We start from the raw sequence: 72,089 nt of genomic DNA, 5'->3' as shown, positions 1-72,089 counted from the left end.
GGTCCAAATATTTTTTTATTCAAAAATGATATACGGAAAAAAAATTTACTATTGATCTAAATATTTTTACATAGGAAATTTGTTATTGATCCAAATATATTTGTAAATGATACCTAAACAAAAATGAAGTTTGTATACGGAAAAAAAATCTATTATTGATCTAAATATTTTTATATACGAGAAATGGTATTTATGATCAAATATTTTTTATCAAAAAATGGTATACGGAAAAATAATCTATTATTGACCTAAATATTTTTTTATGCGAAAATTTAATAAGATCCAAATATTTTTGTAAATGATACCTAAATAAAAATAATATTTGTATTATTATTTACGAAAAATGTTATTTATGATCCAAATATTTTTTATTAAAAAATGGAATACGGAAAAAAAATCTACTATTGATGTAAATATTTTTATATACAAAATTTACTATTGATCCAAATTTTTTGTAAATGATACCTAAACAAAAATGAAGTGTGTATACGAAAAAAACTATTATTTACCTAAATATTTTTATATACGAGAAATGGTATTTAAGATCAAATATTTTTGATCCAAAAATGGTATAAGGGAAAAAATGTATTATTGATCTAAATATTTTAATATACGAAAATTTAATATTGATTCAAATATTTTTGTAAATGATACCTAAACAAAAATAATATTTGTATATGGAAAAAAATCTATTATTTACGAAAAATGGTATTTATGACCCAAATATTTTTTATTCAAAAATGATATACGGGAAAAAATTTATTATTGATTTAAATATTTTTATATACGAAATTTACTATTGATCCAAATATTTTTGTAAATAATATCTAAACAAAAATGAAATCTGTATACGGAAAAAAAAATCTATTATTGATTTAAATATTTTTATATAGGAGAAATGTTATTTATAATTAAATATTTTTAATCCAAAAATGGTATACGGGAAAAAATTTATTATTGATCTAAATAATTTTATATACGAAATAATCAATTATTTATCTAATTTTTTTAAAAATATTTTTATTTAAAATAAGTGATGTATCCAAATTTGCGTAACAGAACGGAACCCGTGCGTATGCACGGGTTTGTTACTAGTTCATATAATAAACTAAATTGCATGTTCTTCAAAATTAACTAAAATTTTCTTATAAAAAATAATGAAATTATGAGATAATAATTTATTGACAATAATTTAGTTAAAAATCTAAAAGTAAAGGTTTTAATTATTTTGAAGGTAGAGAATATAAGGCTTCCCGCTCTCCCCTCAATGATTGTTGAGATTGAAAACAATACTTTTTTAATAAACCCAACACGAGAAACTTATTCATATTTTAATAAGCCAAAGAAACTTACATGATTAGCATAATCATGCTATACTAATTAAGTTGGCCATTTGAGCACCATGAAAACGCCAAAAGGATAAAGAGCATGACAGAATCAAATTTGTCCCACCGAATTAAAATAGTAAAAAGTATATATTTTTAACTTGAATCCTATTCCGTAATTACGTGTAAGGATGATCAACACACATAACTGTATAATCAAACGCACAAAATCTTATTAATTCTGTGGTTTGTCGTTTCTTTTGTTAGATTATGTGGGGGGAGAGATAGTGAAATGTGCAGCAGAAAAATCGACAAAGATTCGTCATATATGTGTATTGATAAAGTGTTTATTAAGAGAGTAACCTTTAATCGGGGAGAACAGTAAAAAACAGTAGTCAAAGATAACATTTTGTCCTCGATATGATTGTGAATAAACAATATATATATATATATATATATATATATATATATATATATATGACATGATTATGGATGTTCTAAGAGATTTCATATTGATTTTTTATTTGTTAAATATGTCCTATAAATAGGACTACATCGACTCAGAATATGAATAATAGAATACACTCTTTTCTCCTCTTTCTCTCTTCTATTGTTTTATTCAATTTATAACACGTTATCAGCACGAAACTCTATTAAATTTGGAAAAAAATTGAAGCCCTAAATATCAAAGCTAATATTATTTATTCTTTTATTCTTTTCCATTACCCGTGTTGAATTTCAATATTATATCTTATCAAATTATCAAATAACCCATGAAGGATTACAAATCAATGAGTTTATTATATAGTTTCTGAAGAAATTAAGAAATATCCTTTAATAATAGTAATGAGTTTATATATAGTTCTTGAAGAACTTATCAAATATCTTTGAAGGATAATATTGAGTTTATTATATAGTTCTTTAAAAACTTATAAAGCATCGCCAAGGATAATATTAACAATCTCAGAAGGATTGCATTTATAATATTAACGAATCTCAGAAAGATTGCATCTATAATATTAACGAATCTCAAAAGAATTGCATCTATAATATTAATGAATCCTAGAATAATTGTATCAATTATTCAATATTACCCAATTTGAGAAAGATTGAAAGAATAATATTGAATACCCAAAATGATTTTATAAATATTTTTTGTTATATCGATTTAAAAATGTGAAATATGTTCATAAAATAATTATCATTCCAGAAGAATGACACGAATAATTTTAACGCATCATGGTTATATATATTTTTTTATAAATAATCATTTATAAAATAATAATTTTAACGCATCTTTGAAAGATGTTTATATTTATTTTAAATTATTAGTTATAAATATTTATATTATTTTAAATTTTTTTCTCTAACATTTGACTATGTTAGAAACTTCTTCAAATTGTTAGAATATAATTTGTTATATGTTTGAGATTATAAATCTATATATTTCACTAAAGGATTGAATATGTGTTTGGTGTTAAAATATTTTACTAGAAGAAAGATGTTTATGTATCAATTAGTCGATGATATATATTTTATTGCTGCTATTAAATTTTTAAATTAACAAACTTTTGTCAAATATTAAGGTGTTTTTATGCTTTAAAATAATTTTTATATTGCTTAATTAATATCTTTGGTGCAACAATTTTAATGATATATATTTTTTAATTTATATTATATAATAATAGCTTATAATAATTAAGGAATATGATCTTATTACTCTGACTCATTCCCTATTGACTATCACGCTTAATTAGTAATAATATGGTTTCTATATTTATATGAAATTTATCTAATTTTTATGATAAAATAAAATTGAATTGCATAGAGTTCTTTTAGCTAAATGTGTGTGACTTGAATAATATTATTATGAAATAAATTTTGATTTAATTTATAAAAATTAAATCAAATAAAAATATGTATGTATGGTTTCTAAAGATTTATTTATTAGAGAATTATATGTTTGATTCAAACAATTTAGAATAATTAAAATACATATATGTATTATTGTAAATCAGAAGTTTACAAACCACACTTAAGTGTATTATTCGCAAAATTGGTTGGGTCATCTCGAATGTATTATGATGTAAAAATTAATATTGAAAAACTTGAAGTTTCTTCAATCCAATAAGTTTTGTATGTTCCTAAAGGAAATTAAAATTTTATAAGTTGAGTTTTTATATAACTGTTAGAAAGTATAGGATAAGTATTTTTAGTATCGTCTCCTCAGGGATTGATGCGATATTATCGCCGTTCTACAGCTTAGTGTATTTTGAGTTAAGGCTCTGGATGTGTTTAGTATCATGAAAGATAAATAGCATTAAAAGAAATTAAAGACAATAAATTCGGGTTTAAAAACGATTTGGTAAAACTGTGTCAAGATTAGTGTTCATTAGTTTGCTTCATATGTACTCTAAAGATTATATATATGAACCTATTCATGATTAATACAATCACGTATCCTCTCGATACTGTTTATCTCTAAAGCAATATCGTGATTATTATCATATTCACCGTCAGATGATCTCTCATGCCGACAATCAACATGATAATCTTAAAAGCTTGATACTTGTGAATATCAACTCACAAATCTATCTCTAGAGTTTGTTTATTGATAGATGAATATCTTTTAGTTCTAGCTTTGAAACATATCTCTCAATAGTGATCCAAAACAACAAATGAAACATAAATAACAAGATATTCACCATGTATTAATCATTAACCAAGTTCATACATAATAGATCAAAGAAAGTACATATTTACAAACTAACTACCTCTAATCTTGACACAAGATGAAACTTAGCCCTCCATATCCATGGAAGCTTCAACAACAAGCAACAAACCAAGATTTAGTGACATCAAACTCAAGAAGATCAAAGAAAGATGTTTGGAAATCTTGATTTTCTCTTAAGAACAAATGGTTTTTCTCTTCTTCTCTTGCCCTAACTTTCTCTCCAAATGTGTGTTATGATAAGAAGCAAGCTAACCATGCCTAATCATCAATTTTATGTGGCTAAGAACAAAAGTTGAAAAAGTAGGTCCGCTGAGCGGAGGGGGTCCGCTGAGCGGAGCAGTAAAAATATCTGTTTTGTCTTCAAGGTCCGCTGAGCGGAGAGGGTCCGCTGAGCGGAGGTAAATTTTCTGCTCTTCACTGCCCACGTCCGCTTCAGCTCCGCTGAGCGGACTTGCTGATGGAAAAAACTGCTGCATCACTGCCTGGGTCCGCTTGGACTCCGCTGAGCGGACCTCCTTGCACAAAAATTCTTCTTTTTGCATGCCATCCTCATTGCAAGCTTGTTTTGATCATTCTTCTCATTCCATCTTGCCCAAAAGTTGTTAAAACCTAAAGAAAACATAACAAGAGTTAATAAACTAACTTAATTTAGAAAATAAACATAAATTTATTTATTTACATACTATTATATCAAAAAGTAATCAAATTTGGCACAAGAGTTTCAGAAATACCACAAAACATATATACAAACTATGCACAAATGGGATTCTAACAACTCTCCCCAACTTTGATCTTTGTTTGTCCTCGAACAAAGCTAGCTCAAAAACATACATCATCGAATTACATGAGGTTAGCAACATCAATTGAATGGTTCAAACTTGAGTTACATACCTACAAGATAAGTCTTCCTTGCTTGTACAAGATTCTAACATGACTATGAACCACTTTCTGAACACAAACTTTCAACACAATTGCATTAAAGAGATAATGTTCATGAATGAATCACCTATGTTTCACTTCACAAAAATAATTGAAGGACAATTGCCATGATAGCATAAAGGATAATTCACACTCCCTAGTAATGATGCACATCCAAAACAATTCATATATTCATCTATACTATGCACATGAGACAATAGAGACAAAGATCACTGAGGACTTCATTTGGTTGTAACTTGGCCTGGGTTCCAAACAAGTGATATTATATGTACACGGCCATTGAAACAAAAAGGGTGAATGATCATGGAAAGCATTATTTATATACAACACTACTAATATGTTACCCTTTTGTTTTTCACCATACAATGCATCCTTTCCTTTTCTTTAGACCATTAACACATTTTTTTTTCTTTTCTTTTATCATTGTCTTTCCTCTTTTTTTTTTCAAAGAATGCATTGCACCACCATATTCTTTCTTTTCTTTATCTTTAAGAAACATCTCTCCCCAACTTTAAACATTTCTATCTATAAAGACATCAATGCTTTCCATTTAAGGTTCAAGTACTATTGGGTTAAGTGTTTACCAAAGAAATTGTCAAGTGAATCACTTCTCTTTATCAAAATTCATTGTGTTTTTCTTTGAGTCACTTGACAAAACAAAAATTTTAGGCTCAAAATTGGTTACAAAAGATCACACACTCACGGGTAGCCTTGTTTAAGGTGGTTTTTCTCATACTACTCAAAAAAATTTGCCTCGATCCCTTCTAAGCTCTAATGTCTCATACAAAGCAAGATTAAACATGAATCATTTGAGTTAACATCAATCACTAGAACACTCTTATTTTTGTACACAATGGAAGTCCACTCACTTATCTAGTTTTGTCCTATTTTTGATTCAAACACAAACAAAATTTCTAAAATGCAATGTGATCAAAACTTTGTGTAAAGTCCTTAATTCATAGTCACCTTATAATCTACAAAGCAACAAAATACTTACCTTGGTATGAACATCATCAAGAATATCATCATCACCATCCAAATTTTTGATGTTGACACACCTTATCACTTTTTCTTCTTTAGAGCATCACTTCTATTCCAAGACAAACACAAAAAATTATATACACCTTAACACATAATATATGTACACTATTCTACTACTAAAACACAATATTATAACAACAAAGGCATAACTTGCCCACCCAAGCACACATTACTTAAACCAAATACTTAAACAACAAAGGCATAAGTTGCCTACAAAATATGTTCGGGTGGCACCCATGGCCACCAAAGTACAACAAACCTCATCCTCATATGGATGGCACAAAAGTAGTTACTAATACTAACAAAGGTACTAGAAATTATGCTACTAGTTCAACAACATAAAAGTAAATAACAGAGTATTATAAAACTAAACATAAACTACATAAACAACAATAATAAAAAAATTCACTGAAAATCCTCAATCCTCCTCATCATCCTGCTCCATGCCATCTCCTTCCTCTTCTTCCTCTTCACCATCCCCCTCTCTGAAAAATGGCCTCTCCGCAGGCCATGCACAATGAGCCTCATAATCCTCATTAGTAGGAAAAGAGGGAACATCCGCCGGGTTGACTTGGTGGCGATAGAGCTTGCACAGAGAATCATGAATCATTGCTTGCGATCTTCTGTTGGCATCAAAATATGCCCAATTGTACCTGCAAGCTAATTCTTCATTATACCTACCACCAGCAGGAGGAGCCATGTTCTGTGGCTGAGGATGCTGCTGGACACCTAGCTTGGGAGAGCAGTGCCTATGCACATAACCTGTGTCCACAACACTAGTGGACTTCATGCTTGCAACATTAGGGAACTCCACACCTGCATTCCTACACAGCCCCATAATCAAACTTGGAAAACCAAGCTGAGCAGACGGCTTTGTCCCTCTTTTGGTTCCACTTGAAGCCACAATCCTAATCTCCTCAGAAATGATTTGAGCCACATCCACTTCTCCACCTGTCATAATCCAAAACAAAAGACAAGACATGTCAATGGTTAGGTCAGATGTGTGGCTTCTCGGCATGACATTGTTCAGGAGGAACACTGTGTACAGCTGTGCCATTTGAGTCATGTTCTTCCTGTCCATCTTCTGAATATAACCGGAAGGGTTAAGAGTGAACCCTCGGTTCTCAAAGGATAGCAGATCAGCAATCTCCTGCATATTCCAAGTCTTTGCAGCCTTTTTTCTTGCATACTCGCACTTCTCACCTGCAGCACGAGGAGACGGTCTTCCCAAAAAATTGTTAATTGCATCCCTTGAAAAAGAAATGCCCCTACCTCTCACATAGGACGTGTAAGTGTACACCCTTCCCTCAACCGGAATCGCATTTGCATAGAACTCGCGCACAAGGTCCGCATTGATTTGAGTATCTGGAGAAATCAGAGCTTCCCAATGGCGTTCCGCGATATTTTCCAGAAACTGATGAAAGTTACCTCTGTGTGAGAGGTCAAACACCTTTTCTGGCCAAATCTTCCGACCAACCAATTTCTCAAACCTCTCCTGCTGCTCTGGTCCTAGAAACCTATGGGAATCAAAGGGTGGTGGCGGAGCAGCTCCTGAACTCGAGCCTGCCAATTGCCTAGCTCGCTTTCCCCGATCACTTCTTGACGACATCTACAAAAAACAACACAACATCGAACAAACATCGTCAAAATCAACATTTATAGCAATTTACATGTCCATTAGTAGTGTGAAACCAGGCCCTACACCATTACATAACATTCAGAAAACAGAACTAAAATTCTGCACTCAGCAGGGTCCGCTCAGCGGATGGGGTCCGCTCAGCGGACCTGCGCAGAAATTCAAAAACACCTGCAGAAACAGGTCTGCACCAGAACAGCCATGGGGTTTCAAACCCCTCTCAATCACAAGTAAACATACTACAACAAACTATGAGAGGAAGGATATTCACATACAATTGATAAAACCCTAAAACTTAAAATCTAATCTAACCTAAATCTAAAACATAAACAAAATCTACTACTAAAGTCAAACCTAAAACACAATCTAACCTTAGTTCTACTACTAAATCACACCGATTCCTAAAAGAAACATATCTATGCAACCCTAATATGCTTTAAACAGAAAATTGCAACATTAAACACCACATACCTTGTCTGGAACTGAAGAGAACAAGATACAGCAGTTGATAGAAAAGAAATTGAGACTTGAAGGTTTGAAAATGGTGGAGATAGAGAAGAGAGCAAGTGGAGGCAAGTGAGATTCACAATTGTGGTGAGTTAGGGTTCTGAACCCGCTCAGCCACAGACTTCTTTCTTAAGTGGGCCTTTGGACCGGTTTGGTCCATTGGGCCTCTTTTTTTTTCTGGTTTTTAGCAGGTCCGCTCAGCGGAGGGGGGTCCGCTGAGCGGATGACAGAAAACAGCATTTTTCTGGTTTTTTCTCAGTCTGTTCCACTCGATTCTTTCTCCACCGACTTTTCAAATTTCCCAAAACACAAAAAACAGAGAATACTTACAATGTTGGGGTGCCTCCCAACTAGCGCTTTGTTTAACGTCGGTGAGCTCGACGGTCCGAGGCGGCTTTACGGATCAAAAATCGGAACGGATTCCGAATTTCGATCGACTTCACCACCAAGATACGGCTTGAGTCTTTGGCCATTCACGGTCCAACTTTCATTTGTTGCCGAATTTTCAAGCACAACCGCTCCATAGTCTTTTACTTCTTTGATTCGGAACGGACCCGACCATTTGGATTTCAATTTGCCCGGAAACAACTTCAACCTTGAATTGAACAATAGAACCATTTGGCCTTCTTTGAAATCCTTCTCCACAATCTTTCTATCATGATATCCTTTCACTTTCTCCTTGTAGATTTTGTTGGATTCATAGGCTTGTAATCGCAATTCTTCCATCTCAAACAATTGCAATCTTCTCATTTCACCACTTGCCTTCGGATCAAAGTTAAGCAACTTCAAGGCCCAAAATGCCTTATGCTCCAACTCCACAGGTAAATGACAACTCTTCCCGTAGACCATTTGAAATGGAGTAAAACCAATCGGTGCCTTGTATGCCGTACGGTAAGCCCATAAAGCATCATCCAACTTCTGTGACCAATCCTTTCTTGAAGAAGAAACTGTTTTTTCCAAGATTCTTTTGATTTCTCGGTTGGAAACTTCGGCTTGACCATTAGCTTGTGGATGATAAGCTGTTGTTACTTTGTGCTTCACACCATATTGTTGTAAGACTTTTTCAAGCTGTGTGTTGCAAAAATGTGAGCCACCATCACTAATGAGAATCCTTGGTGTTCCAAACCTTGTAAAAATGTTTTTCTTCAAGAATTTGATTACGGTCTTTCCATCCGCTTTTGGACACGCTAACGCTTCCACCCATTTTGAAACATAATCAACCGCAACCAATATATACTCACAACCAAAAGATGAAGGAAATGGTCCTACAAAGTCTATTCCCCAACAATCAAACACTTCCACTTCTAACATATTTGTCAATGGCATTTCATTCCTTTTACTCACTCCACCACTTCTTTGACAATTATCACAACTTTGTGCATGCAAGTAAGCATCTTTGAACAACGTCGGCCAATAGAACCCGGATTGAAGAACTTTTGCCGCCGTTCTTTGCCCACCATAATGCCCACCATAAGGTGAATTATGACAATGCCACAAGATTCTCATTGCTTCTTCTCTCGTCACACATCTTCTTAGCACACCATCCACACCAATTTTGAACAAGTATGGATCATCCCACACATAGAATTTGGCATCATGGAGAAACTTCTTTATTGCACTTTTACTCCAATCTTCCGGCATCCAACCCGATGCCTTATGATTAGCCATGTCAGCAAACCACGGCCTTTCTTCCACCATGAATAACTTTTCATCCGGGAATGATTCCAAAACCTCTTCTTCTTTGTTTGTTACCTCTTCATTCACCAACCTTGATAAATGATCCGCCACCAAGTTTTCTGCTCCTTTCTTGTCTCTAATCTCTAAGTGGAATTCTTGTAGCAACAATATCCACCTAATGAGCCTTTGCTTTGAATCCGGCTTGGTAAGCAAATACTTTATCGCTGCATGGTCAGTGTAAACAACAACTTTCGAACCAATTAAATAGGACCTAAATTTTTCTAATGCATATACAATAGCTAGTAGTTCTTTTTCAGTTGTTGCATAATTAATTTGTGCTTCATTAAGAACCTTACTAGCATAATGTATAGCATGAAAAATTTTTCCTTTTCTTTGACCCAACACCGCTCCTACCGCATAATCACTAGCATCACACATTAGTTCAAAATCAAGTTTCCAATCGGGTGCTATGATTATGGGTGCGGTGGTCAATCTTTGTTTTAATTCATTAAAAGCTAAAAGGCATGCATTATCAAAAACAAAAGACTTATCTTTGTTGAGCAAGTTGCTCAAAGGCTTTGCAATCTTTGAGAAGTCTTTGATGAATCTCCTATAGAATCCCGCATGGCCTAAGAAGCTTCGAATTCCTTTGACATTTGTTGGCGGTGGTAACTTCTCAATAACCTCCACTTTTGCTCGGTCGACTTCAATTCCTTTGGAAGAAACTTTGTGACCAAGAACTATGCCTTCAGTAACCATGAAATTGCATTTTTCCCAATTGAGGACCAAGTTGGTTTCAACACATCTTTTCAACACGGCATCCAAATTCTTCAAACAAAGATCAAATGAGGCTCCAAAAACGGAGAAGTCATCCATGAAAACTTCCATTGTCTTTTCTATGAAGTCCGAGAAGATAGCTTGCATACATCTTTGGAAAGTGGCCGGTGCATTACACAATCCAAACGGCATTCGCCTATAAGCAAAAATTCCAAAGGGACAAGTGAACGCCGTTTTCTCTTGATCTTCCGGATTGACCGAAATTTGGTTGTACCCGGAGTAGCCATCCAAGAAACAATAGAACTCTTGACCCGATAACCTTTCCAACATTTGGTCCATGAAAGGTAAAGGGAAGTGATCTTTCCTAGTAGCTTGGTTAAGCTTTCGGTAATCAATACACATCCTCCAACCCGTCACGGTTCTTGTCGGAATCAACTCATTCTTTTCATTTGTGATCACGGTCATTCCTCCTTTCTTTGGTACCACTTGGACTGGACTCACCCATGCACTATCGGAAATAGGATAAATCATTCCGGCTTCCAATAGTTTCACCACTTCCTTTCTTACAACTTCTTTCATTGTAGGATTCAACCGGCGTTGAGGTTGAGCTACCGGTTTAAAATCCTCCTCCATCATAATTTTATGCATACAATAGGCCGGACTAATTCCTTTTAAATCGGAAAGAACCCATCCTATTGCCTCCTTGTTAGCTTTCAACACATGAATTAATTTCTCTTCCTCCTCTTTAGACAATGAACCACTAATTATCACCGGCTTCTTACCACCTTCTTCAAGAAAAACATATTTCAAATGGGGCGGTAACATCTTCAATTCTAATTTGGTTTCTTCCACCTTTGGCTCATCTTTCAACCCCTCCATCTTTGCTTCAAAAGGACTTATCTCTTCAAAAACATCAAGATCTCGCAAACACTCTTCAATCTCTTTTTCTTCTTCTTCATTGAGAACATCAAGAGCTTTGGTTAATGTTTTCTCAAGAGGATTGAACATATGAGCTCTACTTTCGACTTGCATGATAACTTCCTCCATAGCATCAATTCTAAAACAATCACTTGTATCATTTGGATGTTTCATTGCTTCCGAGAGATCAAAACACACTTCCTCATCTTGGAACCTCAATTTCATCAAACCATCATCAATGTCTATCATCATCCTTGCCGTCTTCATAAAAGGTCTTCCTAGAATCAACGGGGTATCAACATCTTCCTCCATATCAATGACAACAAAATCAACCGGAAAGAAGAACTTGTCAACTTTCACAAGTAAATCTTCCGCTATCCCAAAAGGCATAGTTGTAGACTTGTCGGCTAATTGAAGTGTCATTCTTGTATTTTTCATATCCACAATGCCTAACCTCTTGACCATGGATAAAGGAATCAAATTGATACTTGCTCCCGTGTCAACCAAACCTCTTCCAATATGAATGTCACCAATAGTAACCGGCAAAGTAACTCTTCCTGGATCTCTTTCCTTCCTTGGTAAAGTACTTTGAATGATGGCACTACATTTAGCATCTAGGACAACCGTTTCGGGCTCAGTGTAACTTCTTTTCTTCGTGAGGATGTCCTTCATAAACTTGGCATATTTTGGCATTTGCTCTAAAGCTTCTCCAAAAGGAATATTAATTTGCAATTGCCTAAATATGTCAAGAAAACGAGCATATTGCTTCTCATTATCTTTCTTCGAAGGCGCACGAGGGTACGGTAAATTACGAACGGGAGGACTCATAACTTTCTTCTTTCCCTCTTTAATCTTTCTCTTTTTCTCTCTATTTTTTTCTTCTTCTTCCTCACTTTTTTCTTCACTCTCATTTTCAACTAGGACTCCCTCATTTTTCTTTGGTTCTACTTCACTTTCCACCTCTTTCTCCTTTTCTATCCTAACTTCCTCCTCCTCGACCTCTTTCTCCACTTCACTTTCAAGCACCTTCCCGCTCCTAGTTACAACCGCTTTGCAATGCTCCTTAGGATTGGTTTGAGTGTTTGCCGCGAATGATGGTCCGGGTTGCTTCTCGGCTAATTGTTTTGCAAGTTGGCCGACTTGAGTCTCTAAATTCTTTATTGCCGCTTCATTACTCTTTTGATTCGCCATTGATGCTTGCATAAATTGATTTAGAGTCTCCTCCAACTTTGAAGGCTTGTCTTGAGAAGGTTGTTGTTGTTGATAAGGACTTTGTCTTTGTTGATAATTATCTTGTCTCCACCCTTGACCATATTGCGGTGCATTAGGCCTTTGTTGGTATCCACCTTGGTTTTGGTAAGGAGCTTGTCTTTGTTGATAGCCTCCTTGATTTTGATTCGCCATGTAATTCACTTCATTCACCGGTGGACAATATCCGGTAGGGTGGTCTCCACTACAAAGCTCACACGAAGCAACTTGTTTGTTCTTGTTAGGATCATTTAATTCCTTGAGTTGTTGAGGTAACCTTGCCATTTGTTTCGTAAGCTCCTCCACTTGTTGAGAAAGAAGCTTGTTCTGAGCAAGAATAGCATCATTGGTTCCTAATTCAATAAGTCCCGGTTTCTTTTGAACAACTCCTCGGTTATGTTGCACCTGATGATCATTCCTGGCCATTTTCTCAATTATCTCTATTGCCTCCTCTGCTGTCTTAGCCATCAAAGAACCTCCAGCAGTAGCATCCAAAAGAAGCTTCGGTTGAGGTTGTAAGCCATTACGAAAAATATGAATCTGGGTGAGTTCATCAAAGCCATGACTCGGACATTTTCTCAACATTGACTTATACCTTTCCCATGCTTCATTAAGAGTTTCATTCACACCTTGAGAAAACACTGAAATTGCTGTTTTTGCTTCAAGCAACCTTGACTGAGGAAAGAACCTATCCAGAAACTTTTCTTCTAACTCATTCCAATTTGTCATCGTTTGAGTAGGTTGATCAAGGTACCAATCCTTTGCTTTACCAATCAATGAGTGAGGAAATAATCTTTTAAACACTTGCTCTTCCTCTCTTTCAGGTGCTCCGACTGCTCCGGCAATTTCATAGAACTTTGTCAAGTGTGTATATGGGTCCTCATGATCAAGTCCTGCAAAGGGACTAGCATAGAGTAGTTGAAGAATGCCAGTCTTCATTTCAGAATTTCTTGCATTGTTGTCATTTCGTGCAAACTGGGCTGCTCTTCTTGGACTGTTAGCACATGGTGCTCTTGGTGGTGGTGGTGGTGGTGGATCCTGATCTCCATTCCCTGCCATCTCTTCTTCTATAACTTGTGGTGTTGATGAAGTAGTTGCTTCTTGGGCTAATCTTCGTTCTTTGGCTAGTTTCCTTCTTCTTCTGGTTTTACTGTTCAATCTCCTTGCAGTTCTTTCAATTTCTGGATCAAAAAGAAGCTGATCTGCTGGGACACTCCCACGCATAAACCAGAGCTGAAACACTAACCAAAAAGTGAGCAAAGACTAGGTAATAATAATAATATTTATACTCAAAACACACAAAAACTATTGCTATGCTTATAATATCTTAACGCCAATCCCCGGCAACGGCGCCATTTTGTTAGAAAGTATAGGATAAGTATTTTTAGTATCGTCTCCTCAGGGATTGATGCGATATTATCGCCGTTCTACAGCTTAGTGTATTTTGAGTTAAGGCTCTGGATGTGTTTAGTATCATGAAAGATAAATAGCATTAAAAGAAATTAAAGACAATAAATTCGGGTTTAAAAACGATTTGGTAAAACTGTGTCAAGATTAGTGTTCATTAGTTTGCTTCATATGTACTCTAAAGATTATATATATGAACCTATTCATGATTAATACAATCACGTATCCTCTCGATACTGTTTATCTCTAAAGCAATATCGTGATTATTATCATATTCACCGTCAGATGATCTCTCATGCCGACAATCAACATGATAATCTTAAAAGCTTGATACTTGTGAATATCAACTCACAAATCTATCTCTAGAGTTTGTTTATTGATAGATGAATATCTTTTAGTTCTAGCTTTGAAACATATCTCTCAATAGTGATCCAAAACAACAAATGAAACATAAATAACAAGATATTCACCATGTATTAATCATTAACCAAGTTCATACATAATAGATCAAAGAAAGTACATATTTACAAACTAACTACCTCTAATCTTGACACAAGATGAAACTTAGCCCTCCATATCCATGGAAGCTTCAACAACAAGCAACAAACCAAGATTTAGTGACATCAAACTCAAGAAGATCAAAGAAAGATGTTTGGAAATCTTGATTTTCTCTTAAGAACAAATGGTTTTTCTCTTCTTCTCTTGCCCTAACTTTCTCTCCAAATGTGTGTTATGATAAGAAGCAAGCTAACCATGCCTAATCATCAATTTTATGTGGCTAAGAACAAAAGTTGAAAAAGTAGGTCCGCTGAGCGGAGGGGGTCCGCTGAGCGGAGCAGTAAAAATATCTGTTTTGTCTTCAAGGTCCGCTGAGCGGAGGTAAATTTTCTGCTCTTCACTGCCCACGTCCGCTTCAGCTCCGCTGAGCGGACTTGCTGATGGAAAAAACTGCTGCATCACTGCCTGGGTCCGCTTGGACTCCGCTGAGCGGACCTCCTTGCACAAAAATTCTTCTTTTTGCATGCCATCCTCATTGCAAGCTTGTTTTGATCATTCTTCTCATTCCATCTTGCCCAAAAGTTGTTAAAACCTAAAGAAAACATAACAAGAGTTAATAAACTAACTTAATTTAGAAAATAAACATAAATTTATTTATTTACATACTATTATATCAAAAAGTAATCAAATTTGGCACAAGAGTTTCAGAAATACCACAAAACATATATACAAACTATGCACAAATGGGATTCTAACAATAACATATATAAGATGATATTTGTGAATCAGTACATAAATCATGTAGACGATTTAAACATTTTATGATATTAATTATTGCATTGACTTTGAAATTATGCATATGTTTTTTGTCTACTCACAACCAGAAGTTTGTGAAATTGTCTTCTCAACTAAAAGATCATGAATTTGTATCGATGTGAAAACTCGTGATGAAGAACCAGAAGTTTCTTCAATCCAATAAATTTTGTGTGTTTTTTTTTAAAAAATTGAAAATCTGAGAGATTGAGCTTTTCATGACATTAATTGTTGCATCGACTAAAATATCATGTAAATGTTTATTGTCTACTCACCACAACTAGAAGTTTGTGAAGTTGTTTTCTCAGACTAAGATCTATATTTCAGAAATTTTCTTAATAAGCATCCATATATTATTAAATTTGATATTGAACATCTTATAGCATATGTTCACAAAAGAAAATGGACCTGAAGATCCATTCTTTAGACTCTAAAGTTAATTATATGTATGCTACTTATGAGATCATCAATTCTAAATTATATATTTGAAACACCCAAAGTATGATATTAAGATGTTTATTTGTATTAAGCCAACAAATTATTATAGGTTAATTTCCCCTTAACTTATAAATTATTTTAGATTAATAACATAATACTTCTCATCTAATTAAATTTGGAAATTTCTTCACCCACCTCCTAACCTTCTTACTCACCTCTGGCGAATTTACCAAAATACCCCTTATTTTGGAAATACATTTCCGAAAACGTACTTTTATTGGAAAAAAAAAAGTGTTTTCGGAAATACACTTCCGAAAACACGAAAAAAAGGTGTTTTCGGAGATGCATTTCCGAAAACACCCCTTTTTTGAGTTTTCGGAGATGCATTTCCGAAAACACCCCTTTTTTGAGTTTTCGGAGATACACTTCCGAAAATGTTCAATAATTATTAAAAAATTAAAATCAAGGTGAATCAATACAATTAATAGGTATAAAATGAAAGTGAATCAATAAAATGAAGGTGAATCAATATAATCAAAATTTCCTAAACAATTTTAAAGTTAAAAATTATTTTACTAACTTATATAAATCAAAAACATTTTAATTTCATAAGTAAATTTTGAATGGTATAGAATTAAATATAAAATTTATTTATTAAATAAAATTAAGACAAAATCTTTTTTTAATTTTTTTAAACTAAATAAAAAATTATAACTCATTTTTAATTATGAATCAGAATAGAAATATATAAATATATAATAATAATTATCCATTTTGTAAGTGAAATATATAAATATATAATATATAAATATTTAATAATTATTATATAAATATATAAATATATAATAATTAATATAAATTAAAACACTCTTTTTTTTTAATTTTTATAATTATTATATAAATATATAAATATATTTACAACTAATATATAATAATTATTATATAAATATATAAATATATAATAATTTTTATAAATATATAAAAATTATTATAATTATTATATAAATATATAAATTAAAACACTCATAAATTATTATTATATCAAAATATATAATTATTATATAAATATATAAATATATTTATAATTAATATATAATAATTATTATATAAATATATAAATATATAAATATATAAATATATCATAATTTTTATAAATATATAATAATTATTATAATTACTATATAAATATATAAATTAAAACACTCATAAATTATTATTATATCAAAATATATAATAATTATTATAATTATTATATAAATATATAAATTAAAACACTCATAACTATTATTCATAACTCATAAATTATATCAAAATATATAATTATTATTATTCATTACTCATAAATTATATCAAATTTATGATATATGAATTAATTAATATCCTAAAATTAATTTTTGGGATTTTTTTAGATTTTTTTATTGTTTCGGAGATGCATCTCCGAATTTATTCAAAATCCCAATTTTTGGGATTTTTTCGGAAATGCACTTCCGAAGTCTGGAAAAATTTAGAAAAAAAAAATTCGGAAATGCATTTCCGAAGCGGGGTAAAATGGATTTTTCGCTGGAGGTGACCCCCATAGGGAGGTGGGTAAAGAAATTTTCTTAAATTTTTGGATGTGTTGTGTATAATTCAATTGCTCTAATATAGTACACTAAGAAGAGTCTTGAAAGAATATTAGGGAAAATATATTTTTATATGAATCCCGTATTTGAGGATATATCTTGATCAATATTTAGATAGTTGATTGCAGTCCGGTAAATTGATTATTAATTGAACCAAATATTAGGGGGAGAGAATAAGTGGCTGAAAAAGTGAACCAAAAGTTCAAATGAACAATTTAAAATAAATTGTTGTCTTGATCCTCCTACAAACCAATATGAACCAAAAGTTCAAAATATTATTCATTTGCAAAGTTTATGAAATAAATTATTAGTTGTTAATACTCCACTCAAAGGGAATTCTATTATTGGATAATTTAATATTGCAAATAAGTTGTAGCTGCGTTTGAAGCGTGGTATGAAAGTCGGTTCCAATGTTGAAAGTCCTCTACCTAAAAAAGAAACTAAAGTTAAAGATGACCCAAGTGAGGATATGAAAATCCTAAAGGACTTTGTGACATAGTTTATTTTTTCAGTTCTAGAAGAACTAATCAAGTACTTGAAATATGAAATAAAGAGATCTCGATAAAATATGTCATATATTAAATGGAATGGAACCGAAATTATGATAACCAAATAAAGTCTACATTGACAATGTATTTGTATATAATATAGCGCTAAAGATGATAAACAATAACGAGGATCATGAAACAAAGTCTACCAATAAATTATAGACAACGCGAGAATTGGTCTAAATGAACAAATTATGTATCAAAGTCTATCAAAGATTGTAGACAAAGTGAGATTGACCAAATGAACAAAATATGAATCAAAGTCTATCCAAGATTATAGACAAAGTGAGAATTGATTAAAATAAACAGATTCAATTGAAGAATAATTAAACTCACTTTAAAAGTGAATCGTTTTTGGACTTGTAGTCCGAATACCTCGAGATGAGAAACTAATGAGATATAAATGATATTTTGTTAAAAAGGAAAATAAGAATGGTATTAAGCTTGATTTGTTGCTCAATGATTTTTATAAAGACCTAAGGTCGAGTTTGATGAAACATATCCATCTGTAGTGAATTCAATTAATTTTCGATAATTAATTAGTCTTGTAGCACATAAAGGACTTGATTTGAACATGATGGATGTTGTAATATCTTACTTGTATGGTTCACTTGATAAGGACATAAAATTGAACAAGTATCTCTTTGGGCTAAAACAATATGAACACAAGTGATATAATTGTCTCAATAAATATTTGCTAAGGGAGAGATATACAAATAAGTCCATAAGTCCTTGTATTTTTATGAAAAGACCTAGAAAATAATTTTCTATAATAGTTGTCTATGTAGATGACATAAAATTGTTGGAACTCCTGAAGTGATTCCAAAAAGCTATAAATTATTTAAAGAAATTATTTGAGATGAAGCACTTAGGAAATATAAAGTTCTTACTGGATGAATATGCAGACAATGAAACTTTTATATACCAAGAAGGTTATATAGAAAAAATGTTAAAACGTTTCTATATGAGTAAATCTCATATATAGCAAAAATGTTAAAATATTCTTATATGTACAAATGTCGTATGTTGTCTACCTCTATGATGTTAGATCATGGGATGTACATATGATTCTTTTAGACCTAGAGAAGAGGATGAAAAATTAATTGGTCCTGAAGTACCATATCCTAGTGTAATTAAAGCACTAATATATCTTTCTAATTTTGTCCACTATGCTATGTTAATTTCTATAACTCTACTAGCAAAATATTGTTATTCACCTACACGAAGACATTTGAACAAAGTCCAACATATACTTCGCTATCTTAAGGATAAATGGAAATGAGTTTGTTTTATTCCAAAGTATTCAAATTATAATTAACAAATTATGCAAAAATAAGTCACTTGTCAAATTCTCATAATGGTACAACTATTTCATGGAGACCTATCAAACAAATCACAACACCAACTTCATTAATTATGAAGAAATTTTTAGCACTACACGAGGCAGGTCGAGAATGCGCTTGATTGAGATACCAAATTCAACACACACAAAAGACTTGTGATTTGACTTCTAGAAAGAAATACAACAACCATATATGAAGATAATACTGCATGCATTGCTCAACTGAAATTTTTAATTATGAAGAAATTTTTAATTATGAAGATATGGTTGTTGTCAAATTCTCATAATGGTACAACTATTTCATGGAGACCTGTGAAACAAATCACAAAAGTAACTTCATTAATTATGAAGAAATTTTTAGCACTACATGAGGCAGGTCGAGAATGCGCTTGAATGAGATACCAAATTCAACACACACAAAAGACTTGTGATTTCACTTCTAGAAAGAAATACAACAACCATATATGAAGATAATACTGCATGCATTGCTCAACTGAAAGATGGTTACATTAAAGGAGATAAAAAAAATACATTTCTCCAAAGTTCTTTTTCACTCATGATCTTCAGCAAAGTGGTGATTTAAGCACCAACAAACTTGTTCATCTTGAAGACCTTTTAGTGCAAAAGATTGGTCTTCATCTTCGAAGAAATGATCGTTCAGTTGAGGGGGAGAACTGAATTCGTTCAGTTGAGGGGGAGAAATGAATTTTTCTTAAAAGGATATGTACTATTTTCCTTCACTAGATTTTTTCCACTAAATTTTTTCTAGTAAGGTTTTAACGAGGCATATCCCGAACATACATCCGAGGAAGATTATTATGAATAATGGATGGTTGTCTCCCTATAATTTCATTTCTTATTTGTAATAATTTGTATTGATTAGTAACGAGGTAGTTCTCTCATAAAGAATGTAGTACTCTTTTTCTTTCACTAGAATTTTTTTTACTGAGTTTTTTATAGTAAAGTTTTAACGAGGCATATTCTCTATGAACCTCCAAAAGGGAGTATTATAAATGACATATACTTGTAACTAATCTATATGTAGTGTTTAGAGTTAATCAGGTGTGTCATATAGAGTACTTGCGTAAGCTTGGATAACTTTAGGTGCTCTAAGTAGTTTCAGTGGCTTAATTGTTGTGTGATATCTCCATAAGTGAAAAGTATGAATGTTATCATATCCAACTTCAATAGAAATATGTGGAAAGGTTAAGATAGTAGAGGCTGAAAAAAATCAACAATTAGATTTTTGGAGGGGTCATAAAAATTTAAAAATGTCTGCTTGAAATTTTTCCACAAGAACGTGGAGGTCAAATTCCAAGTGTTTGAAGTTTTTATGTCATTTTAATTTTGGGATAATAGACATTTACCCTCTGCCATATAGGCGAGATTCGGGTTACCCCATTAATTTTTTTTTTGGATTACACCCTTGAAATATGAAAAGTTCTATGATTTACCCCCCTAGGACCCCCCTGTAAACTTGTTTTTTTTATTTACCCCCTGGTTTTTTACTGTTTTTTACACGCTTAGGGGGTACCCTAAAAATACAAGGGGGTAATCCAAAAAAATATTAATAGGGGGTAATTTGAATCTTGCCTATATGACAGGGGATAAATGTATATTATCCCTTTAATTTATTAACCTACTTTAATTTATTTTCTTTTACATTTATATGTAATATTGTAATTTAAAATTAAAATGTGATTGTTTTATAGCCATATTTTATAAAACTTCTAGTTAAATATAAAAATATATCTTAGTTACTTGATGAACTTCGGAAGAAAAAAAAATGAAAACACCTTATAAATAATATCATAAATTTTTTTCACGAGTTCATCCTAAAAAATAAGCTCACGAAATTTATCTTTGTTTAAGTAAATTCATATAAGTCAATGAAATATGCTATTTAAACATTAATTTCATTGCTTACTTAAATATGTTCAACTGAAATATGCTTTAAATTAGGCTAAAAAGCCAATCGTACCTTTGAAAATGTTGGATTCATGCCCTAAAAGTAAGCTTATGATAGGCTAAAAGACACTACTATAAATACTCGATTTTTATGAGAATTTAAAATAAATTCAAACTAGATCCTATGGTAAATCCGCAAATAATATTTTAGTGTTATATTTGTGATAGTCACAGGCGGCTCTAACGTCCCCTCCTAAGAGTGATGTCACATGGGCGATGTCCTCACAGAATATGGGATTCGCCCTTGAGACTAATGACATATACCGTTGTCTTCCGTTAGTTAGATGAGAAGGAATCCACCACGATTCCCTGAAGAATAGGTGGTCAACAGTCTCCCCAAGCTATGGGAGAGTGGTTGTCGCTCCTAAGGGTTTCCTAAAACATACGCCCAAAAAGTCTCTACAAACACTTCTTCTTTAAAGGGAGAGCAGACAGATCTTGATTCATACGCTTATACCTAAGCTACATACTGAGATATAGAGCCTCTCACCTAACTTGAGCAGGATCTCTAAATCACCATAAACACTACCATACAAACCTTCTCACCACATGGAAAAGCCCTAACTATCATACATCGTTATATACCTACTAAGGCCTCTAAGTTTCCCTGCCCGTGTAGGGATAATATGCACACCTGTACTTTTTTACCAATATAGTGGTGTTCACTGTGGGGTCCAAGTACACTAACCTGGGCGACACCTTCTTCATCACGATCACCTAACTCATGTTTACCATCCACTTCTACACCTAGCCACCCCCAGCTATTATTAACAGGAGAGCTCCACCCCTTACACCAGAAAGTACCAACAGTAGCAGTGATACTAATACCCTGGAGGAGATGTGTGTCGCCATGGACGAATTACACTGTCAAAAGTAGACATTGAAGGACAATATCAACAACATTAGATAGAGCTAGCAAGCATCCGATCCCCCGAGGGAGATGGAAGTGTTGGATCCCTAGACAGTCTCAAACGAGATATGGGGAGTGTCTGTCCCTGAAGGATTTAAACCTCCTTCTTTGGTCAAGTTTGATGGGCGCAACGATTCCTATGAACAACCGCCACCATCAACACACATACACATTGTTTTAGTACAACAAAATAACATTTCACATTTTTCATTCAAAATATCATTGTATTTCACATTTCAATTTCAAAATCCATTATAATTGCATTACAAAATTCATTTGCAACTAACACAATTCCTAATCGATTTCATCAAACTCAATCCTCACCTTCTATTACAATATTATCAAAGGCCAAGAATGATCAAAATACATATGCCACAGATCTCATCATCATCCCTTCAAACTCTCACCTCTAACCAATTTCCCCCCTAAAACTTTCACTCCATTTCGTCTTTACATATTTTTTCATGCTCCAAAGTGTTACTCAATTATCATCTCTTCACACTATAAATAAGCCTTCTAAAATCAGATCAGAGAGGAGAAACACAATGGAGCTTTGGATAAAATTCCCATGATCTTCCTCCAAATCCCCACTCTAAACAGCTCTATCAACAACCTGCACCTTTAACCGATCTATTCACTCCCATGAACAAACTTAAACTATGATCCTCCTTTGAGCACCATCTCCAACATCAAATTCAAAAATCTTCCATACCTTCAAAACTCGCCTCCTCACATCAGCAATAATCAACGCTATTCACAGTAACACATCAACATATACTCAACAAAATTCATCTGCAAATATTCAACCGTAATAACGACGACACATCTGAAGTAAAGAGCAACATCACATCTAAACTAACTGTTGAAAGTATTTGTGGGTAAATATTTTCGGTAATATATCGTATCCACAGGGATTGGTTAATATCACTGCCTTTCTATAGTTGTTTATTTTGAGTTAGGAAAATTAGGTTTGTTTGATTTATAATCTAATATTATCAAAAGTAAACAAATAAACTAAATGCAAATAATGAATTGTGGTTTAACAATTAGAGAAGTATGTTGAATCTTTAGGGTTCATCAATCTATTCCTATACAATTATCACTTAATTCCCAATTGAACAACTTTATGAATCATTATCTTCACTTATCCTCAAATAAGATTCCATCTCTGCAAATCAAACTAGATAGCTTTTACCGGTACGAGATTCGATCTCTCCAAATATCAATAACGATAACAGTAATTAAGAACGATAATTATGAAAACCCAATCTCAATCCCATCTCTGCGGATTGGTATTGAATCAATATAGTAACCTAGGGCAAAAGTTAAATCCTTTCTTTCGATCAAAGATTAAACGATAATTTAATAATAAAGGCAAGATTACTTATTGATAATGAATTCAAATTATTGTTCACAGGAATTAACTAATGGTATTGTATATTCATAGATTAACTACTACCTTAGATTCAACAAGAGGGATTTAGCTCTCCATAGACATGAAGAACACACAAGGATTAATGGAAGAATTCATCTTCATCAAAGGAATGTCTTCGCTTGATAGAGAATTGGTCTTCAATTGATGATTGTGGCTGCACCTTCAGAATGCTCTCCTAATTTCGCACAACACAACTCCCCTTTTTTCACTTGGAAGCTAGGGCTTTTAAATAGAAACTTTGGGCTTTTTACGCCGAGGCCGCGGCGCGGCATCGGGCTGGCGCGGCGCGATCAAAAACAGAGACTTTGGCGCGGCGCCTCACTGAACTTCCGCGGCGCGCCCTTTGCAAAACTCCACTCTTTCTCTTGCCCTCAGCTCTTCCAGCTTCCTTTCCTCCTCATGTTCTTCTCAAACTTCAATTCAGCTCTAAACCTGCAACAATAACACCCACAAGTGATTCGATTTGCTTTACACACGAACTAAACTTGTTCAATTCAATTCTCACTAAAAAACCTATGGATCCATCACAATTTGCATTAGTTTAGAGAAGAAATCACTTATATTAACACATGAATTTACCATTAATTTACTCCTAACAAACTCTCCCCAACTTAGAGTTTTGTTTGTCCCTAAACAAAATTACTTACCTCCAGCAAAGTTTACCGACAATCATGCAACAGGTTTTTCAAAAAGGTTTTCTCAAGTGGTTCAATACAGTAACTAAGTCAAATACTCCTCTTCTACCTGCAAACTCAGAATATACACATGAAACAAACTTTGAAAGCAAATTACCTCCAGAAGTTCAAAACACTACACAATTGTAATTGAATCAGCACTAATCACTCTCATCAAAAAGTATGATGAATAAAAGAGGGGTTAAACACTCATCCAAACAATTAAATCAACAAAGATCCATATCATACGTTCACCAAATTGCTCGCATCAAGTCTTGTGGAATCTGAGAATCAGAAGGTCTTTCTATGGTTGTAATGTGGTTTAGATTCAAAGAAAAGAAGATAATCAAGGGTTGTTCCTAATATAGGGAAGCATCCAATTCATAACTTATTTCTTTTTCTCTAAAACTCTAATTCCTTTACATGTCCATCTTTTTTCATTCATTCGTAGCTTGATTCTTCTTTTTCACTTTTTTCCAACAATCGTTATATTCAAACGTTGTTACTTCTTTCTTTTTCTTTTTTTCAAGCTACGACTTTTTTTCTTTCACCGATTACCATAAGTACTTACTCTTCTTTTGCATATGACTCTCCCCAACTTGGAGATCAACCTGTATTCAGATTATATGAATGCTCCCCTACTTTCTAAAAAGGGTCAAAGAGAAAACACATCACCAAATTTTATGGTTGATGATCCAGAACAAAACTTTTTTATTGAGATCAAAACTCACCAGGTATTTTGCTTGGTGCATATTATGATACTTACCTTGACCTCAGGCTCAAAGAATGGTTAGCAAAGGATCACACTCTCACAGAAGAAAATAATTTTTACGGTAGAGTCGGCTCAAAGAACTCTCAAATTCAAACAATTGCCTAAATCACTTCCACAGATTTCCACAGACGATGCAACAACCGGTTTAGCATGATACGAACAAGTCAAAATAATTGATGGTCTCCTGCATATAGTAAACAATGGAAAGCTTTCCTCACAATGGTTAAGGTTAAGCTGATCCAATAAACAATGTATCATAAAGAACTTCTGACAGTATTTACTAACACCTTAAGTTTCATTGCACACATTAAGAGTTTGAGTTTGAAAATTCATACCTGCTTTGTTACTTATTGAAAAAGAAAGTGAAAACTTAAAATTTTTGAACATTCACTTCCTACCACTTTTCATACATGTTGCTTCATTGTTGATACTTTGCTTGAGATTCTCGTTTTGTTATGGGACTACTTACTCTAACTGGGCATGGATAATTAAATAAAAACAGAAAATTTGAACAAATCGAAAATAAATAACTCCACCCCCCAAACTTGAACTAAACATTGACCTCAATGTTTCGAAACAAATCCGAGAGGGTGACTTACAGAGAGTAACGCAATATCAATTGTTGCCTCCTAGCTTTCACCAGACGGGTTCCCTGATTATTTCCTGAAATAAAAGCTAAACAAAATAAAACATTAGAAGTGTGGGTTACCTCCCACAAAGTGCTTCGTTTATCGTCGCATGGCTCGACGGTTCATGGTTGAATCATCAACCAATGTCTCTTTTCCTTGGTACTTTTCTTACCAATGTGAAACCCCAAAAGTATTTCATGTTTGCTTGTTTGGTTTCTTCATCCTTAATTCTTACCCCTTCAACTCGCGATCTCTCTTCCTTCCTTTGTTTTGTCCTCTCTTCAAGATAGATAACCTCCTTATCTGTTAATTTCTTCTTTTGTGAGAACCTATCCTTGACAAATGTTGGCTTTAACTTTAAACCTTCTAAAAATGGAATGGTGGTTTGCAAACGGCTAAACATTTCCATTGGTCGAAAGCAATGAATCTCCTTCCCTTCTTTATTAGGAACTTGTGGAGGAAGTAACTCCAATGAGAGTTTATGCTCATTTGCATTACTACTCTTCTTCAACTCTAAGTCCACCCTATTCTCTTTTGAAAAAGTTTCAACTTTTGAAGTTTCTAACTCATTCATGACTTCTTTGATTATATCCTCCTTTTTTGTTCCTTCGACTAACACATCCTCTACTTTTTTAGGAGGTCTTGGATAAGGTAGCTTCATTGAGAGCTCATACTCAACTTCTAAATTTTTCTTGATGTTTCCATACTCTATGTTATCCTTTTCAACAATATCTTCTTTGTCATCAACTTCCTCCTCCAATCTCTTCTTTCCATCATCCTCACCAATCACTTTTACACTCCTTACAGAAGTAGCATTGCAAGTTTCTACATAAGTCGTAGGGTTTTGAACAGTTGAGACTTGACTTACGTTTTGCTCGGTTAAGAATTTGGCAAGTTGAGCATCTCGAATTTCTCGGTTCTGTTGAATGGTTGAAGAGAGTTGCATGAATTGATTCATGGTTTCCTCTAACTCAGAGGGTCCACTTTGATAACCTTGATTATACTGTGAAAGCCCTTGTTGTTGATTTGTCATTGACATTTGTATGTACTGATTCATGATCTCTTCCAACTTAGATTGTCCTCCTTGTTGTTGTGGCGATGATTGAGTGTAAGGTTGAAAGGCTTGTTGTTGATACCCTTGATTCGGTGGCCTTTGTTGGTACCCTTGATTGTTATATCTTGGCGGGTAGCCTTGTTGGTATGGCTGATTTTGATATTGATACGGCCTTTGTCCTTGGTTATTATTCATGTAATTCACTTCTTCTTCTTGCACTGGTGGACAGAATCCTGTTTGATGATAATCATGGTTAGCCATATGATACTCCATCGTATCTTCCGGTGTGCCCCATCCGCTATCATAAAACTCATTAACTTGAGGTGTGAACTGTGACACACTTTGAAGGAGATACTCCATTTGTTGAAAAAGGATCTCGTTTTGAGCATGAATCGCGTCATTTATATGTGGGTCAAACATTCTGAGAAACAAACATCTACAAGACTAGCAAACAAGTGAAATAACAAGATAGAAAAAATTATACAAAAATCAAAATTAAAAGACTATTGCAATAACAAAATCTAAAATAAGGTAATTAACTAAAAATCTAAAATAAGGGAACTAAACTAAAAATCTAAAATTTAGGAACTAAACAAAAATTCTAAAATAAAGGAACTAAACTAAAAATTTAAAATTAAGGAACTAAACAAAAAAAAAAAATCTAAAATTAAGTAATTAAACAAAAAATCTAAAAATAAGTAAATAACTAAAAATAATATAACTAAAAATAAGGAAATAACTCAAAATAAAAAACTATTGCAATGCGTGCAATATTGACACCAATCCCCGGCAACGGCGCCAATTTGTTGAAAGTATTTGTGGGTAAATATTTTCGGTAATATATCGTATCCACAGGGATTGGTTAATATCACTGCCTTTCTATAGTTGTTTATTTTGAGTTAGGAAAATTAGGTTTGTTTGATTTATAATCTAATATTATCAAAAGTAAACAAATAAACTAAATGCAAATAATGAATTGTGGTTTAACAATTAGAGAAGTATGTTGAATCTTTAGGGTTCATCAATCTATTCCTATACAATTATCACTTAATTCCCAATTGAACAACTTTATGAATCATTATCTTCACTTATCCTCAAATAAGATTCCATCTCTGCAAATCAAACTAGATAGCTTTTACCGGTACGAGATTCGATCTCTCCAAATATCAATAACGATAACAGTAATTAAGAACGATAATTATGAAAACCCAATCTCAATCCCATCTCTGCGGATTGGTATTGAATCAATATAGTAACCTAGGGCAAAAGTTAAATCCTTTCTTTCGATCAAAGATTAAACGATAATTTAATAATAAAGGCAAGATTACTTATTGATAATGAATTCAAATTATTGTTCACAGGAATTAACTAATGGTATTGTATATTCATAGATTAACTACTACCTTAGATTCAACAAGAGGGATTTAGCTCTCCATAGACATGAAGAACACACAAGGATTAATGGAAGAATTCATCTTCATCAAAGGAATGTCTTCGCTTGATAGAGAATTGGTCTTCAATTGATGATTGTGGCTGCACCTTCAGAATGCTCTCCTAATTTCGCACAACACAACTCCCCTTTTTTCACTTGGAAGCTAGGGCTTTTAAATAGAAACTTTGGGCTTTTTACGCCGAGGCCGCGGCGCGGCATCGGGCTGGCGCGGCGCGATCAAAAACAGAGACTTTGGTGCGGCGCCTCACTGAACTTCCGCGGCGCGCCCTTTGCAAAACTCCACTCTTTCTCTTGCCCTCAGCTCTTCCAGCTTCCTTTCCTCCTCATGTTCTTCTCAAACTTCAATTCAGCTCTAAACCTGCAACAATAACACCCACAAGTGATTCGATTTGCTTTACACACGAACTAAACTTGTTCAATTCAATTCTCACTAAAAAACCTATGGATCCATCACAATTTGCATTAGTTTAGAGAAGAAATCACTTATATTAACACATGAATTTACCATTAATTTACTCCTAACACTAACACCAAAGTATTAATTGCTTTGCATACAAAACTAGTATTGAAGGAAGTGATAGAAGAATAACTAGAAGCACTGGATATTGTAAGAGCAAGATAACTAAAAGCTCGCAAAACATGGATTAATGTAAGTTGTTTCCTATTATAGCTTAATATCTCATAATATTATTTTCTAATTTTTTTCGAAAGGTTATATAGTTAGTCAAGGGTTGATAAAACACTTAAACTACACACAAACAAAAACATTTATAAAAAAAAACATCAACATACTTCAAAATTTATCAACATACTTCAACATTTATCAACAAACTTCAACACAAACAACAACATTTATCAGCAAAACAACAACTTACCTTAACATAAACAATAACTTACCTTAACAAAACAACACCATACTTAAAAAAAATCGACATGATTAATAAAAAAACATATACAATAACATAAACCACAATATTTATCGAAATTCTGGTATGACAGACTCAGGATGTCATTCACGATGTCAAGACATCTGATCTTTTATCAACTTAGCAAAGGCAGAACAGAAAGATCCCCCAATTTTTTATTACCCTAAGAGTAAGGAGTCTATTGAGTACTGGGATCATGTTAGTTCAATCAACATAACCAGATTGTAAACTTTATTGGTTTTGTAATTCGACCAGCTATCAAACCTGAACTTGATGTTATATACGATGTTACAACATCCAAGACTTAACAAACAATACAATGCAAAAGATAAATAACATAATGAATTGTTAACCCAATTCAGTTTAACTACCTACTGTGGGGGCTACCAAGCCAGGAAGAAGATCTCACTATCAGTAGTACTATTTTATGTAAACAATTTCTGGTTTACAGATAAACAACCTCTGGTTTACCTAGTCACTACCCAATGCAACTTGTATCTTAGAACTCCATCTAAGACAAGAGAACTTCTGCTCACTCCCTAGTGATATCTAACTGTTACAACCCTGCAAAAGCTATTTAAACAATTAACAATAAACACTAACTTGATCTTGCTTCACAGCTTCAATCAATAACATAATACAAAACTCTTACCTACAGGTTTTGAGTAAGAACAATAACTTCTCTTACCTACAGGTTTCGAGAATGACATGGCAGCCATCCCACAGCCTGGGTGGTCTACCTATAGAAACCCTAATGATTACATCTTTTCTAAACACGGTTTTCTATATAAAACTAGGTTACAAAGGTTTCTATTTATAACCTATTCCCAATTGGACTCGGGCTTACAAATCACAGCACTACTGGCTGTTACAAATCTGCAGATATCTTCTGCTAAAAGAAAGGTCTTCAATCACAAGTTTCCTAATTTATCTCTTAAATTAGAAACTGTTGAATCTTCAATATTCTGATTTGATTCTTTAATATTCTGACTTGATTCTATTGACCTTTAAATCTGCGCCACATTGGATTACATAATATTCCATAGAATATTCTGTATCTGTTGAGTGTCAAACTGAATCTTCATGTTCCAGTTCTGCAGGCGCGATGTCATGAGTTGATGTCATAACATTCCATATAACATCTTGCTTTTGTACCTGTTTTATTCTTTTATATTTGCCAGACTTATACAATCTATTACATTTTGCTTCTATTATATTTTAGCCAAACATAGATGCCAATCAGCCAATAAAAACATCAACAATCTCCCCCTTTGGCTTATTTTGGCTAAAACTATACAAACATTAAAATGCAGCAAAACATAAATGCTTCAAATTTCAAGACAACAAAGAAGAACATATTTTTATTTTCTCTGAATTGGGCTTCAATCTCCTCTGTTCTTCATAGTATCTTTGAACCACATCATAACATCTTCAGTCCATAATGTTTCTACAAAATCCTTTGTTTCTTTTGATAGTAGTGGACTTCAGAATATGTTCGGATAACTCTCCCCCTTTTTAGCCATAATATGACAAAGAGAAGATCAATATCATAATACCCAGATGAACAACACCATTAACTTCCTCTATGAAGTACACACATTGTGGTGTACATGAGGAAGAAGATAGGGGAGGAATCCCTTACTTCATGTAACTCAGAACATAAATCACAATTGTGTTCATAACTCAGATCAAAAATCAAAAAACCCTTTATTTGCCATGACCATACAAAGAACGAACACTTTTTGGTGGTCTCACACAAGAATTCAGGATAGAAACATACAGTATCCCCAGCCCTCTTTTCTCTTCTTCTGACCAAAATTTGGCATAACAACCCATCACAATACCAAACCCAGACACAACTTATTTGGAGACAAACGAAACTCATATTGAACGAAAATTCTTCGTGATATGCTGAGACTGAAAAGCAGAGATGATACCATTATATAGCCACTTGAATTCTTAGAAATTATTACTGGTCTTGGTCCATGGTCAAAGGCGTAATTAGGAAACATTCCCAAAAGCAATTACTCTCTCCAAGTCAGTTTTTGACTGTTTACTCTGGAAGGAGTTATCCTTACACCTAACACATGCATTGTCAGTAAATACGCTTTACACCGTCCATTGATGCGACCAGATAGTATAAAAAAAAGTCTCTGTTTGACTCAGCAGATACTATGTCGTTAAACATGTCATGACATCCTGTCATACATTGTCACCTTTTTACTACTCATGCACACAGACCAAACTTCTTCCACTAACCTTGTGAAAACCAAAACAAATGACCGCCAAAAAGAACTAATAACTCCCCCAGTCTAAGATAACCCGTGCTTCTTTAAGCAAAACTTGCACTAATGAATGGAAACATAAGACTCATCTTCATATTTTCAAGAGCTCACTCTCTATTCAGCCAACCAGTTGAACACACTCATTGTTGCGCTTTTTCACTTATTAATCACATATGCTATACACACCCTCCTGAGGGATCTGCCAATATACATAAGCTCCATATATTTTGATCTGCACATCTTCCCTTGACATGAATAAACAGCGTTCCCTTGCTTCAGTTGAAGACTTCATCGTGATAGTAGTAATGTATTTCCATAACATACCACTAACACCTAGATCGGAATCTGCCTATTTTCATCCACATTAAGTCAAAACTGCCACTTTAGACAATAATGTTGTTGTTTCAATCTTCATCTTTCTCCCCTTAACATTAGCTGATGCACTAGAGGAAGAAACAAACACTCTACTCTCCCTCAACCTGAGAGTAGATACATCTTACACACCTTCCTCTCATAGAACATGAGAGGTGACTCAACAACTGGACTTACTGAGAACACAAGACAACCAGTGTTCATGACTCAAATACTCTGACTATCCATAGAGATACCATACCTCTATAGAATGACTTAGGACACAAGAAACAATTTGTGTTCATGACACGAAACAAGACTCTACTCTTTACAAAACAACTGTAAAGAATGACCTCATACTTAACAATGTCTGAACACAACCCTTATACCCTATGCTTGTCACAATTTGACAACCATAATCTAGACTCTAGATTTTACTCATATCCAAAAGAAGAACATGAGAGACTCAAACAAGACTCAAAAGTATGAAACGGAAAAGACTCTAGAAACCTGAGCAATTAAAACAACATATTGTTAGATGACGATAACTTATCTAGAGGGGGTGAATAGATCCTGAAGTTAAAATCGTACTTTTAAAACTGTTTTAGAAATGTGCAAAAACTATGGCAAGTGTGAAACCCTAAATCAAACAAAGTCGTCTAATCCGAACCGATTATTGAAAACTCGGATATGCATAAGAAACCAAATGAAATGCAAAGACAATGATAAGAACACAATACAATATTTTTTCAAACAATCGTTTTATTATGATCATAATAATAAACTAGTTCCAATGAAATCAATTTATACACAAAACACAAGTATGTAAATTTTCAAATGCTTGGTGTGCACTTTGATATTTTTGAATTTCCTTTGGACTTTGTTGATATGAAAACTCAATCACAATTCTAAGAATTGTAATCTAATCAACAAAGCAATTTCAAGTTTGATACAAAGGATTTTTCTATACGTAATAATGCACAATCAATGAATTTAAGAAATCTGCAGTTAAATGTAAAATATAGATGTAAAGAAATAGAGGGAGAGAGAGAGAGAGAGAGAGAGGACACGAGGATTTTTTTAGGAAGCTCACCAATCATCCTTGTTATGGTTATGTCTACCCTAATTCCAAAGGAATTGAGATAGTCAATCTTACTTTGCGAAATTTATTTACAAGAGAAATGTAGCAATCCAACCATACAAACCCAATGTTTGATGTTGATCCTAACACTACTCTTCCCTTAACCTGAGTTTGATTAAGTCACCCCAAAAATACCAATATGATTCATCCTCTCACGCCACTCCTTTGAAAGAAACCTCTGTTCTTCAAAGCTTTCACTCGGTCGAATCCAAATTGCAAATTGTTGTCACCCAAGATTTACAATCAATTTACCGCCTCACGCTACTCCTCTGCAAGAACCTCCCGTTTTTCAAAGCTTTCACTCTATCGAATTCGAATTGAAAAAATCATGTCAAAACCATCAAATCAACACCATAATCTTGGAGGATAAACCCTCACAGTTTTTCCAATGAAACCTCCAAAGATTCTCAACTCAGTTCATTTGGTACATAAAACTAAATTGGAAGTTATCAAACCAAATCTAGATGGTACAAAAAATGATTGTGTGTAGTTTGTGTGTGTATGCATATATATGAGGTTGATGATGAAGAGAAATCTTTGTATATGTTTATAGTTTCATTACTTTGAAATGATCCATGTATGAGGTATTTATATGTGTGCAAGTTTGAGACAAAAAGAAAACTAGAGGTTTAGAAAAGAATGCAAAATTTCCAAAAATTTCACACATGTTTTGACACATGTAAGTCATGTGCTAACACATGTTGACACATGTGTAGACACATGAAGGTCATGTGTCGACTCATAGTAGTAAATTTGTTGTTATGTGTCGACCTGAAGAGTCCCATGACTCAACACATGCAAATCAAAGTTGCGGGCTTTAAAAAGCAAGTACATGTGTCGATACATAAGTCATATGTGTCAACTCATAGAGGAAAAATTTTCTTTTATGTGTCGACACATGCAAACAAAAGTTACATTATGTGTCGACTCATGAAAACAGAGCCTACAGGCTTTAATAATGATCTACATGTGTCGACTCATAACATGTATGTGGCAACACATAAGCTTGATTTTCACATAAAACATGATTTTTTTTATGCATAAAATCTTTTCTAAATGCATTATAAGTTTCCTAGTACTAAGATGCACATAAAACATGATTGTTGATGCATCAAACCTTTTCTAAATGCATTTTGAGTTCCCTAGTAATAAATGTAGCAACCTGCCTTAAAATTTACGTTAAAACGGAGTCGCCACACACTTTATTTGGGCAAGTAAGAAACCATCAAAATAAGAGATTTGGGTAAGTTGGTTAATTAGGCAAAGGGAAGGTGTTAGGCACCCTTTGCCTCCCTTGTACTCAAGGGGACCCATTTAATCTTTAGGTTTAGGTTTTAAAAAAAAGTTTTTTTCTATTGACTAATAAATTTAAAAAGTTTCTATCGACTAATAAATTTAAAACAAGAAAGCCTTTGCCCAAAAGGGTAAATCTCAGTTTTGATAAAGCCATTGTCAGATCGAGAAAACAATAGTCGAATGCCAAAAGGCATATAAACAAAATTGTAAGAAAAATAATAGGCCTCAATGCATCATCATTGGCCAAAACAAGGTTTTTTAAAAAAAGGAGCCTCATAGAAATCATTGGCCAAAATAAACATTAACGAAGAAAAAGCATTTTTTAAAAAGAGGGGAACCCCTTTTTTAGGGGGAGCCGACCATTGTCAGATCGAGACAACAATGATCAGAAACCCTTTTTTGGGGGAGCCTGCCAATGTCAGATCAAGACAACAATGGCTAGAAACCCTTTTTTGGGGGAGCCGACCATTGTCAGATCGAGACAACAATGGCCAGAAACCCTTTTGTGGGATTCGAATCTGTGACTTCTTACTTGCAAGCCTTATTCCTTACCAATTGTGCTATGTTATTTATTTGAAACAAAAACCCAATTGAAAGAATATGAAAGGCAAGAAAATATATGTTATTTAAAAATATAAATAATTTACAAGTAAATTATTATATTTTAAAACAAAGAATTACAAAAATCCAAAATATTGTAAATAAACCAATGACGTTTATAAAACCTAAGTTTAAAAATAATTACGAATTTTGAAATTGGGCCTCATATTTTATGAATAATAAGCCCAATTAAATACAAACTTTTACTCAATGCATACCCTCATTTAATCAATAAAATCTAATGACCTCACATCTTATGGATGCTAAGCCTAAGAGATTGAATTGAAGTATACATGTATTTTATAATCTTGATCACACTTATATACATATATATTTTAATACATACGTATTTTAAACGATGTACCAATAAGAAGAGACAAGTCTTTGTGGGTCAAATTTGGGGTATGCCAATAAGATGCACATTAAGACTCAGATGATACTATCCGATATACAAAAACGCTAAAATATCTTAGTTTTAACATCATGCAAAACATCTAATAAAAATGTGCACTCACACATATAAACATCTACCTCTCCATATACAATCAGAACTATGGTTAGTAATATCAATAATGGGATGAACGTAAAAATCTATGAAGTTTTTATTACAATTGGAGATGTTAATATGTACATATTTGTTGCAAAACAATGCAAGACCCTATTTTATACCCCCTATCATTATTACAACTGACACTATGATAATTGGCGAGGTTGCTAATATTAATAAGAATATTGTAGTTATTACCATTAGCAATTTTTTTCACATAGAAAAAGAATTTCAAGAAAACTTGAAAGAATTATCTTTTTAAGAGTTCTAATGGTTTTGGGGTTCCCCAACCCAGTGCAATTCCATGAGAGAATTTTCAAGGATCTTTGTTAACATTCCTTCTAAGGTCTAATTGTTATATTGAGAGTTCTAATTATTCTCGTTGACCCATAATGATGCTTAGGAGAATTTTTTGTGAAGGAAATCCACTAGTTCTTCTGAGAATTCAACAATCGGAAGATTTTTACAATAAACTATTATTCCTCCCCCCTAAAGAGATGAGATTCACTTGTTATAGGGTCATGTTTTGAATGGGGCTAAATTGGCTTTTATTGGGCTTTTTTTGTAGGGATGTTTTTCAAATTGGTGTTTATGTCTTTTACCTTGCTGGTTTGACCTTAGCCAAGGCCCCAAAAGGTTGATGTATTTGACCCTATTATTAGGTGAGTTTGGATTCTTGCAGTGCTCCTTATTATGCCCCATAATACCACATAGGAAATAGAACATAGCCTTATTTTCATGTAAAAAATCCACCCATGTAATCCCCTTAGCCTTACTCCAAATATACACTCCAATATAAGAGAAAGAGCTATCTACTGATATCAATTTTGAGATCTCAATGCTAGTATATAATTTTTTTTCACATAGAGAAAGAATTTCAAGAGAATTAGAAAGAATTATCTTTTTAAGAGTTCTAATGGTTTTGGGGTTTCCGAACCCAGTGCAATTCCATGAGAGAATTTTCATGGATCTTTGTTAACCTTCTTTATAAGGTCTAATTGTTATGTTGAGGGTTCTAATTATTTTGGTTGATCCATAATGATGATTAGGGGAATTTTTAGTGAAGGAAATCCACTAGTTTGATGTTTATTGGTCAATTTGTATTTGTTTGTCCGAGAATTCAACAGTCTGCATTTTTTTTACAATAAACCATTATTCCTCCCCCCCCCCCCCCCCACAAAGAGATGAGGTTCACTTGTTGTAGGGTCATTTTTTGAACGGAGCTAAATTGTCTTTTATTAGGCTTTTTTGTAGGGATGTTTTTCAAATTAGTGTTTATGTCTTTTACCTTGCTGGTTTGACCTTATCCATGGTCCCAAAAAGTTGATGTATTTGACCCTATTATTAGGTGAGTTTGGATTCTTGTAGTGCTCCTTCTTGTGCCACATAATACCACATAGGAAATAGAACATAGGCTGTGCTTTTCATGTAAAAAATCCACCCATGTAATCCCCTTAGCCTTACTCCAAATATGCATTCCCGATTTGATAGACTTGTTTGTGTTAATTTTTACTTTGACTTTGACATTAGTAGATCTGTCAGTCATATAAAAAAATAGAAGATTTGCATGCCTCTCTAAGTTTTCCACTAAGTTGTATTCCCATTTAGCGAGTCTTCCTATTAATGGGCAATCCCCAAAATTGAATCCAAATAGGTGCTTTGTTAAATTCATTATTAATGAGGGGAGAAAAATCCGTTCCTCCATTGAATAATAAACCAAGAGTTTTTGAAACTCCAAGGGCTACTTTTGAGTATGCATTTGTAATCTTCTTGCTTTTCCATGGTGATCTTGAAGATGGATGGTTTAAGTTCATGAAGTGCTAGGTTTGTTGGATTGCACCAGATGTTAAATAGAGCATTTTGAATTGATCCTCTATAAATAGCTTTCTCTGTGACGATTTTCCCCAAGATTATATTCTATGTAGAAATCTGATCTTCTTGGATGTCTTCCTCACTATAGACGAAGAATTATGATTTAAGTTCAATTTTATTGTAGTTTGTAATAAATCTTGGGGAAGTATTCTAGTTGGGTGTTAATTTCTTGTTTTTGATTAGTATTAGTATTAGGAATGCTAATATTTTCAAGATCCTTCATTCTAATTATATAGTGGTTATTTTGTTGTTGCGGGTTTTGGTAAAAAGTAACTTTTTGTCGGGTGGATGATGGAACCCAATTGGGATCATAGTTGGTTCCAATAAGTTCAATAGAGGGGCTTGAAAAGGTTGGTTCCACAAATATTTGGTGATTCTCCATTGGAGGGTGCAGACATATATTGCATAAATGGAAAGATAGGAGAAGAAAAAAGGTGAAAGCAAATATCAGAAATCGCCGTTGGCGGAATTTGGAGTGAGACTTGAGAAAGAAACACCTAAAATAGGAAACGCACATAGGGTGGATGGTTGATGGGATCTGATAGCACGCTAAATTCAAAAAAGAATCCTACCACAAACGAATAAAAATGCAAAAAAAAAAGGCTTGAAGCTACAATACCGAAAAGGATGCGATATAACTTAGAGGTTCTCACTAGTAGTTCTTGAATAGCCCCTTAAGATACTTAGACTATGTTTGAATATCATGAAATGAACGGAGCGGGGCAGAACGAAGATACTGTTCCATTGTTTGGAAATTTTAGGACGGAACGAAACAAATTGTTCAATCCGCTCAAATTGAAGAGGAAGGAATACGGTGGTAAGTGTAAACTAAAAGGAGAAGATGGAAATAATTTGATTGTATTTCCTTTAGAAACATTAGGGCATTATATACACACATACATCTCTCTAATTTGATGAATCTGTTCCTATAATTCAACAGCTTATTTCTACAATCAAGCTATTCTAATTTTACTGATATGACACTAACCATGTTACCATATTTACAACAAGAATAATGGATACAATTAACTCTCATAATAACAAGAATCATTAAATTTAATTTCCTTTCCTAACACTCCCCCTCAAGTTGGAGAGTGAATATCAAGAACTCCCAACTTGTGCTTCATAGTAAGAAAGGATTCCTTCCCTCATGGTTTAGTGAATACATTGGCAACTTGTTCCGCCGAAGGAACATACTCAGTTGCTACTGAACCATCTTGGATTTTGTCACGAATAAAATGACAATATATTTCTATATGTCGAGTTCTTTCATGAAATACCGGATTAGACGCTATGTGAAGAGCTGTTTTGTTGTCACAATACAATAGTGCTGCTTTTGAGTGCAATGTCTCCAAATCCTTCAACAACGAACGTAGCCAAGACAACTCACAACATGCGCCTGTCATAGCTCTATATTCTGCTTTAGCTGATGATAGAGAAATTGTCTTTTGTCTTTTTGTTCGCCAAGAAATTAGTGAGGATCCCAAAAAAACACCCTGTAGTTGATTTTCTGGATATCGGGCAACCTCCCCAATCTGAATCACAGAAGGCACGTAAAGATAAATCATTTTGGGAAGAGAAAAATAAACCTTGACCTGGATTATGCTTTAGGTACCGCAATATTCGCATGGCAACTTCCATATGAGGTTTGCGAGGGGCATGCATGAATCTACTCAATATATGCACCGAGTAGGTGATATTCGGACGAGTAACAGTCAAATAAATTAGGCGTCCTACAAGTCGCCTATATGAGGATGGATCTTTCAACAACTCTCCTTCATCTGACAATTTTACATTTTGCTCCATGGGAAAATTCACAGGCTTAGCTCCTAAACATCCTCCATCTTTTAGAATTTTCAAAGCATATTTCCTTTGCGAAATGAATATACCTTTCTTTGACCGAGAAATCTCCATGCCTAAAAAATAATTCAAGTCACCTAAATCTTTAATTCGGAATTTATTATGCAGAAACTGTTTAAGAACAGTTATGGCATTGAGATCATTACCCGTTATGAGGATGTCATCAACATAGATCAATAAGGCAGTAAATGATTTGCCTTTCTTACACGTAAACAACGAGTAGTCCGCTTTTGATTGAATAAATCCTGCTCCTTGAATAGATGTAGAGAACTTGGCAAACCATTGGCGAGAGGCTTGTTTTAACCCATATAAGGATTTGTTGCGGCGACACACAAGGTTCTCCCCGTGTCGCTGAAAACCAGGAGGAAGAGACATATAAATCTCTTCAGAAAGATCTCCGTGAAGAAACGCATTGTGGACATCAAGTTGATGAAGTGACCAATTTTGAGCGGCTGCCAAAGCTAATAAACAACGTATTGTAACCATTTTAGCAGTAGCTGAAAAAGTGTCATGGTAATCAATCCCTTCAAGTTGTGTGTATCCTTTTGCTACTAACCGTGCTTTATAGCGTTCAAGAGAACCATATGATTTTCGCTTGATTTTATAGACCCAACGATAACCAATAGCTTGCTTTCCAGGAGGGAGAGGTGTAAGAAACCAAGTATTATTAGCTTCTAAAGCAACCAACTCAGATTGCATTGCTATTTTCCAATGAGATTGGGAAATAACTTGCTCATAACATGTAGGTTCAACATCATGAGTAATAGTAGCAATAAAAGATCCATGTTGTGGTGAGTAACAATCATATGAGATAAAATTGGAGATCGGATATCGTGTACCTTTACTTGGAAAAGATGGCGAGAATGGCGATGATTCGGGAGAACTTACTTGATTACAAACATAGTCACTCAAGGCTACCGGAGGAACATGCGTTCTTTTAGAACGACGCAAAGGGGCTGTTGGAGAAACAGGAGTGAGGGCTGTTGGAGAAGCAGGAGTGGGGGTTACTGGAGAAGTAGTAGTCGCAGGGTTAGATTCTGCATGTGTTTGGTGGATGACTGAGGAATCTAAGACAGCAATAGGTATAACATAATCTGTTTTAGATGGTGAAGAAGAAATGGATTCGTAGGGAAAAATATCCTCGTGGAAAATAACATCACGACTAGTGAAAACTTTATTAGATTCAATATCATATAATTTGTAAGATTTATGACCAATTGGATAACCAATAAAAACACATTTGGTGGCACGAGGAGCAAACTTATGGGGCACATGAACATTTGTAGCATAAGCTAGACATCCAAAAACTCTAAGGTGGGAATAAGAGGGAATTTTTTTATAAAGTTTTTCAAAAGGAGTTTGGTGAGAAAGTATAGGTGTGGGGAACCTATTAATTATATGAACAGCCGCAAAAACACATTCTGCCCAAAAATGTAAAGGGATGTGAGATTGAAAACGAAGAGCTCGAGCTGACTCAAGGATATGTCTATGTTTACGCTCAACCACCCCATTTTGTTGATGTGTATAAATGCAAGAATGTTGGTAATAGTGCCCTGCTGATTAAAGAATTCCCGCATAGATAAAAACTCTCCCCCATTGTCAACCCGAATATTTGCTATTGTAGTATCAACTTGGGTTTTCACAAAAGAGAAAAAATTGGTTAAAAATTTTGTTGTCTCGCTTTTATGATGCATTAAAAAAACCCAAGTAAAACGAGAAAAGTCGTCCACAATAGTCAAAAAATATTTTGCACCAGATAGGGAAGGGACTCTAAAAGGCCCCCAAATATCACAATGTATTAATTCAAAAGGTTTAACAGAGGAAATTGAACTTGTAGAGAAAGGGAGTCTGGTTTGTCTTGCAAGAGCATAAATAGTACAATTGTTATTTTGTTTGAAAGGGAAATGAAGGAAGTTTTTGGCCATAAGTTTAATCTAGAAGAGGATAAGTGTCCTAGACGCCTATGCCACAAGGTACTGGAGGTGTTTGAACTGGAGGCAGCTTTGATGGTATTGGCCTTGTATGACTTATTCATTGCAACCAAGTAATAGAGTCCATCTCGTTGTTCACCCAAACCAATCGTCATCCCGTCATCAAATCCTGCAAAATACAAAATTGTGGGAAAAAGGTTACTGAACAATTTAAATCATTTGTGACTCGACTCACAAACATCAAATCCACCTTACAAGATGGAACCCCAAGTACATTCTTCAAATAAATAATAGAACTTAATGGCAAATTTCCAGTAGAAGTAATTGGATCTTGAACTCCATTCGGCATAACAACGGGTGGTAAAGAAGTGTTTTCTTTATTGTTGACAAGTAAAGATGGGGAAGAAATTATGTGATTTGCTGCGCCACTATCGATTATCAATTTTGGTGCGGACAAACCTGAAGAAAAATTCACATTATTTGCCTTGGGAGCAGCTGATTGAGATTCTCCATTGCCCTGCATAATAGCCAAAATTTGTTGTAATTGTAGTTCAGTCAATCCATTCACAAGGGGCTGAACATGTACTGATGGGGTTTCTTTGACATTATTGGCTGAAGATTGATTATTTCCGTTGGAATTGAAATGATAGTTTTTTGCTGTGGTATGCTTGGATTGTCCTGGTGGATAACCATGTAACTTCCAACATGTCTCCCTTGTGTGATGATCTCTGTCACAGTGAGAGCAATGCAGCGGTTTACGATTATTAGAATTGGGACGAGAGGACTGGCCATAATTGTGTCGAACAGCAAGGGTTGGACAACCATGACAGAAGCTTCTATAGTCTCTCTTCTTGCACCCAAATTTTGTTGCTTTTCTTCTTGAATGATGGAAGAATAAGCTTGTGAAACATCAGGTAGAGGATTCATCAAGAGCAGTTAACCACGAACAACACTATAAGATTCATTCAACCCCATGAGAAATTGCATCAACTTGCGTCTTTTGTTGTTTGCTCCACATGTGCAAATATCATCATTGTAGAATCCTAGCTCATCCCACAATTTTTTTTATTTTGTGTAGTATGCAGCAACTTTCATTTGATCTTGAGTAAGGCAAGCAATCTCTCTCTCGATCTGAAAAATACGTGGTGCGTTGCTTTGAAACAAACGATTTTGAAGATCTTCCTAAACTTCAGGAGCAGTGTCATAAAAAATAACACTATCTTCAATATCAAAGGTTAATGAACTAAGAATCCATGACAAAACCATATCATTGCATTTTTTTCCATGCCGCATAGTCTACCGGTTTGGTTTTGGCAGATGGTGCCTCAAGGGTTCCAACAACAAAACCAAATTTAGATTTTGCATTCAATGAGATGGTAGTGGCTCAACGCCAAGTCGAGTAATTGTCACCATCGAGAGGTTTAGAAACAAGAATCATTCCAAGATGATCGGAATGGTGAAGAGAGTAAGGGCTATTGGAATCAGATTTGTTTCCATCGTTGGCCATAATGGTTTAGAAACTTAAAAAAATTTGAAAGAGATGGAGCAGATCGTTACTGCTCTGATGCCATGTAAAATAAAAGGAGAAGATGGAAATAATTTGATTGTATTTCCTTTAGAAACATTAGGGCATTATATACACTCATACATCTCTCTAATTTGATGAATCTGTTCCTATAATTCAACAACTTATTCCTACAATCAAGCTATTCTAATTTTACTGATATGACAGTAACCATGTTACCATATTTACAACAAGAATCATGGATACAATTAACTCTCATAATAACAAGAATCATTAAATTTAATTTCCTTTCCTAACAGTAAGTAATAAAATGGAGTTCATACCGCTCTATCCCGCTCTGCCCCATCCGATTTTAAATAATACAAACAAGAAAATATCATTTTATACCATTCAATTCTGCATCTGATCCTATCAATCCAAACAAAAAATTTATGTAATAGAAAAAGATAAATAATCATTGTATCACGTGTGGACAGGGTGTAGAAAACAAAACAATTGGGACAATGATATTTTCTTTGATGATTCTTGAATAACTCCATGGGAATCTTGGAAACAGATGAGAGAAATTAGTTATTTTATTGCTAACATTTTCCCGTGAAATTCCTAGTCATTTAAATATCGTATTGGATGTACTAACTAGCTATATTTACTTTTTTCAAAGGTGGAAATGTAACTTGACCACTAATCCTTAGCTGTGTACTTAGTTACATATAACTAGAGCTCTCAAATAAGCCCCATAATTAAAAACCTTAACTATTTGACCCCACTAAAGCTCCAATATATTAAGCCCCTAATTATTGAGATTTATTTTAGGGCTTAAAATTTTAGGCCCTTTAACTAATGCATTTTTTTTGGCCTCATTGAGAGGGCCTTATTTTATTCAAAAAAAGAAAAAACACAAAGACTCCATACTGAATCCATTTCTTGTAGCACGGGGACTCAATTTTGATATGCAACAAAGAGACTCTTACACTTGGAAATGGTAACAAAATCATGAGTTTGTCTCTTTATATAAAAAAATTTCCTTCTAACAATGTTCCAATTGTTTTCACGGGTCTATGTGACAAAGTAATGGAATTGAGAAAAGTGAAAAACAAGATTGTGGTGTGTGAAGACTCTTGCATAATTTGCCATTAGCAACATTTTGAATTCAGTTCTGTCTCGACCTTTATGATAATTGTATTCGTGCTTCAAGTTCTAGGAACATATTATAATAATAAATACTTTTTATTTTGATGCTATTATATATATATATATATATATATATATATATATATATATATACTAACAAGTCACATAATTGAATAAAATTTGAAATATTTAATACTTTTTAATATAGTTTTTTTACCTTTTTAATATAATTTTCTTTTTTTTTAATATATTTTTTTTACTTTTTAATATAATTTTATAATATTTTATTTACTTTTAATATAATTTTTATAATTTTTAATATATTTTTTTTACTTTTTTAATTTTTAATTTAAAAGTTATTATTTTTTGAATTTTGAATTATTTTATTTTTCAAATTAAATTTTTTATTTTATTTGGGGCCTTATGGCCCTCTTTAAAATTTTGGGCCCTTTTAACTTTGGGGCCTATGTATTTGAGGGCTTAGTATTCATTGATTTCTTTTAGGCCCTTTTATTATAGGGCTGGGGCCCAATTAATTGGCCCCTTAAATTGACACCTCTACCTATAATAAAATTGAATGAATGCAAATTGATTTATTTATGTATATACTTATATAAAAGTGAATTGACAAATAAATTTTATTGTGAAAAAATATACTAAAAATAAAATCAAGTCTATTTGAGAAAATCAAATATACTAAAATAAATTTTTACAGATTAAAAATCGATTTCAAATGTCAGAGATCCAATCAAACATAATCTAGTCAGATTAGCAATAAATTATATTGACCCAAGTTTATTTAATTCTTAAAAGGGAAAAGCTAACATGTGCCCCAAGGGCACAAGTTAATGAGATATTTATAAAAAAAATTTCTTAAAATTTGTGCATTCAATGTATCGAAACTTTAAATATGACTTTATTGCATTTAATTATATTTAACTTTTTCTAATTATAGTATCCTTAACATGTGCCTTAAGGGCACATGTTAGCATGACCCTTCTTAAAAATAGAACCATAGTACATGTTCAAATAAAGTACAATAATTGACATGGCAAAGAAAACATTATTACTTTTTTTTGTGTGTAGTTGTTGAACCCAAAAAGCAAAAGAGGAAACGAAACCCTTCACCAATTCAATGAAATTCTTTGCTTTAGATTCCTCAAAAAACTCAACACCATGATAACCTTCTTCTTCAAAATCCATCACCACTTCCACACCCTTCTCCTCCATCAATTTCACCAACTCCTTATTACGATCCACCAACGGATCTCCACCGTTCATACTCACCAACACCTTCCACCCTTGATCCTTAATCTTCCCATATTTTTCATCAACACCATTCCCAGCCGTTAGATTGGAATACTCATGATCACGGTCAACTCCAATCGGTAATGCTAATTCCCACATCAAATCATTAACACACAATGGAAAAACAGGATCATTCTCTAATCTCACCTGTGACTCCGTCCTCTGGGTCCCACCGAAAAATGGTTGACGAAATATCAACCCTTGGATTTTCAACGGCTCAAGATCTTTCACATTTTCAACCACACGTAGTGCTGCATGGTATGCAATGGTAGCTCCAGCACTATTCCCCATTAGAACACACTTAGAATAGTCAACATATTTAGTTAACCATTCATCTTTACAAGATCTAATCAAACTCAATGCCTCCATAGCATCATCGTATGCCGCCGGCAACCGATGCTCCGGTGCGAGGCGATAATCGACTGATGCGACAACGGCCTCTACAGTTTCAGCCATTTCGACACAGAAATCATGGAACATAGTGGAGGCGGCACTTTGTACGATGAAGCCACTTCCATGGAAGAAGACAATGAGTGGTAGAAGTTTGTTGTTGTGGTTTGAAAGAGTTGCTTTTTTAGGTAGGAATAATCTAAGAGATGTTTGGTTGGATTTGTTAATGGTGAGATCTTTGGATAGAACAGAGATTGGGAGAGTGGGATCTGATGAAGGTGAAGTGTGTGGATCTTCATAATTTCGAGTGAGTGTGTCGTTTGGATTGTGGTGGATTTTGAGGAATAGGTAGGGATCGGTGGTTGGTGGCAGCGTCCAAGTTTGATTAGCCATGGTGGATGTCTAGATGATACTCGTTTATGGTGAATGGTGGAAATGAAAGAGGCTTTAAAGAGATTTATTGATTAATTAATAATGTGAACCAGCTATGTTAATTTAGGTAGTTTTACTAATTTAGGTTAGTTCCTTCTTCGTAATGATCTGGTCCAGCACTTAAAATTATTAAGCCATAAATAATATTCACAATTTCTTTTTTGTATAGGTAAAATAATGATTTAAGTGTCGATTTAATAAAAGTATAACTAATTTTATTGAACTAATTTTTTTAAACATTTTTTAAATACATCCTAAATACTAATAAATAAATCCTAAATACTAATAAATAAAGCTGTCAAAATGGGGTAGTCCATATAGGCCAGTCCGCCAAGCCCGAAAAATCATAGGGCTTAGGCTTTAAAATTAGAACCCATATTTTTTAGGACCATTTTAAACCCAACCCTAAAAAGCCCGCTACCCATTAGGGCTAGCTCATATGGGTCGTGGGTAGCCCATCAGGCCCGCATAATTATAAATTTTAAAAATATATATTAATATTTATATTATCTTACTCCAAAATAGCATATTGATTTTTCTGTCTTCACTAAATTTTATTTCTATTTTATTCAATCTTTATCTTTTAAATATTATACATTAATATAATCAATATTTTTTCATCCTATTAAATTAATTTTTCTCTTATAATAAATATTCAAGTATTATTTTATACAATTTAGACCTATATTGTATTTAGAAACACATTATAGTATTTATCAGAGATAATATAGTACTTAAAAATGTATTATGTTTAAAATAACATAATTTTTAATTTTATTTAGAATAAATATTATGGAGTTTTTATTTTAATTTTTTAAATAAAAAAACCATTTAGGGCGGGGTAGCCCGAAGCTCCTCTAGGGTCGGGCTCGGGTAGTAAATCTCGAGCCCATATTATCCAGGACCTTTTTGGCCCAGTTCTAAAAAACTCAGGGCCCGCTAGGGCCGACCCGTTTAGGGCGGTTAGCCCATATTGACAGCTCTACTAATAAAGATATATGACCATTCAAAAGCCCATGGCAAAAAAAAATTCAAGAAATTTTCAACCGTGAAGGGCACAAAACACGAAGAATTTTCACTATACTAGAAGTAAACAATACATCATTTCAATGTATTAATCACCATCCAATCTAATAAGATGATTATCCAAACCTGTCCCACCACACATTAACATTTTTAACATTTTGTTAATATATATAAGGGTAAAGTGTGTCATTTCAAGTATGCAGTCTCACTTTCACATTACTTTTTTTTTATTGATTTTTGCGTTAGACTATTAAACTTACTGATTGATTTGTTGGTGCACAAGGGTTGAAGATGAAGAAAGAGAGAGAAATTGTAACTAACCTTTACTTAATTTTGAAAAACGGTTATAATGAATATTCTAATTTACTATCATTAGAAAACAAAAATGCATTATATGCTAAACGCATATCGGGCCAACTAGCTAAAACTCAACGCACGGTCTAATAATACTGAATGTGCAATTACACTTCAATTTCATCCCTTAATTCACATTCAGAGCTAAAATCAACGACACCATTTTCATTCCTCAAATTGATGAAGTGTTCAGTCTTGACAGCATTCGTCAGAACATGTACAAGTTGCTTCTGGGTGCTACAACGAACAACTTCTAGCAATCCATCATGGACTTTATGTCTTAGAAAATAGAACTTTTGTCAATGTGCTTGCTTCTCCCATGCAACACTGGATTCTTGGCAAAGCTTATAGCTGATTTGTTGTCAATTTCCACTTCACGGGCTTCTTCACGTTAATCTTCAGATCCTGTAACAAATTCAACAACCACACAGCTTGACACGCAGACAAAGCACCTACAATGTATTCAACTTCACAAGATGACAATGCAACAACAGGTCGCGTCTTGGAACACCAAGAAATGGGACTTCCCATATATTTGAAAAAATATCCAGAAGTACTTCTTCTGTCACCTCTATCACCACATTATTCAGAGTTTGAGTAACATATTAGTTCTGACTCACATTCAGCTCTAGAAGGGAACAAAACTCCAAACTTCCGAGTCCCTTTAATATACCTCAGAATCCTAACAACAACTTGGTAATGTGACCATTTTGGCTTGTTCATAAACTTACTCACCATTCCAACTGCATAGCAAATGTCAGGTATGGTATTATAGAGATATCTCAACGAGCGTACCAACTGTTTAAAAGTAGTAGCATCTACATTATCACCCTCAACATCAATTCAGCCTGTGATTCGTCTCAGGAGGTGTGATTGCAGACTTGCAATTTGTTAGCTCGAATCTCTTCAAAAGTTCAAGTTCATCCCTAGAAAAAATACCATATTTCCCAGACCAGTCATCTCAAACTCATTCATCAGCACCTTCTTGAACTTGACTATCTCATCAAAACATCTCTCTGACAGTAATATGTTATCAACCTAAAGACATACCATAACCATATTGACTCTAGAAGTATATTGAACATAAACACCATATTTCATCTCAGATTTATGAAACCCATCCTTTTTGAAAAATGAATCAATCTTCAAATTCCAAGCTCTAGGAGGTTGCATCAATCCATACAAGGCTTTATGCAACTTATACATCATTCCTTCATGTTTCTTTTTCATAAATATAGGAGGTTGTGACACATTAACTTCTTCTTGTAAAAGAGCGTTCAAAAATGCATATTTAACATCCAGATGTATCATATGCAAATTCCTATTAGCAGCTATAGCAATCACCAACCTAGTTGTTTCATATCCAGCTAAAGGTGCAAATACCTCAAAGTAATATAGTCTAGGTTTTTGAAGAAAACATCTAGCAACTAACCTTGCTTTGTGTTTGCCAATTGATCCATCTGGCTTCAACGTCACCTTGAAAATCTATCTAACACTGATGGCTTTCTTCTCCTTTGGAAGCCCAATATACTTATAAGTCTTGTTTCTTTCTATATCCGCAAGTTATTCTTTCATGGCATAGACTTTCTTATTGAGTGCTTCTTCTATATTCACAGGTTCTAAGTCTACTAACATGGAACACTGAATGACTTCGCCGTTAGAGTCTATTTCGGTATCGCGTACCATGTCGAACGCTGCAAACCTTCTCGGTATTTGCCTCATCCTTTGTGGTCTCTAAACTTGTTCTGAATCTTCTTCAAAACCTGGAACAATGTCAGCTTCTGGACCACCTCCAAAAACACCATATTCAGAATTACCACCTTCAGAAGCACAACCCTTCAGAAGTTTGACCCCCAGAGTCAGGACTACCTTTAGAGTCAGGATCACTTCCAAAGTCTCCGCCAAAGTTACCCACAGACTTTGATTCAATTTCAGAGTCAGAATAGTTGACCTACACTTATTAGACTGCTCTTCATGTCCAGAACATACAAAATATCTTTGGTCAGAACAGTTTTACCATTCTTCACTTTGATTCTGGAATTTTCCATTCCTTTGGCATTAAGGAACTTATCATCAACACATCTAATCTTTGTCCTCTTTTTGGAGTCAAACTCTATCAGCCATTGTTTATTTCTTGTTATGTGATTTCAGTAGCTAGTATCCATATACCACCATTCTGACAATTCACTATTGTCAAACTCATAAGCCATCAATATAAGAGGTTCATCATCAGACTCTCTGGCTATATTTTCTTATTCTGACTTCTTTTCTTTATTTGACCAACACTCATAAGCATAATGGCCAAAAATCTTACAACAGTAGTCTTGAATCTTCTTCTTGTCAAGCTTCTCCCTTTCCTTCTGATGTTTCTTCTCATCAGAGTTTGACGCTTCTGATTTCTGAGAACCACTATTTCTCTTCTTGGCTTTTGATCACGAAAGCTTCAGACTCTTCCTAGACATCTTCAGAGCCTACTATATCTCTCTCTCAAAGGTTCTCTCAGTTAGACGCAAGACTGCTTTGCAGCTCTTCAATTCTCATGGTGCTCATATCCTTAGAATGTTCAATAGCCACAACAATGTAATCAAACTGAGGAGTAAGCGATCTCAATACCTTCTCAATAATCACTTTTTTTAGAGCGTTTCTCCACAATCTTTCATCTCATTAATGATCAGACCACTCTGAAGATGTACTCAGGTACCTTCTCATTGTTCTTCATGTTGATATTCTCATATTGTTTACATAGAGACTGAAGCTTCACATTTTTCACTGATGCATGCGTCATCGCTATAGCACCGTACAAGTGTATCCCATGCATCCTTCATCGTTGTTGAATCATATATCCTCTCAAACACATTCGCATCCATACAAAGATGAATGTAGAACAATGCTTTTTTATCTTTCTTCCTTGTTTCCCTTTGCACTTTTTTTTGCGCTTCCATTGCATCCGCAGCGACCGGCGTGTAACTGTCGTTGACGAGATTAATCACATCTTGAGCGCTAAACAACACACACATCTGAATCATCTACCGATTCCAATTCTTTCCTTCAAACACCAAAAGTTTCGTATTCAAACAAGTGTTTCCACCATTCATCTTTGATATTATGCAAGAAATCACTCAGATCTCACCAAACACTAATGTTTCTCGAAATCGAGAAATGTGATTCTAATAAAATTATTTTCATCAATGTAAATTAGTTTATACTTAGACATATTTATATTAATGTGAATTGATCAATAAATTTTAGTAGGGAATTTTAATTTTAATTTTTGCTCAAAAATTATGAATTTTAATGACAATCAATTATGATCGAGAAAAATCAAAAGTATTAAAATAAATTTTATAGATTCAAAATCAATTTCTAACCAACCAAATATAATCTAGTCATACTACCACTATATAACATTGACCTGCTTATTTAATTCTTAATAATAGTTCCATAGTACATGTTCAAATAAAAGACAATATTTAGATGGCAAAAAAAGAAAATGTTTATTACTTGTCATTTTGGATCATTGTTGTTCCTAAGAAGCGAAAGAGGAAACGAAACCCTTCACCAATCCAATGAAGTTCCTTGCTTTAGATTCCTCAAAAAACTCAACCCCATGATAACCTTCTACTTCAAAATCAATCACCACTTCCACACCCTTCTCCTCCATCAATTTCACCAACTCCTTATTACGATCCACCAACGGATCTCCACCGTTCATACTCACCAACACCTTCCACCCTTGATCCTTAATCTTCTCAAACTTTTCATCAACACCATTCCCAGCCGTTAGATTGGAATACTCATGATCACGGTCAACTCCAATTGGTAATGCTAATTCCCACATCAAATCACTAACACACAAAGGAAAATTAGGATTATTCTCTAATCTCATCTCTGACTCAGTCCTCTCGGTCCCACCAAAAAACGGTTGACGTAATATCAACCCTTGGATTTTCAACGGTTCAAGATCTTTTACATTTTCAACCACACGTAGTCCTGCATGGTATGCAATTGTAGCTCCAGCACTATTCCCCATTAGAAAACACTTAGAATAGTCAACATATTTGGTCAACCATTCATCTTCACTAGATCTTATCAAACTCAATGCCTCCATAGCATCATCGTATGCCGCCGGCAACCGGTGCTCCGGCGCGAGGCGATAATCGACCGATGCGACAACGGCCTCCACAGTTTCAGCCAATTCGACACAAAAATCATGGAATAAAGTTGAAGCTGCACTTAGTAGGATGAAGCCACTTCCATGAAAGAAAACAATAAGTGGTAGAAGTTTGTTGTTTTGGTTTGAGGTTGTTATGTTTTTAGGTAGGAATAATCTAAGAGATGTTTGGTTGGATTTGTTGATGATGAGATCTTTGGTTAGAACGGAGATTGGGAGAGTGGGATCTGAAGAAGGTGAAGTGTGTGGATCTTCAAGATTTCGAGTGAGTGTATCGTTGGGATTGTAGTGGGCATTGAGGAATTGGTAGGGATCGGTGGTTGGTGGAAGTGTTGAAGTTTGATTAGCCATGGTGATTGGTGGATGATAGTTTATGGTGAATGATGAAAATGAATGATTTTAAAGAGATTTATTGATTAATTAATAATGTGAACCAGCTATCTTAAGTTAGGTAGTTCCGTCTCCACAGTGATCAGGCCCAGCAATTAAATAATACTTTAAAAAATATTATACACAATTTTTGGTTTATTTTAAAAAAATAATTCGATAGCTTTGAATTTAGTTGCATGGATGTATTTTTATATAATATAACAATGATATTCAATGTTCAATCTTATTTTGATATTAATTTATTTTTAAATAAATAAAAAAATTATACTAAAAATACATATAGTAACCAAAACTCGTGGATAAAAACAAAAACCTTTGTTTTATAAATGAAATAATGATTTAAGTGTCAATTTAATACGAAATATTATATTCAATTTTATTAAACTAATTTATTTTATCTGTTATAGCTATACTCATTAAATGAAGAGAGTATTTGCTAAATATAAAACTAATGTAATTTTTGTTTGTTTGTTTTATAGATAAAGTCACGATGGGAAGAATGTCAATTTAATAAGTAATACATATTTAATTTTATAAATCAATATGTTTTTTTTCTTTCACAAATACCATCTTAATTAATATTTTTAAATTACTTTCAGTTTAATAGATACTATTTTATATTTATATAATAGGTGACTATGCGAAATATCAAAAAAAATTTAAAAATGTTATTTTGATCAACTTGATTTGTGGGAGGGATAACTCTACTAACACATTTATTTATGTTTTATTATATTTAAAAAATACAATAAAGAAAGAGACTGCTCACATTCTAGACGCGTTCAAGGGATCCATCTTTATCTTGTTCTTTATCTTGTTGTAACTAGAGTAGACATCCTTGAAATTTAAAGTCTTGGATCTATCAATACTTGATTGATCTCCCAATCATTTTAGATGCGTTCAAGGGATCCATCTTTATCTTGTTGTAGCTAGAGTAGGCATCCTTGAAATTTAAAGTCTTTAATCTATCAATACTTGATTGATCTCCCAATCATTTCATTGCACTTTAATGATCATAGGGTCATTATCGTGAGGGAGGATTCTTGCGGCGTACTTTTGGGAAAAAATATTTTAGGATATCGATCATCCTTTTAGTTAGTCAAGCCTTATGCTTAATGTGTTAGTCTTCTTCCTCCATAACTTCTCAAGCATATGTCATATGCGAGGAGCTAAATTCTCCTCTCCCAATAATCACTATAAGAAAATATCAGATTAGCCAGGTGACTATGCCAGGTGTTTTTCACCTCTCTAATTAATGCACTTGCGGGGTAATATTCACCTCGCAACACTTTTTTTTATATTAAAAAGAAAAGATAAGGTTTTCCATCTCGCAACAGATGGGGGAAAATATGAAATTTTTGAAAAGAACGTTGCGAAGTGATAAACACCCGGAAACGGTTTTTAAAATTTTGGGGGGAAATTTACTTATAAAATTACTGCTGCGTCAGTGGTTGCAGGGAGCTGTATTGTCACGTCAGATTTTGCAAGGGGAGTTGCACTCCGCAACTCCCAATGGTAAAAAAAGATTTATTCTCTCTCTTTCCATTGTAACCCTCTTCCTTCTTCATATTGCTCTTTTTATTTTCTCTCAAACCTCTCTCACGAGTTTCATATGTTTTCTTCTCACACCTTGTTTCCAATCAAACTCTCATTATCTCTTCAACAAAATCACATATTATACATGAACAAACAAGCAGATCTACTGTGTCGGAGAAACGGCGGTGGTGCAACAGCAGATCTACATGCTTTCGCGTTTGGTTCACTCTACTCATTTCCAACACGAATCAAACTCTCTCTTCACCTTTCTCAGCAACCAGCGTCGGCGGTTGCACTCTTAAGTTCAAGGTGAAGACAAATGTCGTTTGTGTCGGATCTGATTGTTATTGTTTCAGTATCACAATTGTGTCGGTGTTGCAGAATATTATGAAACAATATTGATGTAAGTGAGTTGATAAGCGTTGTTGATGATTTAAGTTGTGTTTCATGTCGATGTTTTGATTGTGTTGTGTTGCAAGGTTGAGGTGGTATGGAGTTTTTGAGGAAGATGAAGTTATGTTAAGTGGTGTGAGCATGTTTTGTTAGTGTTTTTCGCGGTGGAGAAGCAAGGTGTTTGCAGTGGTGTAGGTTTGTGAACGTTGGATGAAGTTGGAGTGAGATCTTTAGTGTTAATTTCTGGGAAAGGAGTTGCGGGGTGCTTTTCACCCCGCAAGTTTCTGCCACTTTCTGCTCCACTCTGCTCTGAATCATCTGCTACTCACCTGCTCTGACAAGTACTGAACTCTGGGGAAAGGAGTTGCGGGGTGCTTTTCACCTAGCAATGTTGCGGGGTGCATTTCTCCTTACAAAAAGTTGCGACTAACGTTTTTGCGGGATATCCCGTCCACCCCGCAAAAGTTACGTTACAGGGTGATATTTGCTTTTGCGGGGTGCTATTCACCTGGCAAATTGGAGTTTTTTTTGTAGTGAATCCCTCCAGCTGTAGTATTTAGAGTGTGGTAGAATAATACACAAAAATCACAACAAATAAAATAATTTTAATAAATCAAAACTAGGGTGTTACACTAGAGGTTAGGCAAGTGTGGTTACAAAAATCCCTATCTAATATTCTTTTCAAAAGACCATTTCTAAACCTACCATTAGACCATTAGAAAAGAGATCATTTGGCACGAATATCAATGAGATTTTTTTTGATAGATCATTAGTTAAGTCTTCCATGTGGATTATGTTGGGAGAGTGCATCCCTCTATGTTCATGAGAGCCTACAATTGCGTTGAAGTCTCCAATAAGATACCAAGGAATATTGTGATTGGTCAATGTAGAGGATAAGTTAATCCAGGTATTTCTTCTATTCAAGTGGCATGTTTAAGAATAGACAGTAGAAAAGACAACATTAATTGATTTAATATTAATAGTAAATGAGATATGTTGATATGAAATTCCCAAATCTCTCCACTAAGATCTTACAACTTACATATTTATGCAAGTCTATGTCTACTAGCACCGTTATAAAGTGGCCAAAAGGGCGATCAAAAACAGGCTTACATGAGGTTGAGTCAATGCATATTGGTGTTCCTAAACTGCATGAAATTGCAAAGATTATTTTTAGTCGCCAATAATATTGAGAGAAACCATAAATTTTGACCCAAACTTGTGTCGAGGTTTGGTTAACAATGGAAGGAACAAAATCCTTGGTCCAAGGAAAGATTTTGAGTGTGACGGGGTTTAGGTTCCATGAATTTTTATATCTCACTCGTTGAACATCATAAAGGCTTAAGAAGGTGAACTAATTAAAACCTTTACCTAACAAAGTTATACACCATTTAGCAATAGAAGGCCATTAAGTGGTTAGTTTTACTCATATGCTCACAAGTATTAGTGATGTAGAATCCTTGGGCCACAAGATCCTACCATGAAGGTTATGCTTACGAGCTTTAAGCCCTAATTTATAGTCTTGTGATTGCAATTAGGTCTCCTTTCATACATGGAATTGGAAATTGGCTCACATGAATGTTGCAAATGTTAGCAACTGCACTTGCAAAAGGCTTGGTTACCGTTGCTTGCATTGTCAACATGTGTGGTTTCATCACTTGTTTTGATTTAATTAGCATTGTTATCGATAGGTTCTAGGAAGAGAAGGTGAGGAAGGAGGGAGGATATCTTGGTAAATAGAGAATGAGAAAGGTGAAAAAAAGCTTGGTCAACATTATTTTCAAAAAAGTCAGAACACAATATTCTCGATTCTAATAGTTTTGAAATAATTAAAATGAAAATGAAATTTTATTTACAAAATTACCACCATATTTATTTTTTAATCCCCTTTTAGTAAAATGAGTGACAATCTCAAATTCTATTATTATTTTTTCACCTGTATAACTATTTAAAGTTCACATTTTAGGTGTGTAGTTGTCTTGATAAAACATTTGTTTATCAAACTAGTATAGAAAGGAATACACTAAGTTATATATACGATGAAACACAACAGAAACTAGATGAATGGTCTTTTTTTTTTTTTAAATTAAAAGAAAATAAAATTGATTAATTCATTGTTTTATTAAAAATAATAGTAATAAAACCCCAAATAAACTCACAACATTAAGCATAAACAATGTGTACAAATACGAAGAATCAAAATAAAAATTACAACTCATGAATTGCTAAACTAAATTATTATGTAAAGGTTAGTTCCTAATTATAGAAGAGGCTGTAATCTGATGACTACACCTGGAAATATATCATCAGGATCTTGGATGTGTGGGTTCCTCATCAAGATATAAGGGTCATTACACTTTTCAGCAATGCTATAGAAAGTTTCACCTTCTCCAACTACATAGAATTCATCACAGAGTTTCTCATTTGGAATAATTTCCATGCAAATGGATGACTCTTCCTCATGTAGTGCCTCAAGTTGTTTTTCATTTATAACTAGGTAATGACTCTTCTCAATGTTGGCAACAATTAATACTAGTGCTGCTAATATTATTGTACACCAAAATGAAATTAATTTCATCTTTGAATCTAGCTATGTAAGATCTTGCAGCTTAATTATGGTCACGTATTGAGGATTGATCTATATGATTATTTGTATATAGTATTCACACTCCTTTTTAGAAGAGGAGAGTATCCTTATGCTACTAAAACAGTTAAATGATGATGAGATAATATATATCTTTTGAGTGGAATTCGATCATTTTTAATTTTTAATTTAAGATATTGTAGCCGGTTTCTTTGGTTTGTTACATTAGATCATGTTGTTAGTTTTTTTTTATTTTTTTTTATTTTTTTTATTGAGAGGTGATCGGTAGTATTAGTTATTCTAGCTATTTAGGTTTCTGCTTAATTTGTTCACACATATTAGATATTTTAGCAACTAATCAACCAATCAATAGTATATATTCAAAGTATAACTTGTTTAATTTCATCTTTCACTTCTAAATTATTTTTAATTATTCTATTTTATTTTCTAAAATTACTTTTTTTATTTTAAATATTTGAGATGGATGTTTAAACGCTTTTTTTAGTTTGTACATGCATAAAATAATAAAAATGTGTTTTTTAACATAATTTTGGTTTTAAAAAGTAAAATAGAAATCTAAGAAGTTATTAACTGTGTTAATGTGAAAAAGTAGTTACTTACTAAAGGGTGAAATAGAAAAGAAAATTCTCCCATAAAAATAGGAAAGAAAATAGGTTATCCAGAGTTTTTTCATTGGAAAAAACTTAGTTATAATTCTTAGACGTGATTTATGTTATTTTCCAATAGAAATATGACAAGTGTACTTAAATATTATTTAAGTGTAAACACTACAAGAAATACTGCATTTTGCCAGGGGTTAAACCCCTCACTAAAGGCAAAAACCCCTCACAAATGCACAATTTGCGAGGGGACAGCTTCCCTAGCAAAACAGGGGGTCGCAAATCCATTACCGAGGGGATAAACACTTCGCTAATTTGCCAGGGGTTACCCCCCTCGCTAAATGCAAACTCAAAAATCTGCTCTGCAGGCTACAGCAATAGGCACCAGCTAGCAGTCTGCACATGGTCAGACTGCGTCAGATATTTTGCTTGGGGATAAGCCCCTCGCAAAATGCAGGATAAATTTTTTTGCTTGGGGACTAGCCCCTCGCAAATTGTTTATATTTAAAAAAAAAAATAGTTTTCAACGTCGTACATAATAATATATATATATATATATATATATATATATATATAATTATAATATAATTTAAATTAAAATATATATATATATATATAATAATAATTTAAATTAAAACAAAATTATTATAATACATATAATAATTAATATTTAAGCAAATATATTAAAAATTAAACTCCATACAAAATTACAATAATATTTAAAAATAAGTTCAAAATAATTAACACAAATTATTCAATACAAATTAAAATAAACTTAAATATGTAAATTTAATTATTCCCCCCATCTTGTTCCTCCTCTTCTTCATCAGCTCCTCCATATCCACTAGTTCCTCCAAATCCACCACCACTCATATTTTGTGAAGCAAAAAACTGATCAAACCTTTGTGACCGCTCATTTGCAATTCGCATTGCTTCTTGATATTCCTGTGTCTGCCTCCTCATTTCTTCCTGAAATTCTCTCCTCATTTCTTCCCGTAATTCTCTTTCTCTTCTTTGCATTTCCTCCTGCATCTCTAATTGTTTTCTCTTCATCTCTTCAATTTCCAAATTTCTTGCTGCTACTTGTTGTGCTGCCTCAGTATTTGCCAAGTTTCTCACAGTTTCAAGCATTTCGGCGGTTAATATAGGTGGAGTGGATGATCCTTCTCCATCAGCATATCTCATTTTGAAATCTCTACTACGCCGCTTGATATTTTTGGAATACCCTCCAGTACAATACACTCTCCCATTTTTCTTCTTTCCACCTGAAACCTTATACCAAGTCTGAAAACCAAGACTGGGGTCAACAGGATACCCTGGTGGTGGTTCGGGTATTTCAGGATGCTCTGACAACCTTATGGCAAGTTCTTTATCAAAATTCTCCTATAAAAAAATTAAATGTTATCATGATTCAAATAAACTATTACATATAAAAGAAATAAAACTATGTACATATAAAAGAAATAAATAAAATATATTTGATATAAAAGTAACTTACTTGAGTGATTTTTGCGCGCTCGTCAATAAACTCTCCATTTCTCTTGAGATGAGTCTCCATGTGGAGCTCATTAAGAAGTGGAGTTCTGCCTAATTCTTCACGCTAAATAAGTAAAATAAATTAATTATACATAATGAAACATTTAAATAATAGTTTAATAAAAAATTTATAAATTTATGTACCATCCTTCGCGCAACTTCAGCCACACTAATACTTCCCGCTGCATAGTTGCAGCCACCAACTTCAGATGCTCTATTTTTCTTTGCCTGCTCAGATATTTCCTTAAACTTATCAGAATTCCAATGATCAATAAGCTGTGGGAATATATCTTCTCCTATCCAACGTGGACGTGTCCCTTTTGCTTCCCATTTAAGTCTAACATTCCTCATGGTATCAGAAAATCGAGCAGCACATTTTGTGTGAAAGTTTTCTTTAATCGCGGCCTCATCTCTAACATCCCAAACACAACGCTCCTACATTGTTGTATGAATTTAAAAATATTAGATAAAGTAGAATCATGAATATCACAAAAATTAAAAAGGAAATGTCAAAATGAATAAGTAAATTATACCTGAAATGCCTGAAACCATTTTTCCCTCTCATCTTCATCTACAGCTCCATAAGACGCCCAAAATTGTGTGTACTTCTCTTTTATAATATTTGTTATGATCGATACTGCCTGATGTGAGGGAACAATACTAAACAACAAAATATTGAGTTAGTATTGATTAAATAAAACTCATATTTAAAATATAATATAAAAACACAAAAACTTACGATCCTGCATCGGGATAAATGCATAGTCTGCCCTCATGATACTTAATTTTTTGAGTCGTATTTTTTTTCAAAATACGCTTCCTCTTTGTTTGCTCCTCAGCACTAGTATCTCCAGGAGCGCTGGTATCTCCAGGAGCACTGGTATCTCCAGGAGCACTGGTATCATCCTCTGAAGGAATGGGTAATGGCATGCTAGATCCACCTGTCTCTATATGCATGGGTAATGGCATGCTACCAGATCCACCTGTCCCCATATGCAAGGGTAATGGCATGCTACCAGATCCACCTGTCCCCATATGCATGGGTAATGGCATGCTTGATCCACCTGTCTCTGTAGGAAAATATGTGGGGTAAGAGTATCCAGGAGGACAAAAAAAACCTGATCCAGGGGGCATGGATAGTAATCCAGTGAAAGATCCAGACATGGGCGGTGTAGGATGCATAGGCGGTGTAGGATGCATAGGCGGTGTAGGATGCATAGGCGGTGTAGGATGCATAGGCGGTGTAGGATGCATAGGCGGTGGAGTATAGCGTGGAGTAGAGCGTGGCATAGGAACGAACATATCTGAGTTAGGAACCTCCTCTACAATGAATCTAGTGCGACGAGGCTTTAGTTGACCCTTACCTTTTTCATCTTTTTTGGGTGGCATCTTTTCCTGTTACACAAGATAATATTTGAAAGATAATTGCACAAGATAATATTATCAAGTTAATATTACATAAGATGATATTTGAAAGTTAATATATTACACAAGATAATATTTGAAATTTAATATTACACAAGATAATATTTAAAAGTTAATATTACACAAGATACTATTACACATGATAATATGTGAAATACACAAGATAATATTACATATTCAATTCATTCATCATCATAATCTTCATTGTCTTCATCGCATCTGATATTATTGTCTTCAGACTCTCCTAGCTCTTCATGCTCTTCTTCAATAGGATTTGTTGACAACAAGATACTTGCGTCAATTTGTTGACCCTCAACTGCAGTATCACACAAACTTACAATCTCCTCAGTTTCAATTACCTCATTAACAGGTGAAATCTCATCATGTTGGTATGCAACATCTTCCATTAACTCATCAGTCTCAATGTGACCCATTGGGTTGGACTTGATTACAACACACCATTCTCGTTTCCGTGGGGTAATTGAAGGATAAGGTACATAATAAACTTGCCTAACATTATGTGCCATAATGAAAGGGTCATACTCTTTGTACTCTCTATCTCTTCGAATCTCAACAGTGTTATACTTTTTATCAATTTTTGTTCCTCTAGAAGATGGATCATACCAATCACAATAAAATAAGACAACTTTATTTTCCGAGTCCATATAATTATAAACCAACTCGTAAATATGTGTGATAACCCCATAGAAGTCGTCCTCACCACCCTCTGTAACTCCTTTTACGACTACACCACTGTTTACGGTTTTCTTCCCTACACTCCATTCCTCAGTGTGAAATTTGTAACCGTTTACAAAATATGTGTGCCATTCATTTACACGTTGACTAGGGCCTTCAGACAAATTTCGCAAATGTATTAAGTCAGGACTTAGTGTAACAATACATGATAATTGCTGCTTAAACCATGTTGGAAAATAGGCATGTGTGTAACCAGTCGATGGTTGTTCGCCTGTGCTTTGATAATAGTAGGTACCAAATGCCCTATTTCGAAAAGAAAAAAAGGTTAGAGAAGGTAAATCTTAACCAATTAAACAGCACATGATTTAATTTAAAATATACTTACTCAAGATATGGTTTAACTTCAACGCAGTTAATCAGCACATGAACATGAGCAGATTGCATTTCTTTTTGTGAAAGCCAATGCTCACTCTTCTTCCCTGCGGGACGGCCTGGACGACCGAAAACTGATAAGGTAAATTGACTTCTTTCACTGAAGTTAACTTCATTCCTTATGATTCTTGGAGACAACATCATGTGATTGAAATAATGAGAGCAAAAATGTGATGTTTCGCGATGTATATAATGTGCACAAATTGATCCCTCAACTTGTGCCTTATTTTTAACTGATCGCTTTGAATCACCCATGAATCATTCAAATGGATACATCCATCTATATTGAACAGGTCCACCTAGAAAAGCTTCATAAGCAAGATGCACAGGGAGATGCTCCATAGAATCAAAGAAACCTGGCGGGAATATTTGCTCCAACTTGCAAAGAATGACAGGAATATTTTGGTCCAATTTAATGATGTCGTCTACTCTTAAAGTTGAAGCACAAATGTCTCTAAAAAATTGACTGATCTCAGTAAGTGGATTAAGCACATTCTTGGGCAGTGAACTGAATGCAATTGGAAGTAATCGTTCCATGAAAATATGACAATCGTGACTTTTCATTCCATGCAATTTCCCAGTGTTGGCGTCAGCACATCTTGCCAGGTTAGAAGAATAACCATCAGGCATCCTCAATTCATTTAACCACCGACATACAGCTTTTGCTTCTTGGGGAGTAAGAGCGTAACAAGCCTTGGGTTTTAATAATTTTCCGTTTGGTCAAGGTTTCAACTCCAATTCTTTTCGATTACAATAAAGTTCCATGTCTTTCCTAGCCTTCTCATTGTCTTTTGTCTTCTCATTATCCATCACCGTGTTAAGCACATTATCAAAAAAGTTCTTCTCAATATGCATAACATCAAGATTATGACGCAATAAATTATCCTTCCAATATGGGAGGTCCCAAAAGATACTTCTTTTTGTCCAATTGTGGTCAACCCCATATCCTTTAATTCTACGTGCTTCACCATAGTCTGTGAATTTTGGTAGGTCACAAACATTATTCCATACTTGAGTCGATGACAATCGAGGGGGAGGTAGATCTTTTACTTTTATTCCTTTTCTAAAAGCATCTTTATTCCTTCTAAATTCATGGTTGGTAGGTAAGAACCTACGATGACAGTCAAACCACGAACTTTTCCCACCAAAGTCCAAAGTAAACGCTTTTGTGTGATTCATGCAATGCGGACATCCCATTTTACCATGTGTACCCCATCCAGACAACATGCCATATGCAGGAAAGTCATTAATTGTCCACATCAAAGCCGCTCGCATATTAAAATTTTGTTTACGAGACACATCATAAGTCCACGCTCCCACCCACAGCCTCTTGAGATCATCAATTAAAGGTTGCAAATAAACATCGATTCCAGCCTTTGGACTCGACGGTCCCGGAATGATGCATGTCAAAAACATGTAAGGTTTCGTCATGCACATCTCAGGAGGGAGATTGTACGGGGTAACAATAACTGGGCAACAAGAATATGCATTTCCTGAAAAATTATAAGGAGTGAAACCATCTGAGCATAATCCAAGTCGGACATTCCTAGGTTCAAGTGCAAACTCAGGATGAACTCTATCAAAGTGTTTCCATGCCTCGCCATCAGATGGATGTCGCATCATGCCTGAACTAATTATGTTTGTATGGTGCCATGCCATTTGGCTTGCACTGTGCATTGATGCAAACATTCTTTGCAACCTAGGTATTATTGGTAGATAGAACATAGATTTCGCTGCAACGCGATTTTGCCTTTGGTCAACTCCTTTACTGCTAACTAAATACCTCGGACTCTTGCAAAACTTACATTCCTCCAATTCCCCATCATTTGTACCAAACTCGTTGTCATAAAACAACATGCAACCTCTAATGCAACAATCAATATTTTTAACTTCTAATCCCAACTTCGACACCACCCTTTTTGCATCATAATAACTTGTAGGCATGTTTTCTTTCACAGGAGTCGCGTCCAACATCAATCTCGCAAAGAATTCTAAACACTGATCAGGAACATTCCAATTTGATTTCGCAGCCAAAAGTCTCACACACATTGATAGCTTAGAGTCAGAAGACCCCTCAAACAATGGTATATTTATTTCTTTCAACAGCTGATAAAACCTTTGAGCTTTCTCATTCGGGAGTTCTTCTCCATCTAAGTCTTGTGGTTCATCATACGCCACATTCACCCCTAATGCGTCAGTGAACATCTCCTCGACGAGATTAAATTGCTCCTGGCACTGCATATGTGATGAACTACTCCCTGGATCAACTCTATTTATATCTGGTTCTATATGTGTTTGACTGCTAGAAGCCTCTCTATTCATCTCCTGCATTGTTTCCCCATTAGATGTCCAAACCCAGTAATTTGGCCTAAAACCCACTCTCTCCAAGTGACGCTTCACTTCACTAGGGTCACTAATAATATTTCTGCAACCACACTTTAAACACGGACACCTTACCCCTCCTTCCCTGCGACAACATTCTTGAGCAAACGCATACGAGAGAAACGCGGCAACTCCTTCCATAAAAAGTGGTTTAAGCCCACGTCGTCCAGGAAACATTCTATCATACATCCAACTACGATAGAATTGGTAATGTTCCATACTGCACATGTGAATCATGTTTAATTATATTCAATATTTGTCTTTTTCTAAACATATATAAACTATATACTTGTTTTTAGTCCTAAAAAAATATTTGTTTTTAAAATATATTTAGTTGTTTTTAGTCCTAAAAAAATATATATACATGTGAATCATATATAAACTATATACTTGTTTTTAGTCCTAAAAAAATATTTGTTTTTAAAATATATTTACTTGTTTTTAGTCATAAACATACATACTTGCTTTTAAACTATATATATACTATTTATTTATATACCGTTTTAATAAATATATTGTTTGTATATACTATTTTTTATTACATACAATATAATTATATTCAATATTTGTCTTTTTCTAAACATATATAAACTATATACTTGTTTTTAGTCCTAAAAATATTTGTTTCTAAAAAAATATTTTGTTTTTAAAACATACAATAAATTATCAAATATATATTAAATATAATAAACTATCAAATATAATTTTAATTTCAAAAGTACAAAATTTACAAACTGTTTTTTTGATATAATAATACTAACTATACAAATTTTTTATACTGTTTTTTTAAATACTTATTGTTTTTAATGCATACTATTTCCAAATACATACTATTTTTATATTATTATACTGATTTTTTAATACATACAGTTTTTAAACTATTATATACCATTTTAAATATACTGTTTTTAAATTATAATATATAAAAATCGTTTTTTTTAAATATACTGGTTTTATAAAATATATTGTTTTTAAATAATATTTTTATAATATATAAAAATCGTTTTTTTAAATATACTGGTTTTATAAAATATACTGTTTTTAAATAATATTTGTATAATATATAAAAATCGTATTTTTTTATTTAATATATAAATACTGTTTTGTAAATAAAGATTATAATATTTATTAACACATATAAAAATATACCAAACATAATCTTATTTTTAATACTAAACATAAATTTTATTATACTACATTTAAACTACTAATTTAAAAAATCAGCAAATATATTATTGTTCACATCAATAAATCTGTTATTTTTAAAAGAAATAAACTGTAATTATGATATTAAATTCGAAAAAATTAAATAAAAAAATCTAAACACATAAAAAAAATATAAACTATAATCTAAACACATATATAAAATTTATATATAACAACATCATAAACACATATAAAAAAATATAAACACATATAAAAAAATCTAAACACATATATATATATATATATATATAAACACTTCCATCATAAACACATATAAAAAAATTTCAAAAATTTTATATGTGTACCTTAATTGAAGATAACCTATAGCCTGAAGATTGATCCCTTCAAATTATAAGATCTTTCTTCCAAGATTTTGTCTTCTATAAATCAATTGGTGTATAAAAAAAACAAAATTAGATTATATTTTAAATAAAAAAGAATGTATAATATTACTTAGAGGAAGTAGAGGAGAAAATTTACCTTCAAATTATGGTGTTGTTGGTTGAGATGAATGAGATTTGAGATGAATGGGGTTGTGAGGAAGTTGAGATGAATGGGTATTTTGGTTAAAGGAAGAAGAAGATAAATATGTAGGTTTGAAATGGGTAACGTTCGGAAACAGAGAAGATGAAGTAAATGCGTGCACATGGGGTCAGACGTCAGCGAGGGGCTGCCCCACGGAAATGAAACGGTCAAAGGGGGCGTGGGGGGACCCCTCGCAAATTTCACCTTGAAAATAGAGACTGCACGCGCAGTCTGTTTGCGCCAGTTAATGAGACAGTACTGTCTTTTTTCCGAGGGGCTACCCCTCTCTAAAATCTGTACTTTTTTTTCCTTGGGGTTATCCCCTCGCTAAATGCTGTACTAGCTGCAGAATGAATTTTATTTTTGGCGCCACTTTACTTTGCTTGGGGTATCCCCTCGCAATGCAAATTTTCAAAATCAAAATTTCCCTCTTCTCCTATTTGCGAGGGGTCTCCCCTAGGTATGCGTATTTGTTTTTAAATTGTGTTTTGCGAGGGGCTTAACCCCAAGCAACGTTATTTTTTTGCGTGAAGGTATACCCCTGGCTAAATCCCCTGGCTATTTCAAAGATTTCTTGTAGTGAAAAATCGGAAAAAATTGCATATGTGTGTATAAGAATATTATACACTTGTCATATTTTTATCGGAGAAAAATATAAACCACACATAAAAAATTGTATTTAAGTTTTTTAATTTCTCATGTTGTTATAGATTATTTGTAGGTGTGTTCAAATTCAAATCAATTTAAATAAAAACCACAAAACGCGATTTAAAAAAATTCAATTTAAAAAAAATCAAATAATTTCGTTCGGATGAATTTGGATTCTCATTTATGAAAAGCGCTCATAATAGATCTCATTTTGGATTGATTTTTCAAAACATATTTAAACTGAACCCCATATTTATTTATTTTAATAGTTTTTATTTGTTAATATGATGTATTACTTCAATTTATTATTCGTTGATATTTATTTATTTTTAATATTATTTATTTATTTAATTCATCTATTTATTTTTAATATTTTATTTGTTGCAAACATAATGGAGTGTTCTCATTTTATAATTTTAATTTTTAATATACTATATATGTATAATACTTTAAACCAATTATTTTGTAGTATTTTTATAATATTAATGTTAAAAAAATCATGATTTGTAATTAAGATATTCAAAAATTAATATAAATTAAATTGTCTAAAATTGAATCGGGTTAAATTAGATTTTTTTTTAACTAACTATCTGAATCCAAATGGAACTGCAAATATTTTTATCTTTAGATCAGATAACTTTTCCTCTTAAAATTGACGAGAACGCTTTATAAACTCCTCTAATTATTTGGGTCTTGCTAACCCGTGCCCTCAGGACAATGATTAAGCGGTCCAAAAATAATTTATAAAAAATTTAATATTTCAATTTTTAAGACATTAAATACGTAAATTACCGAGATAAAATTTACTATTTTAAAGTCTTAACCATATCATGACACTGGTTAGCATTTTCCTAATTATTTAATTATTTGTACTATAAAATTGTTCTATTTGCGTTTGACATAAATATCTCAACACGTGTAAATATCACTTTGATTTCCTTCAAAAATTATTTTGATAATATAAAATTTAAATGTTTTACTTTGCCTACTATATATTTATTTAACATTTTTAATTAATTTCATTATTTAAACTCAAACTTAATTTTTAAATAGGGTTCAATTAGTTATCCAAACTAATCAATTGATGGTACATTGTCACTTCCGAATGTCAATTGAAACCATACTCTGTGAGTACCTGTAAAATTAATTGTGTAGCATCTACTCTGTACACGAAGAACCTTTGCTCCAAAAACGAGCCAAGATTCTCTCTTGGTAATTGTATCTCTCTTTCTCTCTTATCCTTTTCTCTCCACTCATGTCCTTTATCTCCTGTCTTGACCTCCATGTTTTATTTGTACTTAATATGAATTTCTTGAGTTAGCTGTTTGTTATCTCATGCGTTTCTCGAATTTGGATAGAAGTATGTTACTACATAGATTATTATGACAATTAGAATTATTCATCTTAACACAATTACACAATTAGATTGAAGGAATATGATTTGAAAGAAATACAAATGGTGGATTGTTTGTAATCATGTAAAGAGCCATGAAGAAAAAAATGGGAATATAGCTGCAGATTACTAATTTCAAACAATTGATTAGCTAGTAATTGATTTCTTAATTATTCATGTTAATTTATTGAATTCATTTACCTTTTAGGATTAAATTTACAAAATATTTTTAATAAATCAAAATTGGGAATTACTAATTTAAATATCAACTGACTAAGTTAAATATAATCAATAATTATATAAAATGTTTTTTATTTTTAATGGATTAAATATATTTTTCGTCACTATAAATAATTCAATATTCAATTTTAGTCTCTAAATAACTTTCCTTCAAAGAATGGTCATCCTAATGTTTTCCGTCCATACTTTTGGTCCTTGCTGTCTATTTCTTCTAACGGAGCCGATGTGGCATGCCACATTGCATGCCACGTCATTTAAAGTTTTGACTATAAATATGCTTTAGATTGATGGGGTTTTAAACCTCCCTAAAACGCTTTAAATTTCTTTAACTATTCTTCTTCTGTATTCACCATGTTGCTCAAACACATGTTCCTTTGTCTTCTTTAAACTCCATACAACATTAAACTTACACTAGCATCATCATTGAACTTGTTTTTCCAACTCCTAACGCTTTCTTCCCTGATATGAAATTTATGTAAGTACTAAAACTAAAGGAATTTAAAATCATTGTAATAACTTCTTAAAATATAACCCGTGTTAAATCACTAGTGGATTTAAAAAATCGCCATCATCATGTATGGGCCATCCTGAGACGCAATAGTTTTTGCACAAAATTATCTAATACTGTCAATTCCATCATAAACACTTTCAAGAAGCCAGTTTACTAGCTACATATTCTTCCATATGATTTCTTTAATTTCTTTCCATTGGAATTAATGGTTAAATAACCATAAAACATGTGTAGTTATTAAATGTATGAAAATTTTAAGTAGTGTTTTCAAGTATAATAATGTCGTTTTAGTAAATTGTATTATTTATTTTTCACTAACTTAAGCAATAAGATAGATATTTGTTTTTGTTTCATACATAGGTACATCATGATTTGTGTGATGCGGCGTCACATACAAATGTCATGTCAGAACCATGTCATAAACTAATGTGCCAACTAGATAAATTGGAAGAGGGCTAAAAAAACATAAAAAAATAATTCTAAATAGAGTTTCAAAAGGAGATTCCATCTTAACTTATTCTCTTCATTAGACAAGAAGAAGCTCTACAAACTCCTTTCAAACCCTAACTGAAACACTGTAACTCCATCTACAAACAACATCTAAACTTAAGCCTAACACCATTCAGCTACAATGTTCAATATTACCAACCATTGAATACTGAGACAATTCCTTAAGACTAAATCCCACTTGGCAGATGTAAAGAGGATACAATGGAGATATCGGTTCATATGATGAAGGCTGGAGGGAGGTTACTAGGAAACGAAGGAAACCAAAAAATGATAATAATAGGTGGGATGTCGTTAAGGGCAAAAGGGAGATAGTATAAGAAAATGAGCGTATTTCCATTTATTACTTTATAAAGATAACATACTCGCATGGAGTCAAGAAGATGCTGCATGAGATCTTTGTAGAATTTAGGGAGGTTTAAGAGGTGGTTATTCCGTCGGGGAGGATCAAAGGGGGAAGAGTTTGGATTCGTGATATTTAGGAGTGTGAAGGATGAAAGAATGTTGAAAGTTAAACTTGACAATATCTTCATCAACCGGTGAAATAATCACGCTAATATCCCAAGGTTCTAAAATGGAATAGAGGAAACAAATGCATATAGGAACCATATCAACAGAGGCTACCAAGATTAGAGAAAAAATCAAACAGACCAAAGCTATATGCAAGAAAATATGAAGGAATCAAATCAACAAAGGAAAGTAGGAGGTGAATGGAGGGCTCGGCATAAAGATGCTAAATATACAAAAAGGTCTTATGCACAAGTGGTTTGAGGTAGAGGGGTACAACAAAAAAGAAGAGGTACACGTTTTAAGAATAAAATGGAGAAATCAAATTTTACTCACTTAAAGTTTAATATGGAAAATAAGTACCTTGCTAGATTTCAAAAAGCGTATGTGGGCATGGTGGAGAAACTAGGGATAACATATAATATCCCGGGGGCGTTTCACATGGAAGGATATTTTGTGATAAAAGTTACGCCAATGGGATATAACTTGTGTCTGCAGGAGGAAGGAGAGGAAGGTGAATTAAAAGCTCTAATGGAGGAATCTAGGGATTGAATATGTCAGTGGTTTAAGGAAATTAGGCTGTGGAAATCAGGTGATGTTGATAATGAAATATTAACATGGTTAAGGTGCTATAGGATCCCTTGTCATGTTTGGTGCCCTAAGTTTTTTGAGTTTATAACTTCACCAATTGGACTTTATATTTGTTCTGATGATGAAACAAGTCAACATAAAAAGTTTGACGTTCAATATTGAAGGAAAAAATAATGTATTTTGGGTTAAGTTAGATGAAGACATGCATGGCCCTAAGAGGATAATAGTCCCAAGAAAACATGGAAAAGGAAAAACCAACGTGAGATCAGAGACTAGCTCAGATGAGGAAAATAATACGTGGGAAGAAAGATATAATTATGAAGATAGATAAAATTAAATGGTAATTGAAAGCTTGATTAAGAAATGTGCAAGTGAAAAGGTGGAAAAACAAAACATGGAAAAACAAATTGAGTTGTTCTAGGAAAAGATGAATGAAAAATTTGATGAGGATGGCAGAAAGGAAGTGTTGGAAAAAGAACTGTCATAACTAGGAGGAGACGTTTCCTAAAGTTTGGGGGCCTAAGTTAGGGAAAAATTCATCGCATGGGAAAGTAGATACCAAAACAAATGGCGCCACAGAGATGATTGACTTGGACTTAAACGGAAGGTGGGTCATAGAAGCTGGAGTGGGCAAAGTATAAAAAACTTCCAACCCAATTTCTTTTAGCCCAAATAGATTGGGTGAATTTGAATTAAACATAAGGATTGTTAACATATTTGGTGTGGGTCAGAATAAGTAATTTCTAATCTAATATCATGTAGCCCAAATAGATTGGGCGGGTCTGTTTATTGCTTTAACGAGGGAAAAACAAAAATTACTGGCAGAAGGCGATCAAGAGGAAGGATTTATTCCATCATACATTTTAGCCTTAATTCCTCCAAAACACAAATTGAAGTGTATTCTCCAAAACAAATTGCAATTATCTTCTTAGGTGCCCTCATATTCGATTGATTTAGCTAATTCTACTACAAAGTTTATTGGGCGGATCCATTTTGTGTTATAAATCAACTTCTGATTAAGATGTGATTTAAGGGAATAAAAGATTCTAGACGAAATGGAAAAGGATGTCGCTGGTCAAGTATGGAAGACACTCAAATTGTGGGGAATTTCTGTCAATCAAGGGGATGACGTCTATAAAGAAATTATAAAACCTAGCACTATAAAAATCTTCGATGTAAATGCTTGAGTTTCAAAGTTGTTTAGGTCCTCTTTATATAACAATTCATCTGGGCTTTTCTTTATGGATTTGAGATTTGATTTCGTCTAGAAAAATTCAAATTTTGTTGGATATTTGATTTGTTCCTTGAATATCTCTAACAAAAAGATATGGTTTGGTTTGTTATAAATTTAAATTTAAATCTCCTTAAATCTGATTTCATCTTCACAACTGTCCAACAAATCATATAAACACATTTTTAAATTAATAATAATAAAACCCGAACCAATCTTTGATCATAAAATCCTCTAAAAAGCAGCAGCCAAGTCTTGATGCGCAAGGCCTAGATGTCGAGCAGCATGCTAGGACATCGTGTCGAGCATGTGTACCTTCTATACTTCCATACAACTTTAGCAAGTTAGATCAACTTGAACACTTTGAGCATTTCTCATGTTGTTGTTTTCTGAAAATGCAGCCAATCCAAAAGACCATTTCACAAAGAAATTCAATCTCCCCTTTTATCAAATTGTGACAAAACAACTCTTCAATATACCTAGCAATAATTATTAGGACATACTAGGCGATGACGTGGTTCAATTTATACAATATTTTCATGGGAGTGGGAAGCTACGAAAATCTATGACAACAACTTTTTTAGCATTAAACCAAAAAAACGCCAATCCTCAAGAGTTAGGGCAATACAAACCCATTTGTCTTATAGGGTGTATGTATAAAGTAGTCTCCAAAATTATTGCAAGTAGGTTGAAGACGATAATAGGGAAGTTAGTGGCGCTCTATCAAACACCATTTATGCCTAAAAGACAAATTCTCGATGTTGTATTGGTGGTGAACGAAGTAATTGATTTCGCAATTTGAGAAAAGAGGAATAATTTGTTGTTTAAAGTTGATTTTGCTCAGGTATACGATTGCGTAAATTGGAATTATCTGAGGTTTATATTCATGAAGGTTTTGGTTCTAAATGGATGTGCTCGATGAAAGCACAGGTTTTTAATAGTTCTCTATCTCTTTGAGTTAACGAAACCCAACCAAGGACTTTATGGTGGGTAGAGGTCTAAGACAAGGTGACCCATTATCACATTTTCTCTTTACAATTGCAGTTGAGGGATTGGCAGGAATTGTGAGAATGGAGGTTGAGAGTGGTGATTTGTGAGACTTATGAGTAAATGATACTAAAGAACACAATATCATACAGTTTACTGACGACACCATCTTGATGGATGAAGAAGATTGGATCAATTTACTATCAATTGAAGCCATATTAAGTGGGTTTGAGCTGGT

General features: G+C 33.5%; 5 protein-coding genes across 5 annotated transcripts; all 5 read right to left on the bottom strand.

Annotated features, from left to right (window-relative positions):
* Positions 1-44,613: 44,613 nt before the first annotated feature.
* On the bottom strand, positions 44,614-46,306 carry LOC131653197 (carboxylesterase 1-like). The gene has a single exon (XM_058923281.1). It carries the CDS (start codon positions 45,919-45,921, stop codon positions 44,803-44,805), a length of 1,119 nt encoding a protein of 372 aa, XP_058779264.1. The 5' UTR covers positions 45,922-46,306; the 3' UTR covers positions 44,614-44,802.
* A 4,436-nt stretch (positions 46,307-50,742) lies between these two features.
* On the bottom strand, positions 50,743-51,937 carry LOC131653198 (carboxylesterase 1-like). The gene has a single exon (XM_058923282.1). It carries the CDS (start codon positions 51,860-51,862, stop codon positions 50,867-50,869), a length of 996 nt encoding a protein of 331 aa, XP_058779265.1. The 5' UTR covers positions 51,863-51,937; the 3' UTR covers positions 50,743-50,866.
* A 5,265-nt stretch (positions 51,938-57,202) lies between these two features.
* Positions 57,203-59,959, bottom strand: LOC131650812 (uncharacterized). The gene is made up of 6 exons (XM_058920524.1): positions 59,310-59,959; positions 59,104-59,230; positions 58,715-59,005; positions 58,533-58,634; positions 58,118-58,417; positions 57,203-57,403 (listed from the first exon to the last, which is right to left on the bottom strand). Exons 1-6 carry the CDS (start codon positions 59,957-59,959, stop codon positions 57,203-57,205), a joined length of 1,671 nt encoding a protein of 556 aa, XP_058776507.1.
* Positions 59,960-60,177: 218 nt separating this feature from the next.
* Positions 60,178-61,378, bottom strand: LOC131650811 (uncharacterized). Its single transcript, XM_058920523.1, has 2 exons — positions 61,077-61,378; positions 60,178-60,994 (listed from the first exon to the last, which is right to left on the bottom strand). The coding sequence occupies exons 1-2, from the start codon at positions 61,376-61,378 to the stop codon at positions 60,178-60,180; spliced, it is 1,119 nt and encodes a 372-aa protein (XP_058776506.1).
* A 465-nt stretch (positions 61,379-61,843) lies between these two features.
* On the bottom strand, positions 61,844-63,742 carry LOC131650809 (uncharacterized). Its single transcript, XM_058920522.1, has one exon. The coding sequence runs from the start codon at positions 63,740-63,742 to the stop codon at positions 61,844-61,846; it is 1,899 nt and encodes a 632-aa protein (XP_058776505.1).
* Positions 63,743-72,089: the final 8,347 nt, after the last annotated feature.

Source organism: Vicia villosa, linkage group LG2 (genome assembly GCF_029867415.1).
Source record: "Vicia villosa cultivar HV-30 ecotype Madison, WI linkage group LG2, Vvil1.0, whole genome shotgun sequence".
Taxonomy (NCBI): domain Eukaryota; kingdom Viridiplantae; phylum Streptophyta; class Magnoliopsida; order Fabales; family Fabaceae; genus Vicia; species Vicia villosa.
The sequence above is the reverse complement of the archived record's forward strand: the minus strand, read 5'-3'. Positions and strand labels throughout refer to the sequence as shown.

Bases quoted from the DNA above. Each gene is read 5' to 3' on its own strand.
- LOC131653197 (XM_058923281.1), bottom strand. From the start codon at position 45,921: ATGGCTAATCAAACTTGGACGCTGCCACCAACCACCGATCCCTACCTA.
- LOC131653198 (XM_058923282.1), bottom strand. From the start codon at position 51,862: ATGGCTAATCAAACTTCAACACTTCCACCAACCACCGATCCCTACCAA.
- LOC131650812 (XM_058920524.1), bottom strand. From the start codon at position 59,959: ATGCCACCCAAAAAAGATGAAAAAGGTAAGGGTCAACTAAAGCCTCGT. The intron at 59,231-59,309 runs GTAAGTTTTTGT...TTTGTTGTTTAG, and splicing joins ATTTATCCCGATGCAGGATC to TATTGTTCCCTCACATCAGG. The intron at 59,006-59,103 runs GTATAATTTACT...ACAACAATGTAG, and splicing joins AATGGTTTCAGGCATTTCAG to GAGCGTTGTGTTTGGGATGT.
- LOC131650811 (XM_058920523.1), bottom strand. From the start codon at position 61,378: ATGGGTGATTCAAAGCGATCAGTTAAAAATAAGGCACAAGTTGAGGGA. The intron at 60,995-61,076 runs GTAAGTATATTT...TTTTCGAAATAG, and splicing joins GAAGTTAAACCATATCTTGA to GGCATTTGGTACCTACTATT.
- LOC131650809 (XM_058920522.1), bottom strand. From the start codon at position 63,742: ATGATTCACATGTGCAGTATGGAACATTACCAATTCTATCGTAGTTGG.